The 72,089-nt window shown below is 37.7% G+C and overlaps 2 protein-coding genes and 1 pseudogene across 3 annotated transcripts; 1 reads left to right on the forward strand and 2 right to left on the reverse strand.

Annotated features, from left to right (window-relative positions):
* The first annotated feature begins 5,209 nt into the window (after nt 1-5,209).
* Nucleotides 5,210-24,491, forward strand: LOC124820081 (26S proteasome non-ATPase regulatory subunit 12 homolog A-like). Of its 2 annotated transcripts, XM_088106500.1 has the most exons (12): nt 5,365-5,506; nt 5,588-5,782; nt 6,518-6,625; nt 6,740-6,844; nt 6,961-7,017; nt 7,113-7,309; nt 22,314-22,413; nt 22,501-22,613; nt 22,707-22,857; nt 22,994-23,071; nt 23,813-24,061; nt 24,188-24,491. In XM_088106500.1, the coding sequence occupies exons 1-11, from the start codon at nt 5,396-5,398 to the stop codon at nt 24,029-24,031; spliced, it is 1,434 nt and encodes a 477-aa protein (XP_087962626.1). In that variant the 5' UTR covers nt 5,365-5,395; the 3' UTR covers nt 24,032-24,061; nt 24,188-24,491. The 2 variants fall into 2 exon arrangements, with proteins under 2 accessions (XP_087962627.1, XP_087962626.1); XM_088106501.1 differs by lacking the exon at nt 5,365-5,506 and adding an exon at nt 5,210-5,360 and having other exon boundaries at nt 22,501-22,857.
* A 27,059-nt stretch (nt 24,492-51,550) lies between these two features.
* Nucleotides 51,551-52,583, reverse strand: LOC148203695 (uncharacterized; annotated as a pseudogene).
* Nucleotides 52,584-60,761: 8,178 nt separating this feature from the next.
* Nucleotides 60,762-62,348, reverse strand: LOC124846048 (ethylene-responsive transcription factor ABR1-like). The gene is made up of 2 exons (XM_088107897.1): nt 61,855-62,348; nt 60,762-61,622 (listed from the first exon to the last, which is right to left on the reverse strand). The coding sequence occupies exons 1-2, from the start codon at nt 62,141-62,143 to the stop codon at nt 60,994-60,996; spliced, it is 918 nt and encodes a 305-aa protein (XP_087964023.1). The 5' UTR covers nt 62,144-62,348; the 3' UTR covers nt 60,762-60,993.
* Nucleotides 62,349-72,089: the final 9,741 nt, after the last annotated feature.

A 72,089-nucleotide genomic window follows, 5' to 3' on the forward strand; every position in this document is an offset into this window, starting at 1 on the left:
TAAAAACCACATGCACAAAAGCATATCTACATGACTTAATCGATTACAGTGGTGTGATAATCAATTAAGGTCACCAGACAACTTGAGTTTTAAACTATGGCAAAATAACTAGTTTTGAATCGATTACATTAGTTGGTGAATCGATTAAAACTCGTGTGTTTGCACATATCCTTTTCAAATGTGTTGTGATGAGTTTTTAGAAAGAAAAGTTTTCAAAAATCTTCTAAGTGTTAAAGCTTAATCGATTACATAGTGTATGTATTCAATTAAGACCGTTAAGATTTGAAAAATGACTTATGCTTGTCATAACTACTATAACAGTCATATTTTTAAATGTGTTTGACTAAGCATTTAATGAGAATTGATTACATTAATTGAACATTCAATTATGTGCTTTGATTGTTGTAAGTCTATTACATGTGTTTAATGTAATTACATTATTGTAGTAATCGATTGATTTGCGTCATAATTGACAAAAACTATATATTGACGCATTGTTTGATTTTTTGTAGAACACTTGAGAATTACACTTTCATATCTGATTGATTTTCATCTGAGAGGTTTGACAAATTAATCAAAGGCTCCAAGAATCAAGAACGAGAAGTGGTTTACAGATCTTAATGCATTCTTGAGAAGTAAATGTGACTGGACTGAAAAGACTAATTATCTCTACACAATTGAAGGTGCATTTTGTTTGACCAAGAGAAGAAGACTTGCAATATTTGATTTTTTGTTCCCTGTACGTGTGGCGTCAGGAAGAAGAGTGGTGTACTCTTGACTTTGAGGGGAGATATCTCAAAGGGGTTGCTGCGACAGGAACGAGGTAGTTCTGTGTTGGCAGGTTTTGTTGTTCTATATTGGTTTAAACCCTCCCTTGGTCCTCAAGTTTGTATGAAAATCTCAGTTGGGTCCTCAAGTTTTTTTCTGTCTCAATTGGGTCATATTTTTTGTAAAAGTGAGCACATTGTACCATAACCGTTAAATGGTGTGAGACGGCGTTAAATTGGTGTGAGCTGGATTTTTTCATTTACTGACGTGGCATTGTGCACTAAAATTGAAAGGCCACGTGGTGATGTTTTGTTCACAGATCTTCTCCTCCCACCCCTCTGCTTCCTTCCATCGGCGCCACCCACCATCTACAACACAATCACAGACCCAAAAAAATGACATTCTTCTTGATTCAGTTGCAGATACACATTTATAAAAATCAGAACTTTTGGACGAATCTGGATGTGGGGTTTTCCCATTTTCAGCTGAAGAACATTGGATGCAGGTAGAACGTGCTGGGTTTTTCTGGAACTTGATGGGGAGACATGCCACTGCTACAAAACGTGGAAGAGAGATGAATGCGTCGGAGGAGAGAGGTCCCTTGTCGAAAGCTAAGAGCAAGAGTTTGAAGTTTCCTAGCCAGGCAATGAAGAACCCTGTGGTGCCACAAAAGTGCACCGAAGAAAGACTCAGAGGAAGCACAATGAATAACAAGACGATCGGAAGAAAAAGGAAGAGTCGTATTGTTCCTGCAGGAACAAGCTTTCGGATCCAATAACAGTAGCATAAAGAGACAACAACTGAGAACCACACCTTCATGAGATTCATAATCTCACCCTCCATGACTACAAGTAAAGATGAAGAAACCAGATTCTGATATTATCTTCTCCAAAATCCGAACTCTGAAACGAAACAGAGGAATTTTCAGCTTGTGAGGCTTCAGAGGAATTTTGTGTCTTCTTTCTGAGTTTTGAATCGCGCAAAACAATGCCGCAATGATGTCGTACATAGAGTTTTGATCTGTGACCTTTTTGTTGCAACCATCAGAGAAAAGTGTATGATTTTTTGCGAGCACTTTCAGCTTTAAGCTTTAAGCAAAGTGTAGTACTCCTACATAAGCACTAACCACAATTATTTTTGGGTTTCTTCAGAAATTTTATAGATGATGAATAGGGAAGAAAGATAGGGGCAGAGAGAAATTGATGGTGATAGGTCTTGGGTTGAAGATGAAGAGTGAGCAAGCAGGGAGCAATGGAAAGAACACTTTCATTCAGGCACATAGGGCATGGCTTCCCAAGCTTTTGATGTTGTGGATCCTTCTCATGGCTCTAATTGGTTGGTGCATCTATACTAAAATGGATGCTGACACTAAAGTCAGAAGAAAAGAGGTGCTCGGTAGCCTCTGTGATCAAAGGGCAAGAACGCTGCAAGATCAATTCAGTGTTAGTGTCAACCATGTCCATGCCCTTGCCATCCTTGTTTCAACCTTCCATTACTACAGAACACCTTCTGCAATTGACCAGGTTTGTGTTTGATCTTTCATTGTGCTCTGTGCTTAGAACTAATTATGACTAGAACCAGAGCAGTTGGGTGGCGCCGATGGAAGGAAGCAGAGGGGGAGGGAGGAGAAGATCTGTGAACAAAACATCACCATGTGGCCTTTCAATTTTAGTGCACAATGCCACGTCAGTAAATGAAAAAATCCAGCTCACACCAATTTAACGCCGTCTCACACCACTTAACGGTTATGGTACAATGTGCTCACTTTTACAAAAAATATGACCCAATTGAGACAGAAAAAAACTTGAGGACCCAACTGAGATTTTCATACAAACTTAAGGACCAAGGGAGGGTTTAAACCTTCTATATTTGATTGAAAGTTTGTGAGGTGTTTACATTTGAGAGTTGCTCTATAAAGCCTTAGCTGTAATACTCTGATCATTATAGTGAATTTCTCTCCAATCTAAGGTTGATTGGGAGGCTAACTCGATGTAGGCATTGAGGCCGAACCACTATAAAAACTGAGTTTGATTTTCTTCTCTCTATCTCTTTATATTCGTGCATTCATTTTGTTATAGTCTTTACATGCATACTGGTTTCATTGCACACATTGCTTACGACACAAGAAAGTTTTTCAAGAATCATACCTTTTGCGAAAAAGATTTGAAAAGTGTTAGTTTTTATAAAACACCAATTCAACCCCCCTCTTGGTGTTGAGAAACAAAGTCCAAAATTCTAACACTAATAAAGACTCAAATTAAAACAATGATTATGACAGGTTTGTTATTGGCTTCCCTACAATGATTCCAATCCTTAATTACAACTAATTATACGCTCTCTTCAACCTAATCCAACATCAATCAACCAACTAAGCGAAGATTAATTGGGTTTTCATAACCACAAATTAAGCAAACGCAATTGTACGATTAATCAATTATGCACACACGAATTAGGCAACTAAGCATATACCTAATTTGGAAAGCCCAAAACAGATTAATACTATGCAAGGTCAAGAACACAATGACAAAAAATTAATCTCATGGAGACAATGCAGTTTGACCAATTACCAACACAAAACAATTAAGCTGCCATTGAATTGAGTTTAAAACACCAAAACGAAATTGAATTCATTGTGAAGCACTGCAAATAAAACTGGAATTCCAAACTGAACAAAACCCAGAAAATGAATTAATGCATGACCAAATTGCAAAATTGGAAAACGAGTTACAACACCAAAACGCAACACATAAATGCATCAAACATAAAAACGCTCTTCAAGCTAGAAAACGAAATGCAAAAGGGAAAATGGAAACAAGTGCAAAAACGAAAATGAAGTGGAAAACGAAAACGAAATGCTGCAATAGAATAGAGAAAATGAATTGGGAAATAAAAAAGAGCAATGAACTGGAACAACATTTTATTTAACTTCCATCAATTCAGAAAACAAAAAGATGAACAATAGAGAAAATGAAAACCTAAGATGGAGCTCTCCAAGAAGCCAAAACGTGAAAATGGGAGAGTGAATGTGTATCTAGGGTTTGCCCCCTCATTTTGGCACTCAAACCTAGGTAAGTGAATCAGTCCCTACAATTGGGCCTCACCAAAAATGACCAAAATTGGGGTCATTTTCTCCATTTACCTTTGTGCTTCTCTCTCCTCCAGGACGCCACTCCTCCACCAACCAGATTCTTCTACGTCGCTTGTGGCTTGTATGTACTACCACAACTTCAACACGCGTCAGATCCACGTCTTCATTTCCTTGCGCGAGTCTCACATCAACCCTCACTTTTCTCTCGCACATCAGGGAGAGCTTCTTCTTCCTCGAGAGCTTCTCTCAAGCCTCAACCATTCTTCATCACAAATCCATCTCTTCTCCACCGTAAGTATAATATTCACCAACTTCTTCATCTTTCCTCCACTATCACCGATTCATCTACATATTTCGCTAGGGTTTTTCCCTTCCTTCACCATTTTCTTCACATTTTGACCGATTAAACACCTCTCCAACCTTCGTTCTTCCCTTTCTCACCGATTAATCAATTTAGATTAGGGTTTCCTCACCTTCTATGGTTCTTTCACCGTTCGATTTCGCTTTTATTTGTCCATTTAGGGTTTTTCACCGAACAAACCCTATGTTCTAGGGTTCTTGAGAGTCTGATCTCTTATTTGGTTCGATTAGAGTTTCCTTCACTCTTCTTCGAGTTCTCATTTGTCTCTCCGCTGCGTTCATCTCTGGAGGAAGCTTCGAAAAAGAGTTGCATTGCGTCTTTGGTGTTCTTCTGAAAGTGCTCTTCCATCATAGCTTCACCTTAAACATAACTCTAAACACGATATATAGGCATATCATGTTCTTGTCATTTTTATAACAAATAAATTCAAAATAAAATCAATACACATAACAAATAACTAATTTAAAGAGAATAAAAAAACACAAAATAAATAAAATTAAAAAAATAACAAAACCGTAACCAATTAAAATAAAATTAAAAATAAATCACAATAGCAATTAATAAATATTAAAAAATTACAATAAAATATATATAAATCATAAACCTTAATCCGTGAACCTTATAATCTAAAGAAGAACACACAAAAATAAGTAGAATTAAAAAAAAAAAAAACTATAAAAGAAACGAAGGCGAAAGAAATGTAAAAGAAAAAGAATGTGTTCGAATGGTTGCTTGAAGGTTAAATGTGTCAGTAAGAGTAAGAACAAAAGTAAGGTGGTGCATGGAGATCAAGAGCACAAAAGATGAAGTGACACTGACTTAGAAGAAAGGAGAAAACGAATGTAAAAGTAAAAGTGGGTGAGTAGAATAATTATAGGAAAAATATTTTTTTTTTTACCTTAATAAAAAGAGTATGTTTAAGTATTTAGAAAAGTTTGAAGATTGAGTAACAAAACTGGGAAGTACACCAAGAGAGCGGAGAGGACAGGCCCACACAATTGTTTAAAATAGTTAGGCCCATAAAATAGTTTAATGATATGCTGTGTATGTGGTTCCTTTCTTTTTCTAGTAGAGTACAACAGAAGTTCCTCTCTTCTACCCCTCCTGCACGCAAGGTCGCTAACTTCAATGGTTATGGCTATGGTACCTCCCTGCTCTTACGCGCTAATGTTTTCGAAATGTTCTTCACGCTCCAGATCTCTACTCTTCTTTATACGCTTCCTCTGCTTCTACTCGATGTCACTTTGTGTCTCTACTTTTATTTATACCTCCCTATGAAGCTGCTTGGCGTAGGTTTTAGAAAAAAGAAATTTGGAATGTTTGAATTTGGATTTTGATTAGCAGAGTTGATGATTCTTCTGGATTTTCAGGTGAACGTAGAGAATTTAGACGCCGAAATAGAGCAATTGCTGAATGCCGAGAAGCATGCGAGGCTCACCGGCGATGTCGCCGCCACAAGAAACGCCGTCACTGAAATTTTACGGCTATGTTTCGAAGCGCGTGCATGGAACACTCTCAATGACCAGATTGTTCTGTTATCCAAACGACGTGGCCAGCTTAAGCAGGTAAGGGCTCTTTCTTTGTTTTTCATTAGGAGCAAAAACCTATCTAGTTTTTGTTTTGTTTTCTATGCTGATCATCTGTGTAGTTTAACTTATGTTAGGTTTGTCAGGGCTTTAATTGATGTGGCCTTGATTTTCTTTGTTTGCTTTAAAATTTGTTGTCGTCTACTTCGTAATCTATATTCTATAGTGTTTCGTTACTCGCCGGGATTGTGTTAACCGTTATCTGTGGAAATTTTGTTCCAAATATCAACGGGACATGTGCGCTAGTAGAAAAAGTTTAAGTATTGTGATATTCGTTGATTTCATCAATTTAATCTTAAGTATGTATTTAATTATCATTTTGACTAGAAAAAAAAACGTTATTTGTATTTTTGACCATAACTATCCATGCTAAGACCTTTTACACTTATGTTAGAAAGTTAGAGTAGACATTCTGCAGAACATGCGTCTTTCACCACTTATGCTTCTTGGTTTGGTTTGCCACACAACGTCTCTAATAAAGTTGATCTGGTAGTCGTGTTACCTGCACCCTTAGTTTCTTGCCCTTATAAGCTATGAACTGATCCGTGAAAATTTCTCTGTTGTTTTTGTCCCGATACTAAGTTATTAGGACACTCACAGCTTTGCATTTGACAAGTTATAATCTATTTGTTCAGAGTAGAGATTTTACCTTGTTGTATTGCAATTGGTACAAGAAACATGATCTTCATTCATAAGCCTATCCTTTGTATACAGGCTGTAACAGCGATGGTCCAGCAAGCTATGCAATATATTGATGAGACACCGCATATTGAAATTCGTATAAACCTCATCGAAACCTTGGAAAGTGTATGTGCAGGAAAGGTGAGCATATGATGTTTTCACTCTAGATGATTCCTTTTTATTGTCCTCTGATGTAGTCTAATAAGATAAGATGCATATTCAATATACATTGTACTGTAATTTGTATCATGTTAGATATATGTTGAGATTGAGAGAGCTCGATTGATCAAGAATCTTGCAAAAATTAAGGAAGAACAAGGACTTATTGATGAAGCTGCTGATTTGATGCAAGAAGTTGCGGTCAGTGTGAATATTAAATTTTGTGATGGATTTTTATTATGCACCTTTGATTTGGATATTTTACTGGATAATGCAACTAGTTGTCAGGTGACTTACATTATTGGTTTTCTTAACAGGTAGAAACTTTTGGTGCCATGGCAAAAACTGAGAAAATCGCTTTCATTCTCGAACAAGTACTATACATTCTAATATGCCCTTAAGTACTAAAATTCACTTTGGCCACTAATTTTGTTAATTTGTCATTCTCTTGCATTTACTTGTGGTTTAGGTTCGTTTGTGTCTAGACCGCCATGATTATGTTCGTGCTCAGATTCTCTCAAGAAAGATTAGTACAAGAGTATTTGATGCTCATGTTTCAAAGCAAAAGAAAAAGGCTAAAGAAGGTGATAATGTTGTTGAAGAAGCTCCTGTAGATATACCATCTTTGCCAGAGTTGAAGAGGATCTATTATGAACTAATGATTCGGTAACTGATTCCCTACTTGCTGTCTTGTTTTGATTGTTGAATTCATAATGGGGGTGTTAAAATATAGATGTTGTTCTGTTTCAACATAGTTATCAGTAGCGATAAATATTGCTATTATTGCAATAGAAATTCTATAGTTAAATATAACGAAAACTATATATGAGATTAATTTCCCTTGTGTTGAATATACACATAAGATCCTTTATTTATAATAGAAGAAATATGGGCTAAGCTCAAAATACAAATAAGAAATAATAACAAACTAACTAAATATAAAATAACACTCCCCCTCAAACTTGGAACAAATAAACTCAATCCGAGACCCCTTAATGACTTGGTCAACACATGTGCGAGTTGATTGTTTGACTCAACAAACTCAGTACATATTTCTTTAGTCAACAAATTTTCACGAACAAAATGACAATCAATTTCTATATGTTTAGTCCTCTCGTGAAACACTGGATTTGATGCAATGTGGAGAGCAGCTTGATTATTGCAATACATCTTCATAGTATGGATGTGACAAAAGTTAAGGTTTTGAAGGAATTGTTTCACCCATATAAGTTCACATGTGAGTGACGCCATGGCCCTATACTCGGCTTTGGCTGATCGAGCTACTACATTCTATGATAGGGGCTAGAAAGTATATGAGAGAGGAAAGAACCGAACCGTTAAGGGTGATGGGGAAGGAGCTGGCTAGTATATGAGAGAGGAAAGAACCAAGCGGTTAAGGGTGATGGGAAAGGAGCCGAACGACTACAGGCAGTAGGGGCCGAGCGGCCACATGCAGTGGGAGCATGAGGCGAATGTTGAACAGTTAAGGGGTAGGGGCCGTTCGGTTTAACGGGAGCGTTGAACAATGGAAAGCACAACTGTAATAACGGTTTGTGGGAGGAACCTATTATAAATAGAATAATTGTCAGTCTTTTAGGTTAGGTTATGTTTTACTCATACAATCAGGGCATTGGCCTGAGGAGGGGGATTAGGCTCCCGTAGTTACCCATACTTACGTCCATACTTACATCCATACTTGTACATTGACTTTCAATATTGTTAATGTGCAAATAAATCAATGCGTTTCATTCATTCTTCTGCTTTGTGTTCTTGTTGTGATTTGTGAGAGAAGGGAATTAGGTTTTCGATTACAGAAACCTAATATTCTATTTCTTACTTTTCCATGAAATAATGTTTCTTCCCAGAAAAACACAATATCCTGTAGTAGACCGTCTATCAATAGGCAACCTGCCCAATTTGCATCACAATACCCAAAGACCTGAATGCTTTTGTTAGGGTATAAGGTGGGAGGTAATGAGAAGGAGAAGAAAGGTAGGAGGGAAGTGAGGCCGAACGGTATTGACCGTAAAGGCCGAACGGTGGAAGGCATGCAGAGGTAAGGCTGAACGGTGTACAAGGGGGAACAGTTAGACCGAACGGTGGACAACGGGGAGCAACCAGGCCGAACAGTGGGAGGCATACAATGACCAGGCCGAACGGTGGGAGGCAGGGAGCGACCAGGCCGAACGGTGGGAGGGAGGGAGCGACCAGGCCGAACGGTGGGAGGCAGGGAGTGACCATAATCTTAACTGCGCAGCGGTTAGGGGAGGGAGCTAATTACAATAACAGGAGCCATAATACGAGAAAATATTTAGTATAAGTTAATTAGAGTAAATAAACATATATCCTAGGGAAATATTCAATATAAGATATTTATAATTAAGGATATATGCTAGGATAATATACGGGGGATATTTATATTAAATATAGAGATATTTATATTAAATATAGAGATATTTATATTAAATGCACATATATTCTAGGGGAATATTTAGTAAGAGATGGGCGGGAAATAAATAGTATAAGTAAAGCTAGAGTCTGGGGTTAAGGGTATGCTTTTGATTATTGAGTTGTGACAGACAATATTGTCTTGTGAGGGAGGTTATGCTCCCAAATAATTGATGGAGGTTATGCTCCCAATTATTGTTTACCTTTGTTTATTCAGATATTACCATCAATAAAAGAAATTCATTGGTTCATTATCATTCATTCTTTAGTTTTATTGCCTATTGTGTTCGTGGATCGTTACGTATCGACCTCAGGTACGTAACAATTGGTCCGATCTGCCGGATCGAAGGAGGGGAGTGTGATGCCGGCTGGAGTGATAGGGAAGAGTGAGAAAAAATCGTGGAGGGAAGGATGAGTGCAGTCGAAGTCAAATTGGAGCACGTGGGGTTGAATCAGGAGAGCATGCAACTATCCATAGGCGTAGTGGAGACGAAGGTGGAGGCAATCTGCAAGAATTTACTAGAGCTGATGGGAATGATGGGAGGACGAACTCATCACCTAGATGGGAAGTCAAAAGGGAGTCAAGGATCCGTCAATGGAAAAGTAAACGACGAGGAGGGCGAGAAAGATGGAGGACCGAATGGCAGTGGACCGAACAGTGATGGAGAGGATGGACTGAACATTGAGCGGGACAGTGGACCGAACGACGATGGGCGCCGGGAGGAAGCTTTGAATTGGAGAAGAAGGGTAGAGTTACCCATTTTTGAAGGGAGTGATCCACTGAATTGGATCAATAGAGCGGATAAATTCTTGGAGTTACAGGGGGTGTCAGAGGAGGAAAAGTTGCGCCTGACATATATCAGTATGGAGGGTAGTGCCGGATTCTGGTTCAAGTTCTGGAGGGAGCAAACAGACGACCGAACGTGGACGAGACTGAAGGAGGCAATTGTGGTACGGTTTGGAGGCAGCAATCAGGGACCAGTCTTTGAGAGACTGGCGGCCATTAAGCAGACATGCTCAGTGGAGGAATACATCCAGGAGTTTGAAATCCTGGTGGGACAGCAAAAGGAGTGGCCAAAGCGAGCTGATGGGGTACTTCATGGCAGGCTTATAGGATGCAATTCGAAAGCAAGTACGACTACTGGATCCGCAAGAATTGATGATAGCTATGAGAATGGCGAAGGACGTGGAAGAGATCTAAGGGGTCGTGAAGGCTGGGAGCGGAAGTATGATCAAGAATCAATCTGAGGAGAGACCAAACGGTTCAGATATGCGGTTGGAGCCCAGTCGCCCTAACCAGAGCCGAATGGTAACTGCTGCGGAGAGCCGAGTGACAATCACAGAGAGTGTGGGGTCCGGACGAAAGGAAAGAAACCTGAGGAATCTGCCCTATGAGGAATATGTGAAACGGAGGGAAGAAGGAAGGAGCTTTAGATGTGGCGGTCTGTTCGGTCCTACTCACCACTGTTCGGACAAGAGCTTGAGAATCACGATATTGGCGGAAGATGAGGAGGGATGGCCACCACCGAGCCTCCAGACCTGAATTGATGAGGAGCCATGAGATCAACCTCCCCGATTCCAACCTTGAGGACAAGGTTGTTTTGTAGCAGGGTGTAATGTTAGGGTATAAGGTGGGAGGTAATGAGAAGGAGAAGAAAGGTAGGAGGGAAGTGAGGTCGAACGGTATTGACCGTAAAGGCCGAACTGTGGAAGGCATGGAGAGGTAAGGCCGAACGATGTACAAGGGGGAACAGTCAGACCGAACGGTGGACAACGGGGAGCAACCAGGCCAAACAGTGGACAACGGGGAGCGACCAGGACAAACGGTGGGAGGCAGGGAACGACCGGGCCGAACGGTGGGAGGCAGAGAGCGACAAGGCCGAATGGTGAGAAGTAGGGAGCAACCAGGCCGAATGGTGGGAGGCAGGGAGCCACCAGGCCGAACGGTGGGAGGCAGGGAGCCACCAGGCCGAACATTGGGACGCAGGGAGCGACTAGGCCGAACGGTGGGAAGCAGCGAAGGACCTGAGTCGAATGGTTAGAATCATCATCTTAACTGCGCAGCGGTTAGGGGGGCGTGGGGCGAGAGCTAATTACAGTAGAAGGAGCCACAATAGGAGAGAATATTCAGTATAAGTTAATTAGAGTAAATAAACATATATCTTAGGGAAATATTTAATATAAGATATTTATAATTAAGGATATATGCTAGGATAATATACGGGGGGATATTTATATTAAATATAGAGATATTTATATTAAATGCAAATATATTCTAAGGGAATATTTAGTAAGAGATGGGGCGGGAAATAAATAGTATAAATAAAGCTAGAGTCTTGGGTTAAGGGTATGCTTTTGATTATTGAGTTGTGTGACAAACAATATTGTCTTGTGAGGAAGGTTATGTTCCCAAATAATTGATGGAGGTTATGCTCCCAATTATTGTTTACCTTTGTTTATTTAGATATTACCATAATGAAAGAGAATCATTCGTTCATTATCATTCATTCTTTAGTTTTATTGCCTATTGTGTTCGTGGATCGTTACGTATCGACCTCAGGTACATAACAACTTCCTTTATCTTCATATAACAATTCTTGCCCGGGAGCCTTTTTGATATATCTTAGAATGCGAATGAGAGCATTCCAATGGTTGACACATGGAGCTTACATGAACTGACTAACCACTCCAATTGCAAAGGATGGATCTGGCCTTGTATAAGTGAGATAAATCAGTTTTCCAACCAGTCTCCTATACCTCTCTGGATCGGATAATAATTCACCTTCCTCTGTCCTTAACTTCTGGTTTGGGTCCATGGGACTGTCTACCAGTCTGCAATCAATTATGTCTGTTTCTTGTAATATATCAAGAGCATACTTCCTCTGGGAGATTACAACTCCATCTTTTGATTGTGCTACTTCATGCCTAAGAAGTATTTGAGATTTCCAAGATCCTTGGTTTGAAAGTACTCTTTCAGTTGAGATATTCCAACAACATCATTTCCTATAATGACAATATCATCAACATATACTTTTAAGTAAACACATTTCCCAAGAGAAGAATGACAGGAAAAAATCGAATGCTCTGCTTCACTACGTTTTAGCCCAAAATTTTGAACAATGGAGCTAAACTTTCCAAACCAAGCACGTTGTGATTGCTTGAGGCCATATAGAGATCTACCTGACTTTGACCAACCTTTCCATATTGAGTGTGATGCTTCGGGAGGAGAAGTAGGGGCAGTTCTCACCCAAGGAAAAATGCCCATTGCCTTCTTCAGCAAAGCATTATCGGAGGGATTGTTGAATAAATTGGTATACCAGAAAGAACTGATGCCTTTGGTTATGGCCATACAACACTAGAGACCCTATCTATTGGGCTAAAGATTTGTAGTTCACACGGACCAAAGGAGCCTTTGATACCTATTGGAGCAACGCATCACCACTCAGAATCAGCAGATTTAGATCGCAAAGTTCCTAGGGTATGATTTTAAAATTATGTATAAGACAAGGGCTACCAACAGGGTTGCAGATGCTCCATCTAGAAAAAAGGAGGAAGGTACAGAGGATGAGAAGGAATTGAGGGTGGTGGCTAGGCATTATTGGCAAGACATTGGAGAGATTCTGAAGGAGGTTGAGGCGGATGAAGCATTGAAGAACGTAATGGAAGACCTTGAGAAGAACCCCAACTTGCACCCATCTTTTACCATGGAGCATGGCAGACTGCACTACAAGGGGAGACTGGTGATCTCGGCTCAATCCGCTTGGGTACCTAAACTAATAGCTAAGTTTCACATGACTCAGACAGGGGGACATTTAGGGGTATACCGGACGTATCGCAAGATAGCTCAATCACTTTATTGGATAGGGATGAAGAAAGCAGTAACTGATTTCGTTGCAAGCTGCCTGGTGTGCCAACAACATAAATACCTGTTATCTTCACCATAGGGGTTGCAGCAACCTTTGCCCATACCCAACGCTATTTGGGAGGAAGTAAGCATGAATTTTGTAGTGAAGTTGCCCAAATCTCAAGGGTATGATGTTGTACTGGTGGTGGTAGACCGTCTCAGCAAATATGGGCACTTCATCCTAGTGAAACATCCCTATTTCGCCCGTACCATAGCTGAGGTATTTGTTAAGGAGATTGTCAGATTGCATGGGTACCAATGTCTATTGTTAGTGATAGAGGTCCACTGTTTTTAAGTATCTTCTTAAGGAGCTATTTAAAATGCAGGGTACCCAACTACAGATGAGCACTGCCTATCATCCTGAATCGGACGAGCAGACCGAGGTGCTGAACAGGGTGTTGGAGGGTTATCTGAGATGTTTTTGCTCAGAACAACCAAAGGAGTGGAGTTCAGTGCTACAATGGGTCGAATATTGGTACAATACTAGCTACCAAGAAGCAGCAGGGTGTATGCCGTTCGAAATAGTATATGGGAGGTCTCCTGCTTCTCTGCACAGGTTCGTACCAGGGGAAACCTTAGTTGAAGTAGTCGGTCAGAAGCTGCAAACGCGAGACAAAGCCCTGAAGCCGCTAAAGTTTCATTTAGCACGTGCTCAAGAATTGATGGTGCAATAGGCCAACAAAAAAAAGAGACCAGCGGATGTAGAAGTTGGAGATTGGGTGTACTTTAAGATTAGACCGCACAGGCAGACTTCCATGCCGACCAGACTACATCCTAAGCTAGCCGCTCGTATTTTGGGCCTTTCCAATTCACACAAAAGGTCGGAGAGGTGGCTTTTAGGCTCCAATTGCCAGATATCGCACGAATACATCCAGTATTCCATGTATCCCAGTTGAAGAAGGAAGTGGGGGAAAAAAGGGTGGAGAAGGAAGTGCCAATAGACTTGCAAGGGGAGGGGCCGTCTTTTTGGCCTATCCGAATTTTGGATAAGAGACAGGTTCAACAAGGGGAGGACGAGGTGCAACAAATGTTAGTAGAATGGTAAGAAGGGGGATTGGACGGAGCAACCTGGGAGGATGCAATAACTATCACAGAGCAATATCCAGATTTCAACCTTGAGGACAAGGTTGATCATCGGGCGGTGGGTAATGTTAGGGGTTGGAAGATGTATGAGAGAAAAAGGTTTAGGAGAGAAGGAGAAGGCCGAACGTTGGAGGAAGGAAGACCAAGCCGAACGGTGGGAAGCGGGGAAAGGTCAGGTTGAACGATGGAAGACGGGGAGGAGTCGAGCTGAACGGCCAAAGGCGGTGAGAGCTCGAGCGTAGCAATGGGGAGCAACAAAGACCATTTGCCGATCGGTTGAAGAGGACTATCCTAACTGGGACAACAGTTAGGATAGGCGGGAAAGATTTAGTAGTAATTATAGTAATGTATTTTAGGAAAATATTCAGTATAAGTTAATTACAGTAATATATCCTAGGAAAATATGTAGTCTAACTTAATTACAGTAATTAGAGCTATATCCTATGGAGATATTCAGTATAAGTTAATTATACTAAATAGAATTATATTCTAGGGATATTTAATATAAATAAAGCCTAACGCTATGGTGGAAGGCATCCTTTTGATTATTGAGTTTTGCAAAGGAGGTTATGCTCCCAAGTGACTGAAGGAGGTTATGCTCCCCGCTATTGTTTGCTTTTGTTAAGTCAGATTTTATCATCAATAAAAGAATTCCATTCCTTCGTTATTCATTCGGTTTATTGCAAGTGTTGAGAGTTCAGATACTAATCAGATTTCCTGTTGAAACGCTGTCGTCTCTGCTTTCAATCCATCCATAGTAATCTCTATGGCCTCCATTTGCTCCTCTGTAACTTTCATCCTCCCGTCTACTCTACCTTCCAATGCACTTAACTTCCCCTTCATCACACCTCTCTCTCACAAAGATCGGGCAGGTTAGACCAAATTGATAGGTTTCTGGATTAGTAAACCAATCTAACTCAACTCACACACACTCCAACAAGAAAACAGATGGTAAAAAGAATGAATCTGTATTAATATCTCAATCAATGTACACACCCTAACACCTTTATGGGAGCCTACTTCCCCTTCCACAGGATAATGATTCTTGTCTTTACAAAAAGAATTCAAAAACTCCCTATACAATATACAAAAGCTCTATTTATAATAGCGCTTATTTCCCTCCTCTCCTAACTGTTAAAATAGTTATATCTCATTAACTTCTCTCTCATTCTTCTTTCTCCTCTCATAAACCCTCCATATCCTATCAGAATGTGACATTGGTAGACATGTAATACTTCTTAGTTTCAGGAGAGTAACATCGATATCCTTTTTGGAGTCGAGAACAGCCTAAGAAGACACAATTAAGAGCGCGAGTGGAGAGTTTGTTTAGACCTGCAGACATGTCATGAATAAAACATACACAGTCAAACACTCGGGGAGATGTATGAAAGAGAGGATGTATGAGGAAATTTCAACCAAGTATCTATTTTTTCGTTTTGCTATACCTCTTTGCTGCGATGTATGAGGACAAGTAGACTGATGTAAGATACGATAGGAACTCAAGATGGTAGAAAAGGAGGATGATAAATACTCTTTTGCATTATCACTTCTTAATATTTTGATTCTTGATTTGATTCAAAAAGAATGTAAAGATAGCTAACAATTCAGAACGATTTTTCATAAGATAAACCCAAGTACATTTTGAATACTCATCATGAAGGTAACAAAATATCTAAAACCAAAGGAGGAGATATGACTAGGTCCCCATATATCAGAATGGATGATGATGGAAAAACTAGAATTACATATTGCTTGAGACCTTTTAGGAAAGGAAGATCTAATATGTTTTCCTAATTGACATGACTCACATTTTATGGTCTGGAGTTCAGGATACATCTTTTTTAATTTGGACAAATGAGGATGGCCAAGTCGATCATGTAGCACTCTAGGATTACGAGTAGCAACACAAGACACCCTTGGACAAATCCAAAATGGTATAATCCGCCAGCTTCATATCCTTCTCTAATCTGTCTCTTCGAACCACACTCCTCAATAACAAAAGATTTGTGATCAAAGGCTATTGAACAATTTAACATTTTAGTCAACTGGCTTAGGAAAATTAAATTAAAAGGAGAATTAGGGACAAAAAAGACAAAGTTGAGATTGAGGGAGGGAGAAAAGGAAACATGACCGACTCTTTTAGAGGAAGTTTTAGATCCATTTGCAAGGGTTATGAAATGAGTTTTTTTTTTTAAAGGAAATGGAAGAGAACAAAGAGGTATTACTAGAAATGTCATCAGAAGAACCTGAGTCAATTAGCCATGAATTTTGACCTTCCATAGATTAAAAAATGCAGGTTGTTGATGAACTGGGAGATTGAGATGACTTTGCCAAGCTATTAGACTTTAACCTTAGATACTCTTTATATTCATTCTCGGTGAACTTAGAAGTGGAAGTTTCAGTCTCCGAAGTGGAAATTTTAATCTTTGAAATATTGACAGTTTTGGAAGGGAAACCATGTAAGGAGTAGCAATTCTCTTGAGTGTGACCCATCCTTTTACAGTATGTGCATTGAGGACGTCCCCGACCTCCTCGTCCTCCTCCTCTAGTGCCACGTCTTCCTCTTCCTCTTATGACAACCATGACAGATGGCTCCTCTAGTTCATGCGCTTCCTGAGTTTGAGGTACCGGAACACGCATAAAGCGAGTGGTTAATGTTTCCATGGAGGGGACCCCACGACCGGTCATAAGTTGATCTCTAAGATGATCAAAATCAGGATGTAGGGCACGAAGGATCAACATCATGTAAAATTTGTCTAGTTTCTTCTTGATATCCTCTAATGGGTCTGCTTCCAAAAATATCCTGAGTTTTGCAACCTGGCGTATATGCACTTACTATACATGATATTAAATAAAACATGAAACATTATGTTTTAGATTGTGGATAGCTTTTTGTGTAATGAATATAATTGTGATGAACCTGAACAGTTTCTCTAACTTTTGTCGGAAGCATAAATTTTAATTTCAATGATGATTCTTGCAAAAGTACATGATTTCAAAAGTAGATCACATTACGGTTGACATCACTTTCTTCAAATTATTAGACAGACGTTATTTGACAGTCACTTATTTCTTTCCAACTAATCAATTTTCATTTTTTATTCGTCTGGTGTAACCTTTTTGTCAAAAGCATATCTCTTTTTCTTTTACCATGTTTAAACCAACTTTGGAGCTCTAGTGTTTATGTCTTGCACAACTGTCAGTCCTAGCATGATACTAACTGTAGCATGATACTAACTGTATCATGCATTGACTGGCGTTAAGGAATTATTTTCTTAATTCAACACGATACTGGTTCTATTTTTCCTTACCTTACATAAAGATGCCTTTTTGTACCTTTGATTATTGTTTTGAGAATGACTATCATTCTGTAAATACGTTATGTTGTGAACTCTGAAGTTGGAACCCTTTCAAACAACATTATCTAATTTTCATTTAGTGACTATTACCAAATAACTCTTATTTTCTGTTTGTCATTATACAATCCCTATAAACTGAGTTACCTAGTTCTCACAGCTTTTTTTAATTTGGTTCTATTTTTCAAAATCAATTTCAATAATGTTAGGTTTCTTTTGTCAAGAAACCAATCTTTCACTCCTCACAGTACCCACTCACACAAAAGAAAGAATATGAATGTATATTAGTTGAAAATAAGACTAATTTTATTATTCTCAATTATAAAAATATACATTCTCATATCCTCTATTTGTAATAATCTAATTCTCCTTAAAAGGAAAATAGGAAAACTAGGTAAGCAAAATAAAATAGAAGATTAAATATTTATTTTCTCTAATTAGGAAGATTCTAAAGATATCTTCTCTAATTACAACAATATTGCTTCTATAATCAGAGAAAGAAGTGTTTACAATCTTTCGGCAAGGGAGCACTCTCCCTTCCACAGGAACAACCTCCTATCAATACACTAAATATCAAAAAGCTCCCCTATACCAGAACCGCCTGCCTTCTTATAAAGGCAACCCACTTCTAACTACCCAACAACAATTAATTTCTAAACTGTTTCCTCCATCCTACACCTATTATCCACTATAACCTATCATATTATATCCTATCATTACACCCTGCTGCAAAACAACCTTGTCCTCAAGGTTGGTACAATAATGCTTGTTCCCATGGCTTATCTTAATTATAGGAAGGGAACCAACTGGCTATTGCCCTCTAATTCAGGTCTAGAGGCTTGGGTGGTGGTCTATATGAAAGAATTGTTGACTCCTTTAAGAGTTGCTTCTTTTCTATAATTCTCATGGACCATATGATTGTTCTATACTGCCTTTTGACCTAGTGACCACTTACATGGGCCTAGATTTTAACAATTTTCTGAGGAATGATCAAGAATTCTTTTCTCTTTGTTAGATATATTATATCTTTTATCTTTTAGTTAGTTTGTTATTATTTCTCATTTGTATTTTGGGCTTAGCCCATATTTCTTCTATTATAAATAGAGAACCCTATGTATGTATTTTACACAAGGGAGATTAATCTAAATATAGTTTTTCACTATATTCAACATGGTATCAGAGCCATGGTTAGTGTCTATCCTAGCGAGTTCTAAGTGGACATTCTATTCTTCTATTCCACCCGCAATCGGGCCGCTATTGGACCACCCAATTTCTACTATCACGCATGAGATGTCTATACCTCGGCGTGAAGGGGGTGTGTTGGAAGTCCCACATCGACTAGAGATAAGGCCAAATTATAATATATAAGTGAGGTGCAAACCTCACCTTACAAGCCGGTTTTGTGGGGTTGAGTTAGGCTTAAACTCACTTTCTAATATGGTATCAGAGCAGGTTCTCTGATTTTCTTCGAGGGTTTCTGCTGTCTGTAGGCGGCCGGCCGCCATGGCCGCCGGCAGCCCCTAAAATCTCAGTGGGCAGTCCATTTTTTCTTCTTAAATCTCTGTCACAGTCAGCACCAGTCCAAACCCAGTGTGCCACTGCTGTCGCCGCCACTTTCCGCTGCCGTCGCTGCTAACTCCGGCCACCGTCGCCGCCGCCACTGTCGCCGCCGCTGCCGTTGCCGCCGCCACCGTCGGCCACCGTCACAGTTTCGACGGGTGACCTGCGGATCTGGACCGTCTCTTCGAGCGACGACCAACCACGCCGGTTTCGAGAGCCACCTCTCAGTCACGCGCCGCCACGCAGTGCTTCTTTCCGGCCAGTCCGCCGCCGCCTTGTCGCCGGCCACCGTCACAGTTCCGTCCGGCAACCACTGGATCTGGTTCGCCTCTTCACGCGACGACCAACCCCACCGGTGCCGGCGTCTGACTCTTTCCCACGCTCCGCCACGCGCCGCTTCTTCTCCGTCAGATCTCGGGTGCGTGTTTGTCACGCGCCGCCTTCCCAGCATCGTCATCAAACCGCGACGCTGCCAGTTGTCTCGCCGGACCTCCCTCTCTCTGTTCAGACCTTCCAGAGCAGCCATTGCTGCCATCTTCGTCTGTTTTCAAAGCATCTTCATCTCGCCGCACGTTCCGCATCGTCGGACCTTCCTTTCTGCGTTGTGTGCTTCGTCTCAGCTGCTGATGCCGCTTCTGCGTTGTGTGCTTCGTCTCAGCTGCTGATGCCTGTCCGGCCGTTTGCCGCTGTCCGGCCGTTTGCCGCTGTTCGCGCCGTTTGCCGCTGTCTGCGCCGTTTGCCGCTGCCAGGCGCCGTATGCTTCCAACCACTGTAGGCCCCCATCACCTCGTCAGTTAGTGATGGCAGTCCCTGTAGTTTTGTCGCTTCCAGCCACTACAGGCCCCATCAATCAGTGAAGGCAATTTAGTCCCTGCAGGCCCCATCAGTCAGTGATGGCAATTTAGTCCCTGCAGTGAGGGGGAGTATGGTTCCAAGACAACTCACATATATATGGGTGTAGTCCCTGCAGTTTTGTAGATTTCAGCTACTACTGTTGATCCCATCACCCATCCATCATTGATGAGGATTTAGTGTAGTCCCTGCAGTTTTGTAGCTCTTAACTTTCAGCTTCCACTGTTGATCCCGTCACTCATCCATCATTGATTGGGAATCAGTCCTTGTAGTTTGTCATTGTCCACCACTGCTCTCCTTCATCCACTTTTGAAGTTGAAGTTTCACAAGCTGTTGTTAGTCCATCTATGTTTGCCTCACACTCTTGAAGACAAATCATCTAGTTCAACACTGAGTTCATCTATTCCAAGCTTAGTTCATACAATTTGTATGCTCCAGCTTGAGGGGGAGTGTTAGATATATTATATCTTTTATCTTTTAGTTAGTTTGTTATTATTTCTCATTTGTATTTTGGGCTTAGCCCATATTTCTTCTATTATAAATAGAGAACCCTATGTATGTATTTTACACAAGGGAGATTAATCTAAATATAGTTTTTCACTATATTCAACACTCTTCTTCCAACCCCAAAACTTTTCTTGTATTTTTATAGCAGCAGCACTGGCTAAGCCCTTTCCTTGTCCAGATTTGTTCATCCTAGAAGCTAAAAAGGAAAGAGCTTGTTGATTAGACCATCCAAGTTCATCATCATCATGCTGAGCTAATTGTTTCCTCTGAACGTCATATTGCAGCCCTGCTAGGAAATATCCCTGCCATTGGTCTTCTGGTGTTTTACATGTTTGTGACAACCATATCCTGAATTCTTGGATGAAAATTTTCCCACTCCCAGTCCCTGTAACTGCTGTCAAACCATCCCATACCATGTTTCTCCTGTTCCCCTCAACTATCCTTGTCAAAGTTGCTGCAAGATCTTCCCAAGAAGAATTCTTGGATTTTTGTTGCCAAGTCTTGAACCTCTGGACTACTTTTACTTCCAGGTTATGGTTGAGTTTTGATTGAATTTTCTCCTTTATCCGAGGGTTGCTTTGCTTTCTTGATATCTTGAATGCAAAATATCTTTCTCAGCATCCATACTTGTCTTCCCCTCTTTCTTTCCTTTCAAGACATCTTGAAGAAATTCCTCTCTCCTTCCTATTTTTCCTCCATTAACAAAATCTTGATCTCCATTTACAGATGCTGGACTGCCTTCTAATAATCCTTTTTCCTGGTTCCGTGCCCTGCCTCCAAGAACTCGCATGAGTTCTTTAAGTTCTTGGCGTATACCCCGTGTCTCTACTTTTAATTCCTCCAATGTTGTCTCCAGCGAATCCATCCTTCCCTCCAGGGCATTCATTCTTCGATCCATCCTTTCCTCAAAGCCTTCATTCTTCCTTCCATCACGCTTCTCTCCCAATGATCCGACAGGTCGAACCAATTTGTTAGGCTTTTTTTGTCAAGAAACCAATGTTTGACTCCTCACGATACCCACTCACACACAAAAGAAAGAATATGAATGTATATTGCTTATGTAATCAAAGAAAGAAGTGTTTACAATCTTTCCCCAAGGGAGCACTCTCCCTTCCACAGGAACAACGTCCTATCAATACAATGAATATCAAAAAGCTCCCCTATACCAGACGACCCCCCCTTCCTATTTTTCCTCCATTAACAAAATCTTGATCTCCATTTACAGATGCTGGACTGCCTTCTAATAATCCTTTTTCCTGGTTCCGTGCCCTGCCTCCAAGAACTCGCATGAGTTCTTTAAGTTCTTGGCGTATACCCCGTGTCTCTGCTTTTAATTCCTCCAATGTTGTCTCCAACGAATCCATCCTTCCCTCCAGGGCATTCATTCTTCGATCCATCCTTTCCTCAAAGCCTTCATTCTTCCTTCCATCACGCTTCTCTCCCAATGATCCGACAGGTCGAACCAATTTGTTAGGTTTTTTTTGTCAAGAAACCAATGTTTGACTCCTCACAATACCCACTCACACACAAGAAAGAATATGAATGTATATTGCTTATGTAATCAAAGAAAGAAGTGTTTACAATCTTTCCCCAAGGGAGCACTCTCCCTTCCACACGAACAACCTCCGGTCAATACAATGAATATCAAAAAGCTCCCCTATACCAGACAACCCCCCCCCCCCCCCCCCCCCCCCCCCCCCGGCCTCTTATAAAGGCAACCCCCTTCCATCTACCCAACAACAATTAATTCCTAAACTCTTTCATCTGACTTGCACCTATTACCCATTATAATCTATCATATTATATCCTATCAAATAATCTACAAAGATTCTTTTTAATATGGTTGCTCTGTTTCATTTGCTTTTGGTGTTGCATTGTTTTGATGCCTACTTTCAGATGATGCTTGCAGGCTGATCATAATTTTTTGGTTTTCTTGTGATGATTTCTGTTTATTTTGAAGGTACTATTCCCATAAAAAGGATTACCTTGAAATTTGCCGATGCTACAAGGCAATATATGAGATTCCATCTGTCAAAGAAAATCCTACCGAGTGGATTCCAGTAGGGTTCCCTTTTACTGATTTGATTTATCTGTTATTGTCAGATAGTGTTTCTCCTTTTTTTTCTGAACATTTTCCTTATGTGTAGATCCTGAGGAAGATATGCTGGTACTTGGTTCTATCACCACATGATCCAATGCAGTCAAGCCTTCTCAGTTGCACCTTGGAGGATAGGAATCTGTCTGAGATTCCGAACTTTAAGTACGCCACCCTAAGCTTGGGCTTGTGTTGTGTTAGGCATTTTAGTCATGCTTTCCTTCTCATTTGCTGCACCTGTTACACATCACGTTGTAGGTTACTGTTGAAACAGTTGGTCACTATGGAGGTTATCCAGTGGACAACTCTTTGGGATTCATACAAGGATGAGTTTGAGAATGAGAATATCCTTGAAGAGAATTTGGGTGAAGAAGCAGAAGAAGATCTAAGGGAAAGAGTAATTGAACATGTAATTCCCTTACATTATTATATTTCGTATGTACCCTCTCTCCCTCCAAATTGCTTGGGAGGTATTTTGTGAATGTCTTATTTTTCAGTTTTCAGCACTTCTTAATGTGAACGTTAATTTTTGTTTACCTTGCCAGAATATTCTTGTTATATCAAAATACTATGCGAGGATTACTTTGAAAAGACTTGCAGAGCTTTTGTGCTTCAGTGTCCAGGTTAGAATGCTAGTTATGATTATGTGCCGAAAGGTTATATGTGGTAATTGGTTGTTTTTAATGTGTTTGGGTAAGCCTGTAGTGTTTCAGATAAATATCTCAGGTCCTTCACACTAACCAGTGGCAAGGTAGTTTCATGTTATATTCTGCTTTAGTCAGGAATGAACCTACATATAAGCTTTTCAGGACAACTGCCTCCTCAGATATTCTCTTTGCCTTAGTAGGCTAAATTACAATTTATTTCCTGATTTGTGATTTTGGTCTCCTTTATTTTTTACAATTTTACTTCACATTTTTGTAAAACACCACAATTTTATCTTTCACTTTTGCATTATTTTTCTTTTGGTCATTTGAACCATAGATCCGACATATTCGCGTTCCATTGGCAAATAGTTCAATTAATTAAATAAAAAAAATTAAACATGCAAAATTAAGAATTGAACCTAAATTGCTGATTTTCTAAAATAAGGGGACTGAAATCATGATAGAAAATAAGGGGGCCATAATAATTGCAAATCAGAACATAAAAAGAAACCAAATTTGATATTTAGACTTCCTAATATTACACAAATGTGTTTTCCTGCACAGATTTTAATAGGTATTGCCCCACAGCTTAAAAGATCTGAATAGTACATTTACCCCTCAAACTGATCGTTATATTGTTTCTTAATGATCTACAATGAATACACATGTTGCAAAACTATTTTGAAGATTCTAACTAATTCTCCTTGCAAACTTTAGGAAGCTGAGAAGCATCTTTCAGATATGGTTGTGTCCAAGGCATTGGTGGCGAAAATTGATAGACCCATGGGAATAGTTTCTTTCCAAAGAGCCAAGGATAGCAACGATGTTCTTAACTCATGGGCAGCAAACTTGGAGAGGCTGCTTGATCTTGTGGAGAAGAGCTGCCACCAAATACACAAGGAAACCATGGTGCATAAGGCTGCCTTGACGGTTTAAGAAGGTCCATGCCACTATTAAAAGTTACAGGTAATTCTAAAGGTCCTTACGAGAGTAATATATGGAATTAAGTTTTGAAATATATGGAAACATGATGGTTCATTACTTAACTTTTTCCTTTACTATCTATCACAATGCTCTATCTGGTAACTGCAGGAGGAGCTCAATATAGATGTTATTTTGGACTGAAGTTGCTTTGACATATGATCATTTGAATTGTTGCTGATTAGGTTGGTTAGGTATTGGGGGATTAAATGACAATGCTTTCTTTTTTCATTTTATTGTCAATGATGAAATTAAGATAGAGTTGATACATGCTTCTTAGTGTTGTATACTAATGGTTCATACGTTACCACCGACTTATGAGAAGATCCTGAACGATCTTGTTGTAGGTCGGTCAGTGGGAAGATAGTGCTTGTATTCTTTTGTCCGTTCAATTCTCCTGCATTCCTTGGGTTCACTATTCAGTTTCTTCTGTGTTTTAGATGCGGGTGTCTTGTTATTTTTTTTTTTCCTTTACATTTTGCTAGCTGAATTTTTCTTTTGTTTGAGTGCTTAACTTTGGAGTTTGTCAAGGGTGTGTTTCTTTTGTTTGAGTGCTTAACTTTGGAGTTTGTCAAGGGTGTGTGTAATATCTCGGTTTCTAGGATGTCATGATTTTATAAAAGTTGGTCAATTTTAAAACTTTATCGTAGTACGGAAATGTATTTTCAAAAATCTTAATCTTTCAACACACATAATTAATTCAAAACATAATAGTTTCAAAAGTCTTGTCTAGTAGTTACAATATTTCAAAAGTAAATAAAATTAAGGAAATAAAATAACTAGAATTACTTTGTTTCAAAAATCTATATTAAAAGAACTTTTTAAAAAAACTCAAATCTTTAAAGTTATTTCATGAGTCTATTTTTGTTTTGGAACATTATAATATCATTTGTTTATGTATAACATATTATAGATCATTGTTGATAATTTCATTCACAAATAAAAAAACATGTATGAGATAAATTATCGATAAAATAATCATACTAACAAAGTATATACATAATGATTATATCAATTATAATTAAACACACAAGACCTTCGAATTAAATTAACCATAATGAAACATTCCAATAAAATAGGATTCTTAATCTTTTAACATAAACAATTCAAACATTGAATTATTCGATCATCGATCTTTAACTATTAATGTCATCTTCAACATCTTAAACTTGGGCCCTCGTCTATCTATCCATTAGCACTTATGCTAATTACCTATTATAACCATTATAGTAACACCCTTATCAACATAGTAATAACTGAAACATCTCAAGTATCTTGATCATCATCATAGATACATCACCATCATGACTCTCACAGTCATGAACAACACCATGAGCATCACCGTACCATAACATCATTATGAAAATAGTCCATCTCACTCTTGTACTCTACCTCACTAGCTGTAGCTACTCCTACAGTCCACCTGTAGCCTCCCCTATAGATCATCTGTAGCCTTTCCTACATATCTACTTGAATAATCCTGCAATCTAGCTAACGAACATGTAGTCTTGCCACATGATAACAGTTGAAAAACTGTTATTTTCATGCTTAAAGTTGATACTAAAAGCAACCTTTAGACTTAGAAACTAGCTTGAAATCATGCCTTTTGTTTATATTTTCAGAAATAAGAGAGCTGGACAGGTTTATGCTTGATTTAAGTGATTTTGTGCAGGTTTTGAGGTGAATTTGGTGAAAGAAGTGAAGAATAAGAGAGAGGACATTAGAAAAGACAAGAAAGAGTGCAAAAAGGAGAAGTCGAAGGCACCGCTCAGCGGTTGCCGCTGAGCGGCACTCAATAGGTGACGTTGGAACCGCTGAGGGGCAAAATGGCCGCTGAGGGGAAGAAAGAAGACGCGCAATCACCGCTGAGCGGTAAATACCGCTGAGCGGCACTTTTTGGGCTTGGACTTTTGTAATCTTTTGTAACTCTAGATTAGTATATAAGGGCTTGCACGTCCTATAGTTAGGCATCTTTGGCAGAAACGAGGCAAACACTCTCTCTTTCACCCCTTTGAAGGAGGATCTTGGATGCTAAGGCTACCTCTTCCACTTTATTGGGTTTATTCTTTCATACTTTCATTGTTATTCGTCTAGGTTCACCATGAATATGGTGAACTAAACCTTGTATGTTTGTTGGGGAATCAAAGTAATCTCTTGAAGCTCTCATATATGGATTTGTTGAGTACATCTTTGAATTAAGACATATGCTTTCTTTCATCATTAGTTAGGGTTTTTCCTCTTTGCTCAATGCTTGCATTGTTTAACTCATTCTAATGCATGATTATTGGTTTTGTTGATACGGACACGTACGGGGAAATCTAGATCCGGGGAATTTCTCCCAATATTATACTGACAATATTATATTGGTTGCCTTTAAGCTCCTGCACTCATGAACTAATCATTAGGAATGCTAGGAATTGTATGAACTATTTGATTAGGGAGAAGCCATCTAGAATGGTACATTAGAGAGTGGCATTAACAATGATGATTTGAATGTTGAATTCCTAAAATATATGAGAGTGGATGAGATGAAATTGACCCCCAACAACATATTCATTCATATATTTCCTTGAAAGTGTTTATCTTTTGTCTTTGTCATTGATCAATTCATGCATACATATTTAATTTTCGTCTTTGCATATTAAACTTCAATTATTGTGTTCTTAAGTCTTAGCTAATCAACAAATCACATAACTAAACTAGGCCGTGAGTCCTTTGGGAGAATGATACTTGGTCTTACCAAGTTTATTACTTGAAACGATTCGGTCATACTTGCCGATTGTGAAACAAGTTTGTGACATCATATTTTGGTGCTTACAAATTTGTCCATCAAGTTTTTGGCGCCGTTGCCGGGGACTCGTGATTTAACTGGTTAATTTGTGTGATTATTGATTATCTTTGACTTATTTTTTTTATTTTTAATTTAAATTTCGAATTTTTTTAATTTTATTTTATTTTTCTGTTTATATTTTTCAGTTTGTATTTTATTTGATTTTATTTTACTTTTCTGTTTTCTGTTTTTCTGTTTTCTATTTTTATTTTCTGTTTTTTATTTTTCGGTTTTTATTTGATTTGATTTTATTTTAGATTAGATTTTATTTTATTTTATTAGATTTTATCTTTTTATCTTTTTAGGTTAGATTTTATTTTATTCTTATTCTATCTTTTAGGTTAGGTTAGATTTTATTTTATTTTATCTTTTAGATTAGATTTTATTTTTTAGATTAGGTTTTATTCTATTTTATTTGATTCTATCTTCTAAATCTTTTATCTTCTTATATCTTTTCAATCTTTATTTTCTTCTATATCTTTTTGTGCTAACAATTGTTTTAGGGTTTTGTGCCTAATGTCTGCAGAATGCAATTTGGTCAAGAGTTTAACTATAGGGGCACTCAATTCTACCAAAGTAATCTCAACCAATGGTGGGAACCTCACTCAAGCATGGATCAAAGCCAATTTTGGCAAGCTGCTGGACAATTTGAGAACCAACCACAACAACAATGGCAGCAACAACCCTTTCTATCAGGAAGTTTGGATAGGTTGGAGGACACCCTTCAACGATTTTTGAAAAATTCCGACTCTACTCAGAAAAGCATTGAAGAATCATGTAAAAGAATGGAGATGCAACTTCGTCACATTAGTCAGATATTAAATGATGATGTTAATACTGATGTTAACCTTAAGGAGGAAGGGCAAGTCATTATCACTGAAAGTGACAAGATTCTTGATGAGGAAAAATTAGAGGGAGATGAGGAAAGGGTAGAGAGAAAAGAGAAAGAAGAGTTGAGTGAGAAAGATAAAGATGAAGAAGAAGATAAAGAAGTTGAGGAGAAAAAGAGAAAGGAAGAAAAAAATAAAAGAAGAGAAAAAGAGAAAATTTAGGGAGAGAAAAAGGAAGAAAAAGAAGATGAGAGGAAAGAAGAAGAAATCACATGAAAAATCACATCCTCATCTAAAGAAGAATCATAGGAAGGAAAAGAAATTTAAGTGCTTTATGGAAATCTTCAAGAAATTGGAGATTAAAGTTCCTATGATTGAGACATTGCAACAGGTTCCTGGTTTGATCAAATTTCTGAAGAAGTTCAGTAGAAAGAAGAAAAAGAAGAAGGAACATGAGCTTTACTGGGTCAAGCTAATGACGTTAAAAGAGCGCTTGCTGGGAGGCAACCCAGTGGATTTAAAAACTTTTGATTTGGTTTTGTAACTTTTAAATTGTGGACATTATTCTGTAAATATTTTTGTTGGATCCAGCATCTACTGAAGGATGCTAGGTGGTTAAGCATCTACTGAAGGATGCTAGGTTTGTAACACCTACTGATGGGTGTTGGTGAGAAAATTTTGCACCTACTGATGGGTGCTGGTAAGTTGGAAACACCTACTGATGGGTGCTGGTGGAATTTGGGTCAGGCTCGTGACGTTAAACAAGCGCTACCTGGGAGGCAACCCAGTTGATTGATTGTTTTTGTTTGTTTATTTTAGTTAGGGTTTGCATAAGCATTTTTAACATTGAATTGCAGGGAACCTATGAGGGGTATGCTAGGAAGGCACGTAGGTCAAGAAAAGAAGGAGAAGGGCACATCAAGAAAGTGCCGCTGAGCGGCAATTACCGCTGAGCGGTACTATCGCAGATGGGCTTAAGTTCCCCTTAGCGGAACCCGAGCCCATTGGGGTAATTTTAAACCCTAAGCTGCGCGTTTTTACATTCTTTCAAGCTCTTCTCTGCACTAAGACTCCCACATATCTCCTCTTAGGTTTCCCACATCTTTTTACTCTTCCCTCTTTAGAAAATTTCTCTTCCACTCACTTTTACACTAGTGTGCTATCAAAGTTTGGGGTTGGAAGAGAGCATTCTAGTTTGGAAGCATTCTCATATCATCTAGCATCTCCACCCAAGAATGGCATCTTCTTCAGGAAAGAGATTGAAAACCATGGCAACCAAGAGAAAGGAAAAGGAACCAGAGCAGCCCCATAATGGCAGGTTCCTCTCTAGGAAACATGAGAAGCACTTTAGGGTGGTTCAGGACAGGAGACTTCTAATGGAGAGAAAGGTTGGAATGATACCTAACTTTGCTCCTCAATTTGGAGAGCAAGTGTTAGGGAATGATTGGGGGAAGCTAGCCACTTATCCATCACCTGCCAACATAGCTGTGGTGAAAGAATTCTACACCAATGCAAAGAAGATTGGTGATTATCCAGCTGAGAATTATTTGGGCTATGTTAGAGGCCATGCTATCAGGTATGATCCTGACTCCATCAATAACTTTCTGGATACTGTGTGGGCTGGTGAGCAATGCCAGTTTGCTCTTAGCATGGAGGAAGGTGCTGACTTTGAGGATGTTGAGAGAGTATTGTGCATACCTGGAGGACACTTCCAAAGGAATAGATCTGGCTCAGTGGTTAATATTAGGAGGACAGATTTGACTCCTCTTGCAAAGTATTGGATGGCATTTTCTCATGCCAACATTCAGCCATGTTCACATGTGTCAGATATTACTCTCAGCAGGGCACTCTTCATCTACTGTGCTATCAGAAACTTGAATGTTAATATTGGGCAGGTGATAGCTGATGAGATTAGTGTGTGTGCTAACACTTCAAACAACAAAGCACCACTGGGACATCCTTCTTTGATCACTCACCTTTGCAAGCTAGCTGGGGTGGACACTTCTGTTCCACCATTTGAGAGGCCAAGAAAAGCTATAGATGAGGCCTATTACAGACAGTACTGTGGAGGTGAGGAGGCAGCCCAGCCAGTGCCACCACGCCAGGCTCGTAGAGAGAGAAGGCCAGCATAGAGCAGGACTTCTGCTGATACTCATGAGGCAGAACCATTCCAGATGAGGGACATGTATATGTCTCTTATAGGTGCTCAGTTGCAGTCCATCCACAGAGGGCAGGTGGCCACGGCTGAGATGATAGTGGGGATGTATGATACCCCTCCAGCACACAGGTGGACTATGGATGAATTCCATAATGTGGTAGCTTGGCCAGAAGAACCATGGCATGGAGGAGCTGAAGCAGCTGAAGCTTCAGCCCGAGACATGGATGAAGATGAAGCTGAGGAGGAGGATGCGTTTGATGATGATGATGATGAGGAAGAAGAGGAAGATACAGAGGACAGTTCAGACTGATGAGGAGCTGAGATAAGCATTTACTGATGAATGCTATCATATGATTATGCTTTTGTGGTTTAAGTTTTCTGAACTTATTTGTTTTTGTTTTTAGATTAGGGTTTGATGTACTCTATTGAACACCTGGTTCCTTATGATGGTTTGCTATTAACTGTGATTGTGTGATAAGTAATGCTTGATGATGCTTATTGATTGATTGATGTTGAGATGATGTGCACATTAAAATGCTTATACAGGTGATTCACAAGCTTTGTGAACAAATGCATAATATCATGATTGTGATTGTGAAATTAAGCAGGATGTGCATGTCAAATGTGAATGAGCTTATATGTGAGGTTTTGAGCTCCAGAGTTGTTATTGTTGAATGCTATTACTTTGAAAGCATGAATGACTTTGCCCAGGTTTTCTATGATTGAATCAATTGCTTGTTTTGCATCATATGATCAAAGGCCGTGTTTTTGAAACCCTTTTTATTGGCCAAATTCATAAAGTTAGCCTTCTAAAAGAGAACACGTTGTGTTCTATCCGTTGAACCCTTAGCCTTAAATATACACTGAACACCTTTGATTGAAAATCTTTACCTTGAGTTAAGTAGAAGATCTTGTGTGGTATTGTTAAATGTTCAAGTTTGGGGTTATTGGGAAAACATGAAAAAGGAAAAAGCATTGAGCTAAGAGCTAAAAAGTAAGAATATGCAAAGAAAAGAAAAGAAAAAGAAGCAAAGCTCAATGCAAATGCAAAAGCAAAGGCAAAAGAAAGTTGGGAATGAATAAGAAGATTGTGTTGTTATGATTCTCTTAACTCAAGGATTTTGTGATCCAGAAAAACCAATTTTCTTGTTAGCCCAGCCACATTATAAGCCATTGAAAAGTCCTTGTGATGATGCATGCTTGTGAATGTATTTGATTGTGGTTAAATGAAAGGCAAAGTTGATTCATGTGACATTGTGATAGTGGAGTGAATGAGTGAAACACTTTACCTCTTATACACTTGTGTGTTGAGTGAAACACTTTACCTAGTGAGGAAATATTCCATAAGCACATAAACATCCATGCTTAATTGATTGATCATTCATGAAAAATAGCATTTGTTGGAATTTAAATGACCTTGTGAACACTAAAGCATGTGCACATTTTGATTGAACTCTTGGTCATAAGTTTGAGTGAAGTTATTACTTATCTTGAAAAGAGGATTTTGAATGAGTAAACCATCATATGAATTGGTTGGAGATGGAGTTACATTTTATTTGCTTGAGGACAAGCAAAGTTCTAAGTTTGGGGTTGTGATAACAGTTGAAAAACTGTTATTTTCATGCTTAAAGTTGATACTAAAAGCAACCTTTAGACTTAGAAACTAGCTTGAAATCATGCCTTTTGTTTATATTTTCAGAAATAAGAGAGTTGGACAGGTTTATGCTTGATTTAAGTGATTTTGTGCAGGTTTTGAGGTGAATTTGGTGAAAGAAGTGAAGAATAAGAGAGAGGACATTAGAAAAGACAAGAAAGAGTGCAAAAAGGAGAAGTCGAAGGCACCGCTCAGCGGCAAACTACCGCTGAGCGGCACTCAATAGGTGACGTTGGAACCGCTGAGGGGCAAAATGGCCGCTGAGGGGAAGAAAGAAGACGCGCAATCACCGCTGAGCGGTAAATACCGCTGAGCGGCACTTTTTGGGCTTGGACTTTTGTAATCTTTTGTAACTCTAGATTAGTATATAAGGGCTTGCACGTCCTATAGTTAGGCATCTTTGGCAGAAACGAGGCAAACACTCTCTCTTTCACCCCTTTGAAGGAGGATCTTGGATGCTAAGGCTACCTCTTCCACTTTATTGGGTTTATTCTTTCATACTTTCATTGTTATTCATCTAGGTTCACCATGAATATGGTGAACTAAACCTTGTATGTTTGTTGGGGAATCAAAGTAATCTCTTGAAGCTCTCATATATGGATTTGTTGAGTACATCTTTGAATTAAGACATATGCTTTCTTTCATCATTAGTTAGGGTTTTTCCTCTTTGCTCAATGCTTGCATTGTTTAACTCATTCTAATGCATGATTATTGGTTTTGTTGATACGGACACGTACGGGGAAATCTAGATCCGGGGAATTTCTCCCAATATTATACTGACAATATTATATTGGTTGCCTTTAAGCTCCTGCACTCATGAACTAATCATTAGGAATGCTAGGAATTGTATGAACTATTTGATTAGGGAGAAGCCATCTAGAATGGTACATTAGAGAGTGGCATTAACAATGATGATTTGAATGTTGAATTCCTAAAATATATGAGAGTGGATGAGATGAAATTGACCCCCAACAACATATTCATTCATATATTTCCTTGAAAGTGTTTATCTTTTGTCTTTGTCATTGATCAATTCATGCATACATATTTAATTTTCGTCTTTGCATATTAAACTTCAATTATTGTGTTCTTAAGTCTTAGCTAATCAACAAATCACATAACTAAACTAGGCCGTGAGTCCTTTGGGAGAACGATACTTGGTCTTACCAAGTTTATTACTTGAAACGATTCGGTCATACTTGCCGATTGTGAAACAAGTTTGTGACATCATATTTTGGTGCTTACAAATTTGTCCATCACCACACAAGGACAAGGAACACACCTTTACCCCATACAAGGAAAGCTCAATACCTAAAAAACCCTTTTAATGCACACAAGACAAAAGGAAGCACCTATCCATAGATAGGACCAGGATTTACGAGGTATAACAAATAGACTTATCCTCGACTATCATGCTCAATAATCACATGCTCAGGTATATCCCAACATTCACTCATGCTCCATTGTTAACACTTCGGCAAGTGTACCAAATCGTATTAAGTAATAATAAATGGTAAGACCAAGTATTGTTTTCCAAGAGACTCAAGGCCTAAACGGTTATGTGATTTCTTGATTAAATAAGACTTATAAACAAAATCATTGTGCTTATATTGCAAAAAAGTAAACATGAATGCAAGTGTTGATCAATTGGATTGAAAGATGCAAAAGTGATTGATGTAAACTATGGAATGATTATGTTGTTGGGGTTTCCGACTTATCCTATCCACTCTCATGTATTCAAGAATTCATCTTTCTTCATTAATGTTAATGCCACTTTCTAATTTACCTTAAACCCGATGTTTCGGTGAAGAAAGCCTAATCCTAATTACTAGTTCAAAATGTCTTGTCTCCCTAGCAATTAATCATGCATTACATTTGCACAGAAGCTTAAAGGCAACCGATCCTTCTATTCCTATGTCTAGGTAATATTGCTTCCGGGAGAATTTCCCCAGTTCTAGATTTTCTCATATGTGTCCATAGTGACAAAATCAATAATCATGCAATTGAATGAGTTAAACAAAGCATGCATAGAGTATAGAGGAAAAACCTTAACAATTAATGAAGTAAAGCATATATAATCAAGAATCAATTCAATACATGAGAGTTTCAAAGGATTACATCGTTTCCCCAACAACAATGGAGGTTTAGTTCACCATAGACATGGTGAAACTAGATGAAAATAATGAAATAATGAAAGATAGAACCCTAAAAGTTGAAGATCGGAGCTTCCGCATCCAAAATCCGCCTCCGAGGGGTGAAAGAAGTGTAATTTCGCCTCTTTCTGTCTAAAGATATCAACCCTAGGTCGACTAAACCCTTATATAGTTTATTAAAAATACAGAAAATTGGCCCAGGCCCAAGTTAACAACGCTCAGTGGTAGGAATTGCGCTTAGCGGTAAGTGTGACACTGAGAGTGTTGCTCAACGATGGCGCCTAGGTGTGAAACAATGCACTTAACAGCAGACTCTGGCGCTCAGCGATAGAAATGCCGCTCAACAGTGACTACGGTACTTGGATTAGCCCTCAGAGATGGCGCTTAAGCGTCAGATAGAGAACTCAACAGCAAGCTTGGCGCTCAGCGGTGAAATGGCGCCGAGGAGTGGTTGCGATTCTTCTTTTGTGCAATTTTCCTTCCTTTCCTGAGTCCAACTCCTTGCTACTTCAACTTCTTCATCCAATCCCTCTAAATTCCTTTCAAAACAAGGAAAAACAAGCATAAAACCCATCCAACTCTCTTATTTCCACAACTTAAGCAAAAACATGATTTCAAACTAGTTTCTAAGTCATAAAGGGTGTTTTTTATGTCAAAATTAAGTATAAAAATAATGGCTTTTCAACCTCAATAATCACATGCTCCGGTATATCCCAACATTCACTCATGCTCCATCCTCAACCATAAGTCAAACTGACCTTAAACATAATCAGTATCCTCAATCTTTATCATCATGTTCCACAACTCCTTAGGCTTGGTCCACGTCCTCTCTTCATCAAATTCACCATTTTTCACCATAGGGTTAATCGATTATTGCTTAAGATAATTGATTATTTCAATGAAATTTGCCTAGAAACATCACGTAGGAAGGGATAATCAATTATCATCCCAGATAATCAATTATTCCCGACATCACACTCCAAAACCAACGCACAAATAATCGACTATTGCCATATTGAAACACATCTTGGACATCATTCAAGTAATCAAACATATATACATCAACCTTAGATCATGTGGAAACATACTTAACACATCACACATGCATTCAAGCATCACATACCCTTGTAAACATACTCAAACATATATAATACATCACTTGAATCTTCCAGATCCAATCATTAACATGTTATACCCCCAATAAACCCAATTATACTGCATATGATTATTACCACACCCTTACTGATAGGAAAAGTGGCAAAAAATAATAGCAACTTAACAAAGAATAATAATGTAGCAGAAATTCAATCCCCCTTCTTGTGAAAATCTACTAGGATCACCAAACAAATAGAGCAAAAATAGAATCCAAAGAATAAAGAAACACTAACAATTTTTAACGTGGAAAACCCTTCAATGCAAGGGTAAAAGTCACGAGTCATCCAAACCAAAGAAAAATTCACTGTGATCAATAATAGTGTGCAGAAGAGTCTCCAATAAAACATTAAATTGGGTTTTCAATAAGTCAAACTAACTAAGTGTAATGCTTACAAATGAGAACAAAGAAGACGAAAATTTCTCCAAAATAAAGCTGTTGATGCGAGACTGTTTTATCTCAAACTAGACCTCCGATTGATGATCCGAACGATCAGAATGAAGAACCATACGTTTGAAACCCAATGTCCAAAAATCAGCCTGATCCAACGATGAACGATTTCACAACGACGATAACACCAGTGCAAGTTTTATGTTATGCGAGAATGATTTCTTCTCTTCCTTTCTCTCTTACTTGACTTTTCCCTCTCTTCAAATGAGTCTGATGTGCCCTACTAACAAAATGAAGTGAAACATAATTGTCCACATTATTTGACCTATTCTCCACATAGGAAGAGAGTTCAATAACCCAACACTTACAACATATATTTACATGGAAACTCCCAAGCATCATAATTTTGTTATCTCTTAGCACCAAACCAGTTGGGATAACTTAACAAAACATACATAATACATTAATAGGGAAAACCATAAAATATATTACCAAAAACTTATTCCCATGCACATACAAACTCTTGTCCAATAATAGCAACAAATAATCATAATCAAAATCATATAATCACAAACAAGTATTTTCATGCAAGTAAATCAAGAATGCATAACATACAACAAACAATGGTAAGCTTCCTTATACCTTGGTCAATACTAAGGTTTTATCTCTAAAATCACTAAGATTTCCTCTCTTATTCTCTCTTAACTACTTTTTAAAATATCATAAACCACCAAATCTTTTTAAAATACATGTAATCATTTAAAATATCTCACAATATCTAATAATGTTTTTGTCTAATAATAATATCTTTTTTAATCTTTAAAACCACCAAAATTATATCTCCTATTGTCATTTAACTAATTTAAAATAACAACTAAATCTTTTAAAAGATTTACATAATATCATTTTATTAAATATTCAGATTATTTAATTTGCATACTTTTCCTCCCTACACTTCGTTAATTAATTTTTACATCAATTAAATAAAAGTAAAAGACCTTTTTGTCTTTAGGCAAAAATATAAAAATAAAGAAATAACATAACAATTATGTTTTAATAAAAATATACACTAAAAAACACTAATTTATAAACAAATATTCAAAATCTCAAAACTACTTTATTTTTAAAATTCATGTTTTTTCGGAGCTTAGTATGTGTTTGGTAGAAAAAAAAAGTAGTAGTCAGGATGTGTAGGTTATTTTATTGAAAAAGTTTGAGAGAGTGAGACAGAGGAATATAAAACTGCATTAATATTTCATAGATAGTGCTATTGCTTTTATAAAGCAAATAACGGAATTTAAATGGACGAAAATATTGGCATCTATAACCACTAACAAACTAGTGCTCCTAGTGCCCAGAAAATAGCAAATAAATCCTACCAGTCAACATGACTTTTATTTTCCTAAAAAATAGGATAACATATTATTTTAATTTGTTAACTTCCAATAGTCATCAATCAACTCTCCTCCTTGACTTTGGAACCGCAAACTCTAAGCTTTTGTCTCAAGAACTCAAATCTAGATTTTGGAAGTGCCTTGGTTAGGATATCAGCCACTTGATTTTTTGTTTTGTAATAAACTAGTTTCACTTGTCCTTCTCTTTGAACTTCTCTTAAAAAGAAAAGTTTTATCTTAAAATACTGTTTTGCCATGAAAAACTAGATTATTGGCAATTGAAATTGCAGCTTGATTATCCACGAAAATCTTTGTGCTATCTTCTTGTTCTATGTGTAAATCAGTCATATTTTCCTTATCCAAACAGTTTCATTTATAGCAGCAACAACTACATACTCTACTTCTGCTATTGATTGGGCTATAATTTCTTGCTTTTTGGAACACCATGAAAAAACTCCAGAACTAAGAGAGAAATAGTAACCAGAAGTGCTTCTCATATCATCAACACATCCTGCCCAATCACTAACTGAATAACCATCAAAACTTAAGCTCTCAACTTTTTTGAACCATATACCATAATCAATTGTGCCTTTAACATATCTAAGAATTCTTTTTGCTGCTTGAAAATGAATTTCACTAGCACAATGCATATACCTTGATAACAAATTCACTGAATGCATGATATTTGGTCGAGTGGCAGTTAAATACATTAAGCATCCTATTAAGGATCGAAAAATTGTTCATCAACCTTCTCAGCTCCATCTTTTCTACAAAACTTTTCTTTCTGGTTCATTGGAGTTGCAGTTGACTTACACTCTTCCATGTTGAACTTCATAAGTACTTCCTTTGCATACTTTTCTTGGCACACAAATATTTCATTTTTCTTTTGTTGCACTTGCACACCAAGAAAAAATGTCATCTTTCCAAGGTTTGTCATTTCAAAGACATTTTCCATTTCCTCTTTAAACTTGTCAATCATCTCCTTACAATATCCTGTAACAAATAAGTCATCAACATACAAAGATATTATAAGTATATCTTCATTCACCTTTTTAATATATAAGGTAAACTCAATTAGACTTTTCACAAAGCCAAGCTCATTAAATGTGCATCAATTCTACTATACCAAGACCTTGGTGCTTGTTTTAAACCATATAATGCCTTTTTCAGTAGATAAACCTTGTCTTCTTGTCCTTGAAGAGCAAAACCTTTTAGCTATTCCACGAAAGTTTCTTCCTCCAAATATCCATTTAAAAAGGCTGATTTTACATCCAATTGATGTATAAGCCAGCCTTTTTGTGCAACTAGTGCTAGCAAAAACCTTATTGTGTCTAGCCTGACAATTGGGGCAAATGTTTCAGAGAAATCTACCCCAAACATCTGAGCATATCCCTTGACAACAAGTCTTGCCTTGTACTTGTTCATAGAACCACCAGGGTTGAACTTGGTTCTATAAACCCACTTTACTCCAATGGCTCTTTTATGACCAGGTATGTTGACCAACTCCCACGTATGATTTTTTTCAATCATTTTGATCTCCTCTTCCATAACATTTATCCACATATTGTCAATCGCAACCTCTTCATATCCACTAGGTTCCATGACCGCAACATTACACCTTTGATAGATGTTAGAAAGCAATCTTGTTCCTCTGACAGTTTCGTCATCCACATCTTCATTCTCCTCCTACAATCCAAGCTCATTGTTTCCTTTCCAGCTCAAACAATCAAATTTTTCAAGGTCTTTGTTGTCTTTCCAGCTCCAACAATCAAACTCCAAGAATTTCACATTCCTGCTAACAATGACTTTGTTGTTATGTGGGAGATATATCCTGTATGCCTTTGAAATCAAGCTATAGCCCACAAAAATTCCAGGTTCTGCTTTCTTGTCCAATTTGTCTCTCTTAATATGAGGAATATAAGAGAAACACAAGCAACCAAATATCTTTAAATTAAAGAGCTCAGGTTTGTAACCGTACCATGCTTCAAAAGGCGTTCTTTGTTGTAAAGCTTTTGTTGGCAGTCTATTGAGTAAAAATACAGTTGTATTTGTAGCCTCTGCCCAGAATTTTTTAGGCAACTCTTTGTCATGAAGTAAGCACTTAGCCATCTCCATAATCGTTCAAATTTTCCTTTCTGTAGTGCCATTTTGCTGAGGTGAATAAGGGACTATAAGTTGGTGTTCTACACCTGTATCATCACAAAACTTGTTAAATTTTTTGGAAGTATATTCAGTTCCATTGTCGGATCTGTTCATCTACATTTTTCACTTGCTTTTATTTCCCACCAAAGTTTTAGACTTCCAAAAAATGTCAGCAACTTCATATTTAAACTTCATAAAATATATCCAACGCATTCTTGTCATGTCATCAATGAAAATAATATAATACATAATGCCATTCAATAATTGTGTGCTCATAGGACCTCCAAAATTTGTATGTATCAATTGTAGATTTTGTATAGCCCTTCAAGTCTTGTTTTGTGGAAATGGGAGTCTTGTTTGCTTTCCATATTGACAAACACTGCATGTAGGAAATCCTTCTTCTATATCAGGTAAGCCTTTGACCATGTTATTCTTGTTCATGAATATTAGAGCACTGTGGTGAAAATGGCCCAATCTTTTATGCCAAAGTATTGTACTACTGCTGACCTCTTTGTGCACTCCAGCTTGTTCTTCACTCATGAAGTCCAAAGCAAAGCCTTTTTCTTTCATTCTAACTTTAAATACTTCCTTGCCTGCTGAATCTTTAATCATGCAGTTTTTGTCTTCAAACAACACCTTATAACCATTTTCAAGCAATTGAGGAACACTTGATGGACAAATTTATGAACACCAAATTATGATGTCACAAACTTGTTTTCAATCGGCAAGTATGACCGAATGTTCAAGTAATAAACTTGGTTAGACAAAGTATCGTTCTTCCCAAAGGACTCACGGCCTAGTTTAGTTATGTGGTTTCTTGATTAACTAAGACTTACAAACGAAATAATTGGGGTTTAAGATGCAAGACAGAAAATAAACATGTATGCATGAATTTTGATCAATGGCAAAAAGCAAAAGATAAACACTTTCAATGAAATATAGATATGAATATGTTGTTGGGGATCAATTTCATCTTATCCACTCTCATATAGTTTTAGGAATTCAACAGTCAAATCATCATTGTTAATGCCACTCTCTAATGTACCTTTCCAGAAGGCTTCTCCCTAATCACGAGTTCATACAATTCCTAGCATTCCTAATGATCAGTTCATAAGTGCAGGAGCTTAATGACAACCAATATAAAATTGGGAGAAATTCCCCAGATCTAGACTTCCCCGTACGTGCCCGTATCGACAAAACCAATAATCATGCATCGAATGAGTTAAACAATGCAAGCATTAAGCAAAGAGGAAAAACCCTAACTAATGATGAAAAGAAAGCATAAGTCTTAATTAAAAGATGTAAAAACAGATTCCATATATGAGAGTTTCACAAGATTACATTGATTCCCCAACAAACATACATAGTTTAGTTCACCATATTCATGGTGAACCTAGATGAATTACAATGAAAGAATGAAAGAATAAACCCTAAAAAGGTGAAGAGGAAGCCTCAGCATCCAAGATCCTCCTTCAAAGGGGTGGAAGAGAGAGTGTTTACTTCGTTCCAGCCAAAGATGCCTAACCCTAGGAAACCCTAAAGCTTATATATCATTCGTAAATTACAAAAAGTCAAGTCCAAGCCCATTAAAGTGCCGCTCAGCGGTAAAATATCGCTCAGCGGTGAGTGCGTGACTTGTTTTCTCCCCTCAGCGGCCATTTTGCCCCTCAGCGGACCTCACGTGACTTCCAGAGTGCCGCTCAGCGGTAAACTGCCGCTGAGCGGTGACTTCGGCTTCTCCTTTTTGCACTTTTTGTTGTCTTTTCTGATTTCAACTCTCTCCTTCTTCACTGCTTTCACCAAATTCACCTTAAAACCTGCACAAAAACACTGAAATCAAGCATAAACCTATCCAGCTCTCTTATTTCCAAAAATATAAAGAAAAGCATGATTTCAAGCTAGTTTCTAAGTGTAAAGGTTGCTTTTAGTGTCAATTTTAATCATAAAAATAACAGTTTTTCAACTGTTATCACAACCCAAACTTAAAACTTTGCTTGTCCTCAAGCAAATAAGATGTAACTCAATCTTCAACCAATTCATATGATGGTTCACTCATTCAAAAATCCTCTTTTTCAAGATAAGTAACAACTTCACTCAAACTTATGACCAAGAGTTTAATCAAGATGTGCACATGTTTTAGTGTTCACAAAGTCATTTAAATTCCAACAAATGCTATTCTCATGAATGATCAATCAATTAAGCATGGATGTTCATGTGTTCATGTAATATTTCCTCACTAAGTCAAGTGTTTCACTCACACTCAAGTGTATAAGAGATGATCACTCATTCACTCTACTATCACAATGTAACATGAATCAAATTTGCCTTTCATTTTACCACAATCAAAAACATTCACAAGCATGCATCATCACAAGGACTTTTCTATGGCTTATAATGTGGCTGGGCTAACAAGAAAATTGGTTTTTCTGGATCACAAAATCCTTGAGTTAAGAGAATCATACAACACAATCATCTTATTCTTTCCCAACTTTCTTTTACCTTTGCATTGAGCTTTGCTTCTTTTTCTTTTCTTTTCTTTTTCAATGCATATTCTTACTTTTTAGCTCTTAGCTCAATGCTTTTCATGTTTTCCCAACAACCCCAAACTTGAACATTTAACAATACCACACAAGATCTTCTACTTAACTCAAGGTAAAGATTTTTCAATCAAAGGTTTCAGTGTATATTCAAGGCTAAGGGTTCAAAAGGATTGAACACAAAGTGTTCTCTTTTAGTGGGCTAACTTTTACAAATTTGGCCAATAAAAAGGTTTCCAACAAACGGCCTTGATCATATGATGCAAAACAAGCAATTGATTCAATCATAGAAAACCTGGGCAAAATCATCCATGCTTTCAAAGTAATAGCATTCAACAATAACAACTCTGGAGCTCAAAATCTCACATATAAGCTCATTCACATTTGACATACACATCCTGCTTAATTTCACAATCACAATCATGATATCATGCATTTGTTCACAAAGCTTGTGAATCACCTGTATAAGCATTTTAATGTGCACATCATCTCAACATCAATTAATCATAAGCATCATTCAGTATTACTTATCACACAATCACAGTTAATAGCAAACCATCACAAGAAACCAGGTTTCAAATAGAGTACATCAAACCCTAATCTAAAAACAAAAACAAATAAGTTCAGAAAACTTAAACCACAAAAGCATAATCATATGATAGCATTTATCAGTAAATGCTATCTCACATCCTCATCAGTCTGAGCTGTCCTCTGTATCTTCCTCTTCCTCTTCATCTTCATCATCTTCAAATGCATCGTCATCATCAGCTTCATCTTCTTCCATCTCTCTAGCTGAAGCTTCAGCTACTCCAGCTCCTCCTCCATGCACTGGCTCCTCTGGCCAAGCTACCACATTATGGAATTCATCCATAGTCCACCTGTGGGCTGGAGGTGTATCATACATCCCCACAATCATCTCAGCAGTGGCCACCTGCCCTCTGTGAATGGACTGCAACTGAGCACCTATAAGAGACATGTACATGTCCCTCATCTGGAATGGTTCTGCTTCATGTGTATCAGTAGATGTCTGGCTCTGTGCTGGCCCTCTCTCTCTACGAGCCCGGCGTGGTGGAACTGGCTGAGCTGCATCATCACCTCCACAATACTGTCTATAATAGGCCTCATCAATAGCTTTTCTTGGCCTTTCAAATGGTGGAGCAGAAGTGTCCACCCCAGCTATCTTGCAAAGGTGCGTGATCAAAGAAGGATGTCCTAGTGGTGCTTTGTTGTTTGAAGTATTGGCGCACACACTAATCTCATCAGCTATCACCTGCCCAATATTAACATTCAAGTTTCTGATAGCACAGTAGATGAAGAATGCCCTGCTGAGAGTAATATCTGACACATGTGAACATGGCTGAATGTTGGCATGAGAAAACGCCATCCAATACTTTGCAAGAGGAGTCAAATCCGTCCTCCTAATGTTAACCACTGAGCCAGATCTATTCCTTTGGAAGTGTCCTCCAGGTATACACAATACTCTCTCCACATCCTCATAATCAACACCTTCCTCCATGCAAAGAGCAAACTGGCACTGCTCACCAGCCCACACAGTGTCCAGGAAGTTATTAATAGAATCAGGATCATACCTAATAGCATGGCCTCTGACATAGCCCAAATAATTCTCAGCTGGATAATCACCAATCTTCTTTGCATTGGTGTAAAATTCCTTTACCACAGCTATGTTGGCAGGTGCAGGATAAGTGGCTAGCTTTCCCCAGTCATTCCCTAAAACTTGCTCTCCAAATTGAGGAGCAAGGTTAGGTATCATTCCAACCTTTCTCTCCATCAGAAGTCTCCTGTCCTGAACCACTTTAAAGTGCTTCTCATGTTTCCTAGAGAGGAACCTGCTAGAGTGGGGTTGCTTTGGTTCCTTTTCCTTTCTCTTGGTTGCCATGGTTTTCAATCTTTTTCCTGAAGAGGATGCCATTCCTACATTCAAAACACAAATACAAAACCACAGAACATGATGTTAATCATTAGTAAAACACAGAACACAACTCTTTTCGAAGCTAAACCACTGCTGAGGGCCAGAATTCCCCCTCAGCGCCACCAGTACCACATTCCATAACACAAAAAAACAGAAAAACCAAATCTGGCAGAGTGCCGCTCAGCGGCAGTTTACCCCTCAGCGGTAACTCTGCAGATTTTTGAAAAACCTGTTTTAAAGCTTTCCTAACTCCACCCAAATGCAATTTTCAGTTTTCCAGTTCATAATCATGCAGTTTAATCGGTTCAAACATCAAATATATCATCAAATCATGCAAAGAAATCAAAACCCCTAAATCTTCATGCTTTGACAATAATATTCAAAATCAAAAACCCTAGAATGAACAAAATGCATTTTACTTACTTGGGTGGAGATACTAGATGCAATGAGAATGCTTCCAAGCTAGAATGCTCTCTTCCAACCCCAAACTTTGATGGCACACTAGTGAAAAAGTGAGTGGAAGAGAAATTTTCTTAAGAGGGAAGAGTGAAAAGATGTGGAAAACCTTGGAGAAGGTATGTGGGAGTGTTTGTGCAGAGAAAAATCTGAAAGTGTGAAAGAATACGCAGCTTAGGGTTTAAAAATACCCTAATGGGCTCGGGTCCCGCTAAGGGGAACTAAAACCCAATCTGCGAGAGTACCGCTCAACGGTAAAGTACCGCTCAGCGGCACTTTCGTGATGTGTTCTTCTCCTTCTTTTCTTAACCTACGTGCCTCCTAAACATGCCCCCCACTGGCTTCCTGCAATTCAATGTTCAAAATGCTTATGCAAACCCTAACTAAAACAAACAAACAGAAAATATTCAATCAACTGGGTTGCCTCCCAGGTAGCGCTTGTTTAACGTCACGAGCCTGACCCCAACACCCTTCAGTAGGTGCAAAATTTTCTTACCAACACCCATCAGTAGGTGTTACAGCCATTGTATCCTTCAGTAGATACTTAACCACCTAGCATCCTTCAGTAGATGCTATATCCAACAAAATAAATACAAAAATAATGTTCACAAATTAAAAATTACAAAACCAAATCAAAAGTCTTTAAATTCATTGGGTTGCCTCCCAGCAAGCGCTCTTTTAACGTCATTAGCTTGACCCAATAAAATTCAAGTTCCTTCTTCTTTTTCTTCTTTCTACTGAACTTCTTCAGAAATTTGATCAAACCAGGAACCTGTTGCAGTGTCTCAATCATAGGAACTTTAATCTCCAATTTCTTGAAGATTTCCATAAAGCACTTAAATTTCTTTTCCTTCCTATGATTCTTCTTTAGATGAGGATGTGATTTTTCATATGATTTCTTCTTCTTTCCTCTCATCTTCTTTTTCTTCCTTTTTCTCTCCTAAATTTTCTCTTTTTCTTTTCTTTTATTTTTTTCTTCCCTTTTCTTTTTCTCCTCAACTTCTTTATTTTCACACAAATTTTCTTTCTCTCTTCTCTCTCAACCACTTCTTTTTTCTTTTTCTTCATCTTTATCTTTCTCACTCAACTCTTCTTTCTCTTTTCTCTCTACCCTTAATTTTTCCTCATCAAGAATCTTGTCACTTTCAGTGATAATGACTTGCCCTTCCTCCTTAAGGTTAACTTCAGTATTAACATCATTATTCAATCTCTGATTGATGTAACGAAGTTGCATCTCCATTCTTTTACATGATTCTTCAATGCTTTTCTGAGTAGAGTCGGAATTTTTCAAAAATCGTTGAAGGGTGTCCTCCAACCTATCCAAACTTCCTGATAGAAAGGGTTGTTGCTGCCATTGTTGTTGTGGTTGGTTCTCAAATTGTCCAGCAGCTTGCCAAAATTGGCTTTGATCCATGCTTGAGTGAGGTTTCCACCAGTGGTTGAGATTACTTTGGTGGAATTGAGTGCCCATATAGTTAAATTCTTGACCAAATTGCATTCTGCAGACATTAGGCACAAAACCCTAAAAACAATTGTTAGCACAAAAAGATAGAGAAAAAAAAATCAAAGGATATAATTGAAAAGATAAGAAGATAGGAAATAAAAACAGAAAAATAAAAACAGAAAAATAAAATAAAATAAAATAAAATACAAACAGAAAATAAAATAAAATAAAATAAAATCTAATCTAATCAAATAAAATAAAATCAAATAAAAACCGAAAAATAAAAAAAACAGAAAATAAAAACAGAAAACAGAAAAACAGAAAACAAAAAAAAAATAAAATAAAATAAAATACAAACTGAAAAATATAAACAGAAAAATAAAATAAAATAAAAGAAAATTCAAAATTTAAATTAAAAATAAAAAAAATAAGTCAAAGATAATCAATAATCACACAAATTAACCAGTTAAACCAGAGTCCCCGGCAACGGCGCCAAAAACTTGATGGACAAATTTATGAACACCAAATTATGATGTCACAAACTTGTTTTCAATCGGCAAGTATGACCGAATCGTTCAAGTAATAAACTTGGTTAGACCAAGTATCGTTCTTCCCAAAGGACTCACGGCCTAGTTTAGTTATGTGGTTTCTTGATTAACTAAGACTTACAAACGAAATAATTGGGGTTTAAGATGCAAGACAGAAAATAAACATGTATGCATGAATTTTGATCAATGGCAAAAAGCAAAAGATAAACACTTTCAATGAAATATAGATATGAATATGTTGTTGGGGATCAATTTCATCTTATCCACTCTCATATATTTTTAGGAATTCAACAGTCAAATCATCATTGTTAATGCCACTCTGTTAAACTGCTTTTCGTCGTGCAAAAACAGAACAAAATCTGGTCCCCACTAATGTAGTATAGGACAACCAGAGAATCAATCCTAGGACTCAACAAAATTAAGTTTTAAAATGTAGAGTTAAGTCTTGTATTTATTTACTAATTATTTACTTACTAACTACTACTAAACAGGTGGGGACGTTTAAAATGAAAACAAAGAAATAAAAAAATTAGGAAAAGCGAAACTATAATCTGTTTTAAAATAAAAGAAGGAAGAAAATAAAGAAATAAAACCTAAACTAAAGTAATGAAGAGATTAAACCTATTTATATCCAAAACAAAACCTATATACTAAAACTGGAACAAAATCAGAAATAAAACCAAATTGAAAAGAACTTAAAACTCAAGATTGAAAAGCATCATATCAACAAGAATGTAAAGGCTGAAACAGAAGTAAAGCATATCATAAATTCTAAAATACTCAAAGTGAACAACTGGAACATCAAAACTCAAACTGAACTTCAACTATCACTATCGAAAGCAAAGACAGAATTGATTTCATAGGTGAATGTACATTGATATGAATAAAAGAGTGCTTAGAGTTCTCAAGAAGACATCATGATAATGTGAATCCCAATCCAGGGTATTCTAGTTCATATTTCAGAACTTTAAATTGACTCTTTCCACTAATTTTTCCAATCAAGGTTCATTAACCTATTCATCAATCTAAAATTCACAAACAAATTCAAGAAACACAAATTTGAATCAATTTTTATGCATTGAACTCATCTCTGACTCGAGAAGACATCTCGATAAAGAAATGCTCACTACGGAGTCATTTGATTCCAAAAGGAACTATAGAATGCAGAGAATCAGAGTCCAATTCGTTTCTTCATTGAAACAACACAAGAAACACACAAGCACGAAACATAACAGAATAACAAAACACTGAAGAAGCGAAACATCAAGAACAAAATGTATTATTAACGAGAAAAGAAAATTACGAAAATTGTACCGACTACATGCTAAATCAGAGTCACCGCGGGCTGTCACCACCGTGATGTGCGCTCTAAAAGCAAGGGAACGAAAACCTACTCTATAGAAAGCGGAAAAGAACCCTAATCTACAGAGCTAAACTGAAAGTGTATGAAGTGTGTGTAGTAGTATTTGTTTACATGGTGAAAGCCCTTTTATATAGGGTCTGAAAAGAATGAAAGAAAAAGCAAAGGAAAAATGAAAGAGGGAACCTTCTCGACGACGCTTCCTGCTCTTGATCCAGCGGCCACTGTTCATTTGCTTCGAGCTTGCGTTTCCAGCCATTCGATCCTCTATAACGGCCAGCTCCGGTCAGCTTCTTCCTCACCGATCATCTTCTTCAGCACGTGTGCAACTTCGGTGGAGTGGCACGAGCCTCAGGTAAGTGATGTGCTCCTCTCTTCAGCTCTCGCTCTGCCCTAGCTTTGGGTTTTGCTTTTCCTTTCTCCAAATGAAGTGCTCCAGCAAAGAACCCCCAAGGGAATTGCAGCTGCCAGCCTCCAAAACGGCGTCGTTGCACTAACTCTGCAAGCCCAATTCCAGCGCAGTGTATCAGTGCATTCCAGCAGCAATGTTTTGCACTTTCCTTACCAATCCAGCAACAGTGGCCCAATTCTTCAACTTGTAGTAGGGCCCAGTAGTGTCATCAGCGCCAACCTAGTGCCAATCTAGCAGCACAGCTTCAATTAAATTGTATCTGCAGTAAAGAGAAAAAAAAATCCAAAATTAAAGAAAAGAAAAGGAAATTTAACAAAGAAATATTTTTATCAAAGATTTTCTAAGAAAACAAAATAAGATTTTCTAATTATTACAAAAAACTAAAAATTACACCTAAAAACCTATTTTTAACTAAAATTCTACAAAACTAAAGAATTAAGAGAAAAACATAAAACTAGCCTACTTCTAAGAAATTAAAAACTAAAGAAATCTAAAAAATGATTTTTAACAAAGAAAAATATGTAAATCTAGAGTGTTATCACACCCCCACACTTAGACAACTGCCCTCCTGGGCAGGGACAAACAAGAAAGACAAAATTAAAAGAAAGACTCAATCTACAAAGGAAAAGACTAAACACATAACTAGGAACACTGGACTCTATCACAATTAAATTCAACTCTGCTAATTACACAACTACCAGCTATTTTCTCTAATAAAAACTGCACAAACAGAATCACCAACTCTAAATCTAAGTTTCGGTAACTCTAGCAAGTAAATAACAGTTAAATTCAACCAAAAACAAGCAGAAAATTACAATTCAGAGAAGTAGCAGCCCAAGTTCAACCTCACAGGATAAAGTGTTTCTCTCAAATCACTCAAGTGTTTTAGGTCAGCCTGTGTTTCACTCCACATAACATGATAGACCACAATTCTTAACTTTGGAAAAACTCTAATTGACACTGCTTGAATCAAGATAACTCTAGATCACTAGGACTTTCATGGCTTGTAATGTAATGGAGAATGGAAAGGCCAGATGGATGGGAAATAAAAGCAGAAACTGGAATGGATAAGAGAAATGTGAAAGAGAGGACAACTAGAACTCACTGCAGGTATTACATTCTTTTCTTGGCCAGAATCTCTTTTTTTTTTTTTTTTCAGGTCTTTTTCTCAATCAATTTTCTCTTTTTCTCTTTTCCAGACCTTTTTCTTCTCTTTTTCAGATCAGATTTTTCTCTTTTTAGAGCTCTTTTTCTTTTTTCTTCTCAACTTCACCTCTGGCCTCACTCTTTTTCTGCTTTCTGAGTTCTAAATTCTCCCTACTTCTCACAAATCTCTCAAGGTTTTATGTGTATGATTGGGGGAAAGGTTTGTAATGGATGGAAAACAAAGAAAAGGCTAAGGCTCAAATGAGGGTACAATGGAAAGAAATGTGAATGGGAAGAAGAAAGAAGGCCTAGATCATCTCTAAAATTTCATCAAGATCAAGCACACTCAAAGAGAATTAATACAAAATCAGAACTATGACTACACATGCATGCAATCACGCTAGAAAGAAAAATTTTGGCCCAAAACTCTCCAGGGTTAAAGATTTGTCAAAAATGGAATTGCTACTCTCTATCATGCAAAAACTGCTTATTTAGACTGAACTAACTGCAAAAACTACTGCTAGAGCTACATCTACTCAAATCTAGAGCTAAAGACACTATTGGCAATCTATCTTAAAGAAACAAAGCTAAGAAGTTAAGTAAATCAGCAAAGAATTGAATTAAATGTGAAACAGAGTCAAGAAAGAACCTAAAAGTACCTAAACAATATTACCTAAGCTATAAACAATCTAAACAAAGCAACACAGAACAGAATGTAACCAAAAAGAATCTAAACTAAAGCTCTACAAAGTAAAACAGCAAAAGAAGAAAGAAAAGACTCTAAATCAAAGAAACAAAAGATACCTAAAACAGAATGATATTAATCTAAACAGATCCTATTTACAAGTTTAAAAAGGAAACAACTAAAGAGAACAGAAGGTAATCCTAAAACAGAGAATCTATACAATTCCTAATAAAGGACCTAAGCAACACCTAAAGCTATTTAAAATCTATACAAAGTAGAACTAGCTTATGTGTAACTAAGAGAACCTAAACTAAACTAAAACAGCTAAAACAATTCCTAAACCAAGACCCTATGAAGGAAAACAGTAAAAGAGAACCTAAGCTAAAACAACAAAAACCAGAAAATGAATGAACTGTAAAAACCTAAAGCACTATTAACAACAAAGCTAAAAACTAAACTAAAACAGATCAGTAACAAAAATAGGTATTTACAGACTAAAACAAGAATAGTAAACTACTCTAGGGATTTAAACCAAACCAGACCTAAACTAAGAGAAAAACAGTTCAGAAAAAAAAATACCCCTATTTTATTACTAAAACAGATGCTAACAAAGCTATATACAAAAAAAAAAATTTAAACCAACCTATACCTTCCCACCCCCACACTTAAGAGGCACATTGCCCTCAATGTGTGAGTGGGTAAGGTTCTAAAACAGCAGAGAAAAACACATATATACACAAAACAGATCTAAAAATGGATATACACAAGACAGAACTAATAAAGAGCATAAAAACTAATCAAGAGAACACAGAACAAAATAGAACTAAGATTGAACATAAAAGAGTATAAAATGTATATGAACAGAAGAGAAAATGCAATAGAACACAACATGTACAGGAACAGAAATGGAAAAAGAAAACTAAAACTATAAGGCTACAAAGAAAAAGAACTTATTCAGATTGGCCACAAGTCAAAGTTAATTTTTTCTATTTTTATGAAAAACAACATATTTTCTACTCTACTATTTACTATACTACTTAAAGCTATGTAAACTACTATAAAAGACCTATAACTACTATTTAAAAGAAGGGAAAAGAAAAAGCTTATTGGATTTTCTCCATTGTCAGCCAAGATGCGCATTAGCTCCTTCCCAGCTCTCTGCTTTAGCATCATCAGCTCTCTCTCAAAAATTGGCAGTTGATTGGTGCACGAGACTGACTTGAAGCTTGTAGGTGTCTCACCAGAATTAGCTATGCCCCCTTCATCCAGAAAAAATGTTTCAGTGCTTTTGTCCTCTTTCAAATCAGCAACTTCTTTCAATTCTGCATTAAGTATGTCAGCAATAACAGCAGAATCCTCAGTCTTCAGATATTGACTCTGTGTGTTCCATCCTTGAGCAGTATTGGCATCCTCTTCTGCATCAACTAGGACTTCCTTTTTACCTTCAATGCGTGCAGCTGCCTTAATATCAGTATCTGCAATAATTGTATAAGCTGCTACATCCAAATCAAAGTCAAAATGCATAGGTGAGTCATCAAACTTTGCAGAACTGTCCAAAGTAAATGCAGAATCATCTAGCAGGTCATTAAGAATATATGTATCTACATCACAACACCTACTGTCATTTGTTTCAATCTGGTTCACAAGAAAATTTTTATCTAGAATCACATAATGACCAGACCTAGTAGCACAAATATCAGCTAGAGGTACTATAGGTTTAGCATGCAACAGTTCATCAAAGCTATTCTACAACTCACCCAAACAGAGAGGAAATTCAAGTTTAGAATCAACCTGTTGTGGCTCCTCAAAAACAACCTCACCAATCTCAACAGATTCATTAGTTGCATCATCCAAGGTTCTCTGTTCACCAGCTGCATCAGCAGGGTCATTTCCATCCAGCTTGCTCATAATTAACTCTTCCTTGGCACCTGCAAAATAGTTAGAAGCAGAGCATATGGCAGAATTGATTTCTTCACAAATTTCACAACCACCCCCAAGGCATGTACAAGCAGTGAGTTTTTCATTGTTCAGTTCTAAAGAATTTAAGAACCCAACAAACTCAAGTTCAAGTTCTAATCCTAAATCAGTACAAGCATTTTCAAAATCAGCCAAATCAACTTTCACATCATCAAAAACTGCATATCTAGCATCATGAGCATCTGATTCATCATCAAGAAGTGCATTTAAATCTGTGCAATCATCAAGTACACTAGATGCAGGTATATGAACTTTATCAATGGAATAGGCTGAATTTATGATATTAGAATGATCAAAGCAAGGAGTAAAATCAAAAACTTCTACAGGCACATCATGCATATGATCAAACACATTGAAATCAATTTCAGGCTCACCCACATCAACATCAAAATCCATTTCACAGTACTGCAGCACCAAAACATGGTCAGCAGCTTCCCTCATTTTTTTCAAATACTCTTTGGACTTTCTGAAATCAGTTTGTACTTCCAGTTCAGCAGATTCAACTTTTAAATCAGTAGTACAATCAATTTCATTGAAACAAGAATGAGGTTCAGTACTATCACCATCATAACAAACATTTTCACTTAATTGAGCACTAGTATTGGTAAAATCATATATAGGAACATCAATAAAACTATTACAATCATGAATCACAGCCAACTCCCTAAAACCATCAACTAGCTTTTCAAAATCATCACCAGTGTAATTATGGTCATAAGGTTCACAAACACATTCAGAAAAATCATCAGATGCATTCATACAATCATCACTCATCAGAGAATTGGAATTATCATCATCAAAATTTAAAGTAGAATGTGAATCAATGAAAGAAGGATTAGAGTATACAGTTACAGAGGTGGTTGGACACTTAATCTCTTGAAACTCTGTGGCAGCAGCTACCAGCAGTGGTGCTTCATTGGTTGCTGCCTCTTTCTCCTTTTCAACTCTCCCAGTCAACTTGTTGACTACAGCTACTAATTGAGCCACTTGAGTGGTCATCCCTTGAATTTCAGATACTGGAATCCCCTGCTGCTGATCACAGAATTGATCTTGCCATGGCTGCACTGATTGGAATTCCTCCAGCTTTGGTTCAGCATATTGGTGCCAATATGAATGTGGCAGCTGCTGCTGCATAATCCAGGGTTGCTGCTCACCATATGGTTGAAAACAAAGTGGTGGTTGTTGCTGGAAAATTTGATTAACTGGCTGCAAAAATTCCTCAGGAATAGGCTCACAGAACAGGTCAAATCTTGGTGGTTGAGCATTATAAGGAAAAGAACAGTTATCATATGAAGAGTAGTAATTCATGCTTACCCAAGGCTCACTGGAAGAAACACCAATCAGACCTCTAAGACCTCTAGTACAGAATTCAACACAAGAAATTTATGGAAGAAAAGAGAAACTATACAAACTATATAGATGCAAGGACTACTCTACACTCCTAAGCCTAAGCTATATGAACACAGACAGAAATGCAAGTAAGAAAATAGACCTAAACAAGACTAACCTAACACTCTAAAACTCAATTCGCCGAGTCCCCGGCAACGGCGCCATTTGTTAAACTGCTTTTCGTCGCGCAAAAACAGAACAAAATCTGGTCCCCACTAATGTAGTATAGGACAACCAGAGAATCAATCCTAGGACTCAACAAAATTAAGTTTTAAAATGTAGAGTTAAGTCTTGTATTTATTTACTAATTATTTACTTACTAACTACTACTAAACAGGTGGGGACGTTTAAAATGAAAACAAAGAAATAAAAAAATTAGGAAAAGCGAAACTATAATCTGTTTTAAAATAAAAGAAGGAAGAAAATAAAGAAATAAAACCTAAACTAAAGTAATGAAGAGATTAAACCTATTTATATCCAAAACAAAACCTATATACTAAAACTGGAACAAAATCAGAAATAAAACCAAATTGAAAAGAACTTAAAACTCAAGATTGAAAAGCATCATATCAACAAGAATGTAAAGGCTGAAACAGAAGTAAAGCATATCATAAATTCTAAAATACTCAAAGTGAATAACTGGAACATCAAAACTCAAACTGAACTTCAACTATCACTATCGAAAGCAAAGACAGAATTGATTTCATAGGTGAATGTACATTGATATGAATAAAAGAGTGCTTAGAGTTCTCAAGAAGACATCATGATAATGTGAATCCCAATCCAGGGTATTCTAGTTCATATTTCAGAACTTTAAATTGACTCTTTCCACTAATTTTTCCAATCAAGGTTCATTAACCTATTCATCAATCTAAAATTCACAAACAAATTCAAGAAACACAAATTTGAATCAATTTTTATGCATTGAACTCATCTCTGACTCGAGAAGACATCTCGATAAAGAAATGCTCACTACGGAGTCATTTGATTCCAAAAGGAACTATAGAATGCAGAGAATCAGAGTCCAATTCGTTTCTTCATTGAAACAACACAAGAAACACACAAGCACGAAACATAACAGAATAACAAAACACTGAAGAAGCGAAACATCAAGAACAAAATGTATTATTAACGAGAAAAGAAAATTACGAAAATTGTACCGACTACATGCTAAATCAGAGTCACCGCGGGCTGTCACCACCGTGATGTGCGCTCTAAAAGCAAGGGAACGAAAACCTACTCTATAGAAAGCGGAAAAGAACCCTAATCTACAGAGCTAAACTGAAAGTGTATGAAGTGTGTGTAGTAGTATCTGTTTACATGGTGAAAGCCCTTTTATATAGGGTCTGAAAAGAATGAAAGAAAAAGCAAAGGAAAAATGAAAGAGGGAACCTTCTCGACGACGCTTCCTGCTCTTGATCCAGCGGCCACTGTTCATTTGCTTCGAGCTTGCGTTTCCAGCCATTCGATCCTCTATAACGGCCAGCTCCGGTCAGCTTCTTCCTCACCGATCATCTTCTTCAGCACGTGTGCAACTTCGGTGGAGTGGCACGAGCCTCAGGTAAGTGATGTGCTCCTCTCTTCAGCTCTCGCTCTGCCCTAGCTTTGGGTTTTGCTTTTCCTTTCTCCAAATGAAGTGCTCCAGCAAAGAACCCCCAAGGGAATTGCAGCTGCCAGCCTCCAAAACGGCGTCGTTGCACTAACTCTGCAAGCCCAATTCCAGCGCAGTGTATCAGTGCATTCCAGCACCAATGTTGTGCACTTTCCTTACCAATCCAGCAACAGTGGCCCAATTCTTCAACTTGTAGTAGGGCCCAGTAGTGTCATCAGCGCCAACCTAGTGCCAATCTAGCAGCACAGCTTCAATTAAATTGTATCTGCAGTAAAGAGAAAAAAAAAATCCAAAATTAAAGAAAAGAAAAGGAAATTTAACAAAGAAATATTTTTATCAAAGATTTTCTAAGAAAACAAAATAAGATTTTCTAATTATTACCAAAAATCTAAAAATTACACCTAAAAACCTATTTTTAACTAAAATTCTACAAAACTAAAGAATTAAGAGAAAAACATAAAACTAGCCTACTTCTAAGAAATTAAAAACTAAAGAAATCTAAGAAATGATTTTTAACAAAGAAAAATATGTAAATCTAGAGTGTTATCAGACTCTCTAATGTACCTTTCCAGAAGGCTTCTCCCTAATCACGAGTTCATACAATTCCTAGCATTCCTAATGATCAGTTCATAAGTGCAGGAGCTTAATGACAACCAATATAAAATTGGGAGAAATTCCCCGGATCTAGACTTCCCCGTACGTGACCGTATCGACAAAACCAATAATCATGCATCGAATGAGTTAAACAATGCAAGCATTAAGCAAAGAGGAAAAACCCTTACTAATGATGAAAAGAAAGCATAAGTCTTAATTAAAAGATGTAAAAACAGATTCCATATATGAGAGTTTCACAAGATTACATTGATTCCCCAACAAACATACATAGTTTAGTTCACCATATTCATGGTGAACCTAGATGAATTACAATGAAAGAATGAAAGAATAAACCCTAAAAAGGTGAAGAGGAAGCCTCAGCATCCAAGATCCTCCTTCAAAGGGGTGGAAGAGAGAGTGTTTACTTCGTTCCAGCCAAAGATGCCTAACCCTAGGAAACCCTAAAGCTTATATATCATTCGTAAATTACAAAAAGTCAAGTCCAAGCCCATTAAAGTGCCGCTCAGCGGTAAAATACCGCTCAGCGGTGAGTGCGTGACTTGTTTTCTCCCCTCAGCGGCCATTTTGCCCCTCAGCGGACCTCACGTGACTTCCAGAGTGCCGCTCAGCGGTAAACTGCCGCTGAGCGGTGACTTCGGCTTCTCCTATTTGCACTTTTTGTTGTCTTTTCTGATTTCAAATCTCTCCTTCTTCACTTCTTTCACCAAATTCACCTTAAAACCTGCACAAAAACACTGAAATCAAGCATAAACCTGTCCAGCTCTCTTATTTCCAAAAATATAAAGAAAAGCATGATTTCAAGCTAGTTTCTAAGTGTAAAGGTTGCTTTTAGTGTCAATTTTAATCATAAAAATAACAGTTTTTCAACTGTTATCAACACTCAACAAGTTTTGGTTAATTTCTGGAACATATAAAACATCTGAAATCAGTTTCAAACCTGTTTGACCTTCAATTGCAACTATTCCTTTTCCTTTTACTACAATATATGCTTCATTATCTACTATGACTTTAGAAAGTGCAATTTTGTCAAGTTCTTTAAAGAGTTCTCGATCATAACTCATGTGGTTTTTGTGCAACCAGTGTCTATTAGCCAACTTTCTGTGGAGCTATTGGTAGCGAAGCATGTAACAACAAACAATTGTTCCTCTTATGGTTGATCCTTAGCAACCTTAACTTCTCCTTGTTGTTGATGAGACTTGCAAATCTTTTCCATGTGCCCTAGCTGCCCACACTTATGACACGTTGCATCTAGTCTCCACCAGCACCTTTTTTGTGGATGATTGGTTTTCTTACAATGAAGACAAGGTGGAAAAACCTGAGTATTATTATTCTTGTTGTTGATCTTTTTTAATCTTCCAGGTCTGGTATTATTGTTCTGCGTCTTCTTGTGTTTGTTGTCATTGCTCTTGATTTTGACTTGAAAAGCACCCTCCACAGATCCTTCTTGCCTCATAAGTCTTTTTTGCTCTTGGACCTGTAAGGCATGCAACACCTCTGTCAAAGTGATCTTAGTTAGATCCTTAGTGTTCTCCAAGGTAGCTATAGAAGCTTCATATCTTTCTGGTACTAATACAAGAATTTTTTCAACAATTCTTGAATCAAAAAAGTGGTGCCCAACAATCTTACTTTGTTGGCAATGCCAAGTAATGTATTTGAGTACTCTTTGATGGTGTCAGATTCTTTCATTCGTTGTAGCTCAAATTCTCTCATTAAATTCAATACTTGCATGCTTCTAATTCTCTCATCTCCTGCATATTCTTTCTTCGAAGTAATCCTAAATTTCTTTTGCTGTGTTGTGATACATAATCCTGGTGAAAATTAGTTTTGAAACACCAGAAAATAAACATGCCTTTGCCTTTGCTTTCCTGGATTTTTTCTCCTTGTAGTTTTTCATCTGGACTATAATAGGGTTGTCGGACAGCAGAACAATATCGTAATCCTCCTCCATTTCTTCCCAAAGATCCAAAGCCTCTAAGAAGTTCTGCATTTTTATCGCCAGAGATCATAGTTATTATCTCCATCAAAGATAGAAGGAGCAACTTGAGAGAAACTTGTTTCTACATCCATTTTTTAGGTCCTGTAAGATGTAGTTGTAGGTTATTTTATTGAAAAAGTTTGAGAGAGTGGAACAGAGGAATATAAAACTGCATTAATATTTTATTAAGGAGTGCTATTGCTTTTATAAAGCAAATAACTAAACGTAAATGCACAAAAATATTGACATCTATAATCACTAACAGACTAGTGCTCCTAGTGCCTAGAAAATAGCAAATAAATCCTACCAGTCAACATGACTTTTACTTTCCTAAAAAATAGCGTAAAATATTATTTTAATTTGTTAATTTCCAATAGTCTTCCATCAATGTTAATAGGAAGGGAAAAGAGAAATAGGGTAAACGAAAGGTGTTTAGTTTAGAAAAATATATGATAACCGATTGCCATTTTTTTTACATTGAAATCTGGTTTTAAAATAACATTTGTGACATGTATGTATATTGAATGAATAAAAAATGGTTTAAACCCTTTAGTTGTGGGTTTTTCCTAGTTTGATCCCCGACTTATTAGAATCCCCAATTGAGTCCTTAAAAGTGCTAATTTGAGTCAAGTTTTTGCACAAATGGGAGGGTGATGTGTCAATTTTTGAGCACGTGGCATGGTGAGAGTTGAAACATGGAATTTGGCAACTTGTAAAATTATAATAATATGAATTTCTGAGAAAAAATTGTAGGACTGAAACTAAAGTTTTTAGAGAGGCCAAAAACATATTTTTTTCTCAACTTGAAAAAAAAATCAATTCTAATCTAAATGTTCTCTTCGTCCCCAATTCTTCATCTTCTCCAAACAAAAATTTTTGGCTCACAACCAACTACATACACCGCAAGCTTCCATCTTTTAGTAATGAACCTCACTGCATCTCTTTTGTCCTTTATCATAAGAGAGAAAATATGGATTTTTTGACCTTATGTATTTCCCTGTTCTTGCCAAGAACCAAAACCTTGCATCTCTCCTCAACAGATAAAACCCATTTAGGATCACGTCTCAACATGTCAGAAAGCAATTCAAAAGTAACAGGATTGTCACCAAAATGGAGAGAATCCAGATTTGGAGCAGTTATCTCAAAGGCATCTGCAAGTACCCGTTTACGTTCTAACTTAGCACAATCATCATTACACATCAGTTTTCTTTGTCCAAGAGGAACTTTCTTGCCATTTGCAGCAACAGGTTGAAGCAACATAGACAACTTTTGGATAATGGAAGCTTCGTGTACAACATCGACATTATAATTAGCAGAGCTTCTGAAAAGGGATTTAGGATTCAATAAAACTGAATTTGGGATTCAATTTGGGATTAAAAATCTGAGAGGAATTTGGGATTTAAAGTATTGGGATTCAATTTGGAATTAAATTTTGGATTCAATTTGGAAGACGAGCGAAGTCGCAATTTAGGGTTTCTGGTCTGAAGAGATTTAGGGCTTTCTGTGTTTCAGGTTTTGCAGGTTGCGAGGAAGTGTTTCGCAATAAAGGAGATGAAGCGAGGAGTTTCGTTTCGTGGTAATGCTCATGGTGACGCTGTGATTTTGGAGTTTTTGCGCTACAAGTTTCGAGATTTCACGGTGGCTCTGACGAAACTCGAGATGGCTTCTTCTTACGATGGCGTAAGGGTTTGCGTTGGTTGGGGGGGGGGTGGACGAGCATCGCTGGCACTACGAAGGAGGTGATGGAGCGTGATGAACTCTAGTGACTATATGAAAAATTAGAAAAAACAATGAGACAGGTTTACAAGCACATTACTCTGACATCAGCATGTCACGTTTCAAAAAAGTACACATCAACCTCTCCCCTGTACAAAAACTTAGCCCCGTTAACTAAATTTAACGGCAGAGGTTCAATTGACTCAAATTAGAACTTTTAAGGACTCAATTGGGGATTCTAATAAGTTGGGGATCAAACTGGGAAAAACTCACATAAATAGAGACAATTAAAGAGTTTAAACCATAAAAAATCGAATCGTTTATCAAATCTTCTCCATGTACTTGTTATTGGTCATTTCTTCTAGTTTACAATTAAAGGGTTTAAACCATAAAAAATCTGTGGACTTTCGAAAATCGTTTATCGAATCTTCTCCAGGTACTTGTTATTGGTCATTTCTTCTAGTTTACAGTAATAAAAGAACAATCCGGTATCACCAACGGGAGAGCGATTTTAACCTGTTTGGCATAGAAAATTTTCAACGTTGGATCTCCCAACCTTTTGTCTCACTATTTCGTCCCAACAAAATCCACGCATCATAATTTACTTCTAAACAAAGTGCCAAATGTTTTCCAAATGGCGGAACATTAGTTTTTTCCTTAGTTTGACCTGGGACATGGTTCCTCGCCATGCAAAAATCTGTTTGGTCATCATTTTGCATGACCTTGATGGTGATTAGGGTGATTCCTGGGATCCGTGCTGCTCGAGTAAACGGTCAAAATATGACTATGCAATTACTCAACATAAACGCTAGTGTCATTTTTTCAAATAATAATTAAACTGCATAATAAACGATTGAGTCAATGTTGTGTAAAAGTTATACTTGCTTGAACCATTATGTTACTTGTACAACATTATCATTGTTTTCGGTGTTTTACACGCCACTGAGCTCTTACGTGTGGCTTAAGTGTGCATAGTACTTTCTCTCCCTGGGTTGAGAGGGACGTCTACAGAGATAAAAAAGGAAGCTTTAAAATGAAACTTATTTTCGAGTTACTTTGCTCAGACGCAAGGAAGCGTTATAATAGTAAGGCTCTGCCAACCTTGGTTCACACTAAATTCTTTTCCTGTTTTTAATGATATTCACGTGTGTATGTACGTATGTTCTGCCCCTTAACTTTTACTTTGTGAACTTTTTGCGAACAAATTGATGCTTACGTAGTCGAGCAACGTTGAATATATCCTATGGTAGTCAAACCTCAGGATGGTTGCAGTCAAATTGAGGCTTTGCTCCTTCTAAACTTTGGTCTGTGGTTCATCTTACCTTAACTTGCGTATTTGTATACACTGAGTGTTTAAAGGAGGCGTTTGGACCATTTCACCAGGAGGTTGTTTGAACGAAAATTATATGTTCAACAAGGTGAATATAATAACCCGCCGAATGAATGTTTGAATCTCATTGTGATAACGACATTTGTATAATAATTAAAAGGAAGAAAAGAATTTGCTAGATCAGGAAGATGCTGCCATTCTAGTAAGAAATTCAAGGCTAAACCATTAAACTGCTGGATGGAACAAAATGTCAAAGCACTTTTCTCCCGCAACGTTATTAAAATGTAATGTCAGAAGACTAGTTAGTTTTTAACTTCATATAGATTCCACCTTATATTATGCCTGAAATATTATTCTTTATTCCTTTTGTATTAAGACATCAATCACTTTAAAGCCTTTGTTTTGGTGGTACAGAAAATTAAATAAACGACTCTTTGCAAAATCACGAATTAAAATAGAAAACTTGATAAAATAAAGAATTAAAATGACAGGTATAATTTCGACATTATTAGTCCGGGAATTTAATAAAATGACAATTATGATAAAGAAATCTTAAAATTCAGTAAAAAATGTGTTAAAGTTTTTCTTTGTTCACTTTAATGATTTGAATGGATTTAGTAAAAAATATTAAATAGATTTGAGAGAATTTAAAGATAAAACTTTTGTTATTTATTTGAGTGTATTTAAAAATAAGTAAAAATGATCTGGAACTAAATCTTTTTAGTCTGTCACATCAATTAAATCTTACACTAATTTTCACAAACTTTATTTCAATTCATTTTCACTCACTTCCAAAAATCTATTCAAATGTACAATAAAAATATTTATCTTTAAATTCTATCAAATCCATTCCATCACTCTTCTCAAACATGATTGAAGTTGTTAAACTTTGCTGAAGTGTTGTTCAAACATGGCGATTTATTTTCCTCCATAAACATCGTCAGCCAAAATAATGAATCAGAACGGGATCGACAATGCAATTACAGACAAAAGAGATGGAGCTATAATGGCTGAAAAAAAATTCATGAAGAAGTATGATGAAAGATAAATGCAGACAGACTTAAAAGATAAACAAAAGGAATCATCCAGAGGAAGAAGAGCTAGGAGCAGATGCTGACCAAGGTGGTATCTGGGTAGAATAAAAGGAAGAAAGTGAAGTGTCCTGCGAAGAAGTTACAAAGGCAGAAGAAGAAGAAGAGGAGGAAGAAGAGTGAAGATGAGAAGCCATGGAAGACGTGACTAGCGTCCTATCATCATAGAGGTTGGTGGGGAAGCCCGAGAGCTGAAAATACTCGTAAACGTTGGTGGCACCTTGAGAAGGGAGAAAAGATGGAGTATGCACAGCTGGATCCGTCGACGTTGAAATGGACACGAGAGAAGTGGAAGAATTCGAAACACTAAACTGAGGTTGCCGGAGAGTGACATTCTCAGGGAAGTTCAGTTTCGCTTTGTTTCCTCTAAATCGAAGAGCAGCTTCATCGTATGCTCTGGCAGCTGCCTCCGCGGTGTCAAACGTCCCCAACCACACCCTCGCCGCCTTGAACGGATCTCTTATCTCCGCCGCCCATTTCCCCCATGGCCTCTGCCTCACTCCTCTGTATTTTCTCCTCTCCTCATCCCCTCTAACGTTCTCCGTCGTCTTGTATTCGTACACTGCATTTCCCATTTCCCTTGTTATTCTGCTTGTCGAATTGTTTGAAAATTCTCCACCTGTATTCCCATGTATCTCGTTAGGTGGTAACCAAAAACAAAATAACACACATTACACTGCAATCTTGAAGGTTCACTACTGTTCTATTCCATGTTACAATATAAAATTAAAGAAGATATTTTTAACTAGTACACCCTAATTCCTTAAAACATTCCAAACACGAGCCCAGCAACGATTGAAGAAAATTGAAGAAAGTAGCATAGATAGTAAAGATTTGAACATGTTGCTTACTTCTTGGCATAGAAGAGGTTTGCGAGAAGCACGGTGCGTCTTGTTCCCTTGCTCTCTTGTGAGAAGAGGTTCCAAGAACATAGTTAGATGAAGAAGATAAAGAGGGTGTTATAGAAGCAGAAGAAGGCACGTGTGGTGTAACAGCATGATTATCATGGAGAAACGCAGAATCAGTGGATGTTGGAACCTCTCCGGTGACAACGTGGGTCAAAGCTGAGACCATAGCAGACATCTCTCTCTCCCTATTCATACCCGGAAACAGCCTTGACAATGCATGCGTGTTCATCATCCCTCCCTCGTTCTTGTCAACCTCGTTTTTCTCTCTTGGATTCGCCACCTTAAATAAACAAAATCAGAGACACTTGGATTAGCTTTTGTGCATGCAGAAACACCCTTTCGATCCCACAACCCCGTGCGTTGTTTCTTATATATACGAAACGATGGAAAGGTCCAAAGTGTTCGCAGGCGCCGCCATACGAGAGTCAGTCGGTGGTGATTTATTGAACACCTATACAACTTCTCTCCTTATTTACCAACTAAATCAAATAAGATAAGAATTCTTATTTATTACATTAAATATAAAGCGGTTTGAATAATTCCTTCTATTTTTCTCTATCTGCTAATCTTTTTTTGCCCCACAGTTAAGGTGCACAAATTAATTAATTAAAAAATTAAGAACAGATTATATTTTATATTTTAATAACTACCATTAAAAAAAATGTAAAATGTGAAAGCATAAAGTTGCCGGCGCAAGTTTTGTGTGTGGAGAGGAACCTCCACCGGCAGTTCCTGCTAGTCGGCAAAAAGTGAAGAAAAAGTAACACTTGTATAAGCCGACATTACAAATAAATATAGTAAGTGTAAGACAAATTTTGTACTATTTGAATTTTCTTTCACCTAAACTCTTTCATTTTAATCCAAAATATCAAGTCAGCGAAAAAAATTACAAAATTACTTGATATTTTTAAACATATAAAGAGCTTATATTTTGTTTCGTGTGAGATTTTAATAAACGTACCTTTTTTTTTTCATGTTATACACCAAAAGGGATATATATCAAATAACTAAATTTAGTAATCGGCATGACCCATCAAGGTACCATGTTTGGTAATGCACTAAAGTTTTATCAATTTGTCTCCAAAATCCTCTTTTTATGTCCATCCATTCCTAAAAGGATATCTTCTGGTCTAGGATGAATCCAAAGGTGCCAAATTAACATAAAGACCCACCAAGTGGGGTATTTTTAGCTTTTTTATTTTTATTTTCTAAAACGACGTCACTCAAAAGCTAAGCAATATTTTGGAAGAACCCCATGCAAGTAGATCAACAAATGCATGTATGCAACACTTGTTACGTTCACATTCCTGTTGAAAATGTTCACATCACTTAAATATGAACAAACCCTTATGCAGAATTTAGTGGGGGAGACAGGTGATGGGTGAATGTGTGTCTCGACGTGTAAAGTTGAGGTTTCAAAATGAAAATATTCACTTTATTCATTCTATAAAAATATTTTCTCTATCGCTTTTTTTTGTGTGTGTTTAACCTCTTGTTTATGAGAATGTATTATGCGGTATTTTTACTTTTTATACAAATTTACAAATGTGTATTGGTATAAACATTGAGTACTTTTTCATACACACAAACGTTGATAAATGCTAAATAGTATAATGTGTTCAAGACATTTTACCATTTCTCATTTTACTAATAAATGCATTATTTGGTAAGATAAATATATATTCCTCAAATAATATAAACGTAAAATGTTTTTTCAAAGTTAAAGCATTGATGATCACTTATCAGACAATATTTTTTATTAAAGATTTTTCTTGATATAAATACTATTTTGAATAATAACATTTATTTAACCTTAGTGTCATATAAGAGATAGACTTTTATTTTCATAAGAAGCTAGCTTCGCTTAGAGTCTATTGAGAAATTTCAATGTGAGACACTTGGCTTTATAGCCATTGTTTATGACTTTCTAATCCATTTAAACAGTTTGATCTAAAAAACTTTACTTCAACTCTTTGACTTTAGAGGTTATAATATACTTCTTTACTAGACGCTACTTAATTCAAACAGTTTTACCTACACAATAACATTTTGTTTAATACTAATTGTTAAACTTCAAAATTAGGGTTACTTAGACAATATACTCTCTAAATAGTTTTTGTCTTAAAAACTTTATTAAAAAACTTTCAATTAAACTAAGTAATCCTTCATATATGTTATATTTTAAAATTTGATATTAATTAACAATCCATATATATATATATATATATATATATATATATATATATATATATATATATATATATATATATATATATGTTTCGGTTATGGGCTGAGTCATCAAACTCCTTCATAATTTGTCTTCTTGCCGTTCGGTCTCGCTCCAAGCTCCGTTGTCTCACTCTTCTGTCCGGGAGGGAACCTGTCAAAAATCCTCCGATGCCAAAGTCAGTACACGAACCATTCGACAATTCAATAGAACAGTAAAAAATGTGTAGTAAATGCAACCTATCTACCACTTACCTTTGACATGTATTAATAGTTTTCGCCATGGGCTTGGTATTAGTGAAAATTTAATCACGGCCCAATTCTAGCCCAATGGCTCTAATCACTATTTACCTTAATCATGGTCTTAATGACCCAGTTCACCTGTCGGCCGATCTTGTACGACCGTCCGGTTAGGTCGATTCAACGTTGCTCTTTCTGGACCACCCAGTCCTTATAGTACATGGTTATTACTCACCCGAGTGAAAGGATGAATGATAGAGTAGAACAGCACACAATGAGTGTTCATGCAAGTTGTCTAGCAATGCTATGGGAGGACCGAAATTGACGGGAAAAAGGAATTTGAGTGCAGTGAGCGAGAGACAGAGAGCGTAGTAAAAAGATTGAAGAAACGCCGACGGTTAAGTTGATGCCGACGGTACTCTCTGGACCGCCCGATCCATATGGTACACAAGCCCCCCAAACCTTAGTGCATGTAGTGAACGTTGGGTTTAAGGCCGACTGATATCTTGGTTATGGGTGTGTGGGCTCCTGTTGTCTGTCGTCCGTCCTCGACGTTGGTTGGGCTGGAGGGCGTTCAACTCGGCTACTGGCCCGACTCTGTTGGGCTTCTACTTACCGATTTTGGAAAATGGGTTTAAGCAGGAATATACGTGTCGTGCGCACAGAGGTGGAAGTTGAAGCGTCCCCGCATCTGGACCGTTAATCGTGATGATTTTTTACGGTGAGGATGCATCGATGGTTACAAAATTTTTCCTATAAATAGGAGGGTGAAAACGCTGTTATTTTCACTCTTTCTTCTTCTTCTTCTGTCTTTAGAGCATTCTTTTTCCCTTAGGTAATAAATGGCAGTCCTCCATGTTGAGTCTTCTTTGGAGTCGTCGGGCAGAAGTGGCGGAGGGTCGACGAGCGGTGAAGGCGGGCGTGGTTCTTCTCCAAGCTCAGTGTCGTCCTTCTTTTTGGAAGAGTCCGACTGGTCAGTGGGGTTGCGCTCTCTCGTAAATAATGAGGATCAGTCGTTGGAGCCTAACTCCCCCATGGGTGCGGATAAGAGGATTATCTTCGGGGTACCCATCCATCTTCCCAAGGGTGGTATTTCGAAAGATGATGCGCCATTGGAACCGGAGTGTGACAGGACCGTTATTCCGGGATACGACTGGACCCAGTTCGCATCGGAGTATGGTACTAAAAAGGCGTTAACGTGGAGAATCGGCCGACTCTACATTGTCAGAGACGTGGAGGATTCCCGATTGATACGGGCGGAAGTTAGCCTAAGGAACGAGCGGGTTTATCACGAGAAGGGGTCGAGTCTGGATGATTTCTTCTTTATGTACGCCAATTTTTTTGATCAACTCTGTATTCAGGTGCCTTTTACTGAGTTTCAAATGGCCGTTCTCCGGGAGTTGAATGTTGGCCCTGCACAGCTACATCCGAATGCTTGGGTGGTCATCCAACCATTTTTGGCGATGTGTTCGGCAATTGGAATAACCCCAACAATTCCGGTTTTCTTTCACTACTTCGACGTCCGCCCGCTCCCGAAGGGTGGTTGGGTTTCTTTGACGTCCATCAAAGATAGGATTTGATGAGTCAATATTTTCTTCACTTCACTTAATTTATTGTGTTAGAATTAATCAGGGAATTGTGCTTGAATGTTCAGTATTTTCCTATTTTTGCTAATTGTGCTTAATTTGACCAGAAATTGTTATTTTAATTAATTTGGATTATTTGAGCTTATTATTTTCATTTTGGATTGTAGGAAAATTTTGAAAATACAATTTGGGACATTTGGAGGTGAAAAGAAAATGCCACATCTATATCTTAAGCTAAAATGAGAGAGGAGGTGTAGATTTCATGTTTCGGGGTCCACACGGAGATGGGCTGGAATTAAAATGCACATGCTGATTCAATTTAAAAGCAATGTCACGGCCCATGGCAGTAGAGAGCAAATCCAACAGCAACAGCTTGGAGGTGCACGAAGAAGCCACATGAGAAGCGGTCCAGCAGCTTTTGAAGAAACAGCAGCAACACTCCACGGTCTAGCAGGGATGAGGCCTTCATTTGGCGGTCCAGCACAGCAGCTTGGGGGTGCGTCCAGCAGCAGCAACACGCATCCACGAAGGGCTTTATTCAGCGTCCAGTAGCTGACGCGTCCGGCAAGCTTGAAGAAAGGGAGCGTCCAAACAAAGGGGGGTGCACACTTGGAAGTCCAGCTTCCACCATAGGGCATGGATATTGTAAAAAAACAAAAAGGAATATGGAGAAAGGAGGAGAGCGTGTCTCGGCCTGGACATGGCAGCCGCCACCTTCTTAGAAGCACTTTTTTTTTTAATTCATATTTGCTGATTCTTGAGGGGGACATCTTTGATAACATTAAATTTTCATTGGAGAAAGGGAGTAGCACATTACGCTCACATCCAGCTTGGCACAAGAGGGTTTAAAAACACGCGGATTCATGGAAGAGGAGAGAATAAGTGCTGGAAGAGTGTCCCGTGAGGTGATTACTTGGCATGGAGAAAGGCACGGCCTCGGGATGGGAACCTGGAACAACACATTTAATTTCTTTTAGGCACAATGCATTTTATTTTACTAAACCAAGCACACGACATTCTCGATTTTTGATTTGAAAAAAAAAAAAGAAATGGTAGCAGCACGTTGGAGGAGTGGGTGTCACGGTTTGGTTGGGAGAAGTATACCACGTCACAGTAAGGGTGGAGAGAAAGCACACGGTGCATTAATGTCTTGAAAGAAGAGCTCCTAAATTCATTCAGCCTTTGAAGAAGTGGCATACAGCTCACATCCACAATCTTTGAAGCTGAAGTGGTGATTTAATGCTTGGTGGAGAACGGTATTTGCTTTCTTTTAATTTAGAAGCTCGGTGATTCATTTGCTGCAAGGTGTTTGATGTGTTGTTCAAAGCCTCGTTTAGCTGATTATGGTTTATGCATTTAATTAGTTTATGAATTTAATTAGTTTATGCATCTAGTGCTTCCAAGGCTAACATAGACCATTCGGTCTCTTAGGCTAGCTCTTTAATGTGTGTTTTTTTGTCACTAGTTTGTTTGGTTTTATTTCATTTTATTAGCTCATCCAATTTTCAAGTCCAATTTAATTAACAGGCTGGTGTGTGAATTAGGATTGTTCGGTTTAATGTTTTCATTTACTTTAATGTTTTCAATTGTATTCGGTTGTGTTTAATTCTCATTTTTAATTTAGTTCACTTGCATTCACAAAATCTTCACCAACCCCCCCCCCTACGTGTTTGACATGAGACTCGAGCCACATTTGGTCCTTAAGAGACGACCTAGGAGTCACTTACTAGTTTATACTGCATTCCTAATTGCAAATCAAATTTGATGGGCCGCGACAGCTCGCGTCAACCCTCTTCCGTCCTTATTCTGATTCGTACAAAAATTTTAAGAATCAATTTTTTAAAGTCATCATTGACGAGGCCAATCGTCACGAGTTTCATGATGCGGCGGGAAATCCTTTGTTCCCCTTTTATTGGACAAGGAACCCTAAGAAAATAAAAGCCTACTCGGTCGGTATGATGAACTCGGTCGATTTGGAAGTCGTTCGCATCATCAACGCTATCCGCCGCCGCCTCTTTGCCCGCAACTTAGTCGAATGCTTTCGTCATGAGGATTGTGAACGAAAGGCGTTCGGTATGCCGGTGCTAGCTCTTCGAGCATCCAAGAACGGGTCGCCCCGACCGCCCTCCGTCCTCCTATCATCAAACGTGCATCCTCTACCAGCCGGATGCCGACAGTTCCTCCGGCCGGCTCCTAGGCTGCTCCAGCCGCTACAAAAAAGGAGGGATTTACCCACGGCCAATATCCCTCGGTAATGACATAAAGTCGTCGGTAAAGGGTGGTTACAGACGACCTTTCGATGGCTAAAAAGTCGTCAGTAATACGCATGTCAGAAAAATTACCTATGGGTTCTCAGCCTTCGGTATTATCAAGGGGCTTTCAGCCTTCGGTATTACTGAGGGGCAAAGGCCCTCGGTAATGGTAGGCGAAACTCAATGGACTTAGCGATGACTTTGGGCGGTCGGTAACGTGTATTATTTTTTTCAATGCAATTTGTTTCTGCATTATACCCAAAACCTGCAAATAAACAATCAATAATCACAAACATCAATTCATCCAGCCAATTCATCAATTCAAATGCAATCATTCAACATTCGTTAAGAATACTTCAATCATTCTAAGTTTCAAAAGTTCCTAAACGCAAAACCAAGTTTGATAATAAAAAACTAACTTCAATATAACTTCAAAGTTTGAAAAGTTTCTAATGTCAAAACAAAGTTTTTAAATAAAAAACCTAACTTCAAATGTTTTCAAAAGCACCTAAATATCTAATATTCATCATAATCATCAGAATCATCATGATCTTGCACATGTGTGGTCTAGGAAGGCTGCTAAGGTAGACATGGCTACTAAGGTGGGCATGGCTGCTGGGATGATGATGGGGCGGACTGTCCTTGCTAAGGTATTAATGTCCTGACCAGATTTTCAAGATTGTCAAATCTGGCTAGAAGTGAATCATAAGTGTCTTTACTAACAACATTGTTGTGGTCAAATGTGTCGGAGGTAGATGGTTGATGTCTGAATATGCCTCCTCTTCCAGCACTGTAATGGGAGGCAAGTTGTCCTACCCCATACAGTCGTCCTTTCTTCTTCCCCTCGACGACATCAACCCAACATTGAGTTCTGATGATTTCTTCGTCTGCATCTACTCTAGAGTTATCATCAGGAGGACCCCTCTAATCTTGCCTGTGTCAATCTTGCAGAAAAATCTTCCTGTTAAATAAGATAGAAAACATCAGTAACATGAATTTGAAAGTGTGAAACAAAAAAAAAGAGTACAAAATTGAATGTTTTTAAAAAGTTTACTTACAATGGTCTTGCGAGACCTCTCATCAACATATTCGCCAGTCCCCTTGCGAAGATGAGTCTATGTAAACACTTCATCAACATGAACAGCCCGTCCAAGCTTTGCTGCCTGTAATATTTTAAAACATACGAATGGCACATATTAATTTCAAAGTACATGATGTTATAGAGTTATTGATAAGAAAAGAATCAATATTTTTACCATACGAATCGCATGTTCATGTGTAGTGATTGATCCTCCAGTATGAAGTACACCACCTTTTTCTGAAGCCCTATTTTTCTGGACGGTAGCACATTTAATGCGGTACTGTGGCGAATTCCAATGTGCCAGCAATGAATTCCATATGTTCTCCCCCACCCAATAAGGGCGTTGTCCTGCATCCTTGCATCTCTAAACATTTCTGACAATCAATGACATGCTTTCATGTTAAAGTTTTTCTTAATTTGAGCGTCATGCTCAGTTGCCCACTGCACCTTTTGCTGTTACAATAGATAATGTTAAAATAAAGCAAATGAAATTCCTATTTGAATATGGTGATGCAAGATGATTAAGTAACACAATGTTTTACCTTAAATCTCTGCCAGAACATTTTTTTGTCGTCGTCAGGGATTACTCCCCATGATGCCAGGGCTGAAGAAATTGTTGTTTAATAGACCTAGTGATGGCCTGTGAAGCAACTCTAGAAGGAAGAAACCTGAAATATGAATGTAAGAAAGTTATGAATCTACAACCATAGTAAGATCAACAATTTAATGCAAAATACAAGACTAAGAAGAAGATATGGTATTACCCTTTTCCACATGGCTCAATGAATGGTCGATCATGAGGAGCAAGATCACCCAAATCAGTAGGATTAGTAGATGGGTGATGTACATATGGAGATGGTGTGGGCCCTACAAGTGAAGGAGTGAGCATTAGAGTAGGAGGTGTGGGCCCTACAACTGAAGGAGTGGGCACTAGAGTAGGAGGTATGGGCCCTACAACTGAAGGAGTGGGCACTAGGGTAGGAGGTGTGGGCCCTACAACTGAAGGAGTGGGCACTAGAGTAGGAGGTGTGGGCCCTACAACTGAAGGAGTGGGCACTACAGTAGGAGGTGTGGGCCCGACAGAAGGTGTGGGCGCAGTAGAAGGGGGTGGTGGACGTAAGGAGCCAACGTTTGATGGAGTACTGGCACTTGCAAATGGTATCGTCGAAGGAACTCTAACAATGTACTTGGCCTGCCTCCTAGGCTTTTTTACCGTCTTGCCCTTATCAGGGCGTGAAGGATCCTATCCTGACATTACTGCAATTTAAAGTATATAAAGAAAAAGATAAAAAGATAAAAAAAAAGATAAAAAGATAAAAAGATAAAAAATCAAGTCAAAATTAATCAATAATCACACAAATATAATAGTTAAACCACGAGTCCCCAACAACGGCGCCAAAAACTTGTTAACCCTCGGGAAGTGTAACCGAATCGTATCAAGTAATAATAAAATAGTAAGACCAAATATCGTTTCCCAAAGGACTATCGGCCTAAACAGTTATGTGATTTGTTGATTAAATTAGACTTATGAACGAATTCTTGTAGATTTAAATGCAAATACTAAAAAGTAAATATGAATGCATGTATTGATCAATTGGATCAAAAGAAGCAAAAGTGATTGATGTAAATTATGGAATGATGATGTTGTTGGGGTTTTCAATTCATCCTATCCACTCTCATGTATTCAAGAATTCAAGTTCTTCATTAATGTTAATGCCACTTACTAATTTACCTTAAACCCGATGTCTCGGTGAAGAAAGCCTACTCCTAATCGCTAGTTTACAATGTCTTGTCTCCCAAGCAATATTCATGCTTTACATTCGCACAAAAGCTTAAAGACAACCAATCCTCCTATCCCTATGTCTAGGCAATATTACTATTGGGAGAATTTCTTCATGTCTAGATTTATATATATGTCTCCATACAAATAAAATCAATGATTAGGCAATTGAATGAGTTAAACATAGCATGCATAGAGTATAGAAGAAAAACCCTAACAATTAATGAAAGAAAGCATATGGATTAAAGAACCAATTCAATACATGAGAGTTTCAAAGGATTACATTGATTTCCGCAACAACAATGAAGGTTTAGTTCACCATAATCATGGTGAAACTAGATGAAAAATAATGAAAGAATGAAAGATAAAACCCTAGAATTTTTAGAGTGGAGCTTGAGCATCCAAAATCCTCCTCCAAGGGGTGAAGAAAGTGTGATTTTGCTTCGTTCTGCCAAAAGATACTAACCCTAGGTCGACTAAAACCTTATCTCTAAAGATTACAGAAAAGTGGCCCAAGGCCCATTAAAATGGTGCTCAACGGTAATTACCGCTCAGCGGTAAGTGCGGTTCTTCTATTTGACGCTCAGCTGCAGTATTTCCCCTCAGCGGCGACTGCGGGACTTCAGAGTGCCGCTCAGCGGTAATTTCTGCTGAGCGCTACTTGCGGCTCTTCTTTTATGCACTTTTTCTTCCGTTTCGGACTCCAACTTATGGCTACTTCACTTCTTCCATTCAATTCATCTTAAAACTTGCAAAAACAAGGAAAACCAAGCATAAAACCCATCCAACTCTCTTATTTCCAAAACACAAGCCAAAACATGATTATAAGCTAGTTTCTAAGTCATAAAGGTTGTCTTTAAGGTCAAAATTAAGTCTAAAAATAACAGTTTTTCAACTGTTATCACAACCCCAAACTTAGAACTTTGCTTGTCCTCAAGCAAACAAAATGTAACTCAATCTTCCACCAATCCATACAATGGTTCACCACATTCAAAACTCCTTCTTTCAAGATA

The sequence above is a fragment of the Vigna umbellata genome, chromosome 2, assembly GCF_029865625.1.
Source record: "Vigna umbellata cultivar VRB3 chromosome 2, Vumbellata_1.0, whole genome shotgun sequence".
NCBI lineage: Eukaryota > Viridiplantae > Streptophyta > Magnoliopsida > Fabales > Fabaceae > Vigna > Vigna umbellata.

Coding starts and splice junctions, on each gene's coding strand:
- LOC124820081 (XM_088106501.1), top strand. CDS start 5,250: ATGATATGCTGTGTATGTGGTTCCTTTCTTTTTCTAGTAGAGTACAAC. Junction 7,018..7,112: donor TCGCTTTCATTCTCGAACAA/GTACTATACATT, acceptor CTTGTGGTTTAG/GTTCGTTTGTGTCTAGACCG. Junction 22,414..22,500: donor ATCCTACCGAGTGGATTCCA/GTAGGGTTCCCT, acceptor CCTTATGTGTAG/ATCCTGAGGAAGATATGCTG.
- LOC124846048 (XM_088107897.1), bottom strand. CDS start 62,143: ATGATGAACACGCATGCATTGTCAAGGCTGTTTCCGGGTATGAATAGG. Junction 61,623..61,854: donor AACCTCTTCTATGCCAAGAA/GTAAGCAACATG, acceptor ATGGGAATACAG/GTGGAGAATTTTCAAACAAT.